Source organism: Humulus lupulus, chromosome 7, assembly GCF_963169125.1.
Source record: "Humulus lupulus chromosome 7, drHumLupu1.1, whole genome shotgun sequence".
Lineage (NCBI taxonomy): Eukaryota > Viridiplantae > Streptophyta > Magnoliopsida > Rosales > Cannabaceae > Humulus > Humulus lupulus.
Genome location: NC_084799.1, coordinates 4,220,143 through 4,292,231, shown reverse-complemented (window position 1 = coordinate 4,292,231; position 72,089 = coordinate 4,220,143). Strand labels below are relative to the sequence as shown.

The window sequence follows — 72,089 nt, the reverse complement described above, 5'->3', positions numbered from 1 at the left end:
GGAGCGCGGTCTTATTGCCATGGTGAGTTCGTCAGCTTCAAGTTTTATCATCATTATTTTTCATATCAGTCCATCAATAGACCTGATTTGTATTATACCCTAAATTGCATTAGTTTGTGATAAATTATGAAGAACTGGAGATGATAACGTACGTTTCTATCCTTCATTTCTTTTAGGTATTAGGTGTTGAGATGCTCTCTGGGGGTATTCTTAAGTTACAAGTTGCAGAAGCTGAGGTCAATAATATCTCCATACGTTTTCTTGATAGGAAAAGGTAAGAACAAGTAATCAATTTGATTTACATGTCTGAGAGGAGGTTTCTTCGACCTCTTTCTCATTTTTTTTTTCAAAAAAAATTTGATTTACATGTCTGTGGTTAGCATGGCTACATGAAAATTTTATAACGTTGTTGGTTTTTTTTTTAAATCTTCTTCAGCGGTGAGCCAACTACAGGGAAGACAAAGCCAGAAACTATACTATCCCAGCTTACAACCAAGAAAGGACAGGTACTTTCCTGACTTATATTTTCCTATGTCAACATCATTGTACTTTGCAATGCATTTCTTTTTAGAATTGGGTGTGCTTACTTTGAGGAACCAAAGCTTTACCTTTTGAAGTCATTTTCAGAAGTGTTTGTACTTCTCATTTTCTGTGAACTAATGAACCCTTATTTCTGTAAAGTAGTTGAAACTGAAATTGAATGATTTGTCCCTTGGTTTACTGGTTTTTTTTTTTTTTTTTTTTTGTGAATAATCCTTGTGAAAGTGGAGTGGTTTTAGCTAAAATCTCAAGAATTTTCTAATTTTTTATGCTCTTGCATCTGAGTTGATTATATCATTATCGTAGGTCTACAGTATGCTTCAAGGAAAAAGAGATGAGGAGACTGTATCGACCATGGGAATCGTTGAAGATGTTAGGATTATTCCCCAACCTTCAGGTGAAAAATTGATGATGGTCTTTAAAAAAATTCGGTTGTGTTTTTGCAATAAATTTTAAATCATGCTGCTTTTTAAAAACTTGTGTGGAATATTTGTTAATCTTTGTATTCAGTATATTGAAAAGTGTTTAGCTGGTTTAGTACTAATTAACATTTGAGACAGAATGCAAGTTCAGGAAAACAATCTATATTTTAATTTACAGCTGGGCAAATGTTAGAAATTAAATTTTAGATCTTTATTGTTTAAATGGGAATTTTCCTCTCTGTTCATTCACATTGCTTCAAGAAGTTATTTGAAATTTTTCTCAACCATGTTTCAGATACTGGTAAAGTTGATTTGGTGATGAATGTCGTTGAGCGTCCAAGTGGAGGTTTTTCAGCTGGTGGTGGTATATCAAGTGGGTAAGTAATGTTCATAATTGTAATTTACTTCTATATAATTAGTTTATAGGTATAATGTAATTGCCTTTTCATATGATGCTAATGCGGTTTATTTTATAATGTAGAACTACAAATGGACTTATACCAGGACTCATTGGAAGGTAAGCCCGCAAATTTTTTCTTTACTTGGTTAAACCATACCATAATCTGATGCAGGGCTTGGAATGAGGAATATGTAGTTTTATTTTCCTACATCAACTTTATGCATTTAGTTTTGTGTCACATAGCTTTTTTTTTCCGTATTGTAACTAAATTGTAAAAATAGCCTCCTTTTACTGAGTTTTGTCCTTGTGTAATAACTAGTGAATGGAATGAAGGGCGACAGTTAATTTTTCCAAAAAATTGGCTTGAGATTGTTGCCTTCTGCCCTGGTTTTAGCTTCTCTCTAGGTTTTGGCTCAATGAAAGCCTTAGCCATGGGTTCAGTCCCAAAACACTTTAGGGCTTGTATGTTAATCATTTATAAAGAGCTTTTATTTTGTTTGGGTTTAAAATCCAGTTACATTCTTATGATATTGCATTTTATGCTATTTTTGGCTCATTTATACATTGTTTCTATTGCAGTTTTGCATACTCTCACAGGAATCTATTTGGAAGAAACCAGAAATTCCATGTTTCATTAGAAAGAGGCCAAATTGACTCGATATTTCGGATAAACTACACAGATCCATGGATTGCAGGAGATGACAAGCGGACCTCTAGAACAATTATGGTTCAGGTAATTATATGTTTTTATTTTATATTATCCCGTCTTTTTCTCGTGATAAAAGAAATATTAAACTCTTGAGCGATATTATTTTGCTAGAATTCAAGAACCCCTGGCACACTTGTTCATGGTAAGGTGCATGATGAAGATTTTAGCCCAACCATTGCTCGTGTCACAGGCAGTATTGAATTTAGCCGACCATTAAGACCTAAGTGGAGTGGCACAGCTGGACTTATCTTTCAGGTACATAGTTAGCCGGATGCTGGTGATACCAAATTATGTGTTCAATGGTCATAATGCCATTTCTAATCTGTTGTGGAAAAGCTTTTTGCTCGTATGAATGAATGTGTTTGTTTGTTATTGTATCTTCTACCAGCAAACTGGAGCTCATAATGAAAAGGGAGAAAATATAATCAAGGATTGTTTTGGCAGCCCTCTTACTGCTAGGTATGCTTACTTGGAGGCAAATATTATTATGGGACTATTATATTATATGTTCAGATACCATTTTTAGTGGTTATAGTTTCTGTTTTTGGTTTCAGCGGCAAGAACTATGATCATACATTGCTTGCTAGGTTTGAGACTGTCTACACTGGTTCTGCTGATGGATCGCCAATGGTTAGTAATTGGAAGTTCCCTCTGCCTAACACTCAAACACACCATTTGTATGTATATTTCAATGTGCATCTTGCCTGATTTTCTGTTGACTTTGTAGATTGTTTTCAATGTGGAGCAAGGACTTCCTGTGTTTCCAGAGTGTTTGTTCTTTAACCGCGTGAATGCCCGTGCAAGGAAGGATGTTCAAATTGGTCCAGCTCGACTTCTTTTAAGGTATTGTACCTGTTACTGCGATGTATTTTTAGATCCTTGCTTGCCTGAGTTGTTTTGGTTCTTATTTTTGTTGTGGCAATCGATAATCATGCTTATTTTAATGGTTCAATATTGTCTCCATTTCTAGTTTATCCGGTGGTCATGTTGTGGGCAATTTTTCACCCCACGAAGCTTTTACCATCGGTGGAACAAATAGTGTTAGAGGATATGAAGAAGGCGCAGTTGGATCTGGTCGGTCTTATGCGATCGGCTCTGGAGAAATTTCTTTCCCCATAGTATGTATTGAAAATAATATTTAAATTGTAAACATTTCTTCGTGTGCAAGTCCAAGAAAATCTTTTAAAGGCCTGCGTTGGTGACTTGTAAGTTTCTCAAGTGTTTCTAAATTGTAAACATTCTAAGGGCTTGGTGGCTTCTTCATCTTGTTTTGTAGGTGGGACCTGTTGGAGGTGTTATTTTTGCTGACTATGGAACTGATCTTGGATCAGGCCCAACTGTGCCCGGTAGGTTTCCCTTTCTTTTTTAAAAGTTATTGAAAGACTCAGAATCAAAACAACTTGGGGCTGGTTTAGGATTCTTATTCTAAGCAAATTTCCTGCATAAATTATATAGATATATATATTTGAATTAAAGGTGTGTGTGTGTGTATGATTTGTCTAGGTGACCCAGCTGGGGCTAGGCTAAAGCCTGGAAGTGGATATGGATATGGGGTTGGCATCCGGTTGGAGTCTCCATTGGGTCCTCTCCGGCTGGAATATGCATTTAGTGATAGCCAAAATAAGAGGTTTCACTTCGGAGTTGGTCACCGGAACTAGCTTTTCTTTCTTCTTTTTTGGCTGCTACTACTCTTGTCTTCTTTGGTAGTAATTCTTTTATTATTATTTCTTCCTTTTTGGGTTGTGTTATAAACTATAGAGTTAGAGATCCGTTTTTCTTATCAAGCGATTTGCTTCTTTAATATAGATATAGGTATATACACAAATGGTCCATTTTCTTGGATTTGCTCTGGACCTTGGCAGATCAGCTGGAGTCATTTTGTCTTTATATCCATTAATGTTGTTTGCGGTTCTCTTTCTGTCAGAGTTAATGGTTGGCTATGAGTCCCTCTCATTGTAGAAAAAAGACAAAGTAGCTGGCTAGGGAAGATAATAATCCCTAATATTAAGGATTAACTGTCTTTCCAAGTATGAAAATGATTGATTGATTGTTCAATGCAAATGAGATGACAAAGAAAATTGTCTCTTTATCTAAAGACACACATGACTGATTGAAATGACATTTCTCACTATTTTTCACCCAAACTCGCTTTCAAACACAACTAATACCCTTTTGAAACTATTGTCATTTGAAATTATTTTATATGTACGTAGCAACTAAGAGCTTTACAAAATTTCCAAATTCACACTAACAAACCAACACACCTTTAATTTATTTGTTCTTTGTTATCAATTGTCAAAGACTCAAAAGTATATATACATATATTTATATGAATATGTCAAAGCAAAACTGGTGTTGACAAAAGGAATGGAGGATATTCAAGCTTTGATTTTGTGGACAGCATAAATTTGGTTTGAGCTTTCTTTCCACGAAAACTAGGCAGGTGCTTTCAATGAATTATGCAAGTACTACGACTACTCTACTACAGTTGACAGTTATTGTTGGCATTTCATGTTGTGCCAAAAGTGTTTGAATTAAGTCCCCAAAGAAAAATACACTTGTTAACTCAAACAGCAAGACAAAGAGGAAGGAGGGAATTGAAAGACCACCCACGTGAGGTGAGCCCCCCCTCTAACCCTCTCTCCCCTTCTCTTCTTCTATCCCTATAAGCAAAATCTTAATGATCATCTTGGCTTGGCCAAGGAGAAGAGAAAATCTTTGTTTGTGTGAATATACATAATATCTTCTTCTTCCTCCTCTTCTTCTTCTTCTTCAGTCCAAGTTGTAACAGTTTCAGTTTTTGATGATGAAGAAGCTGCAGAGAAGAAAACGACAAAGTGTACGTAAAAAGCTAAGCTAGTGGCTTAGCTATATAGGTATTATAGAAGTACTTGCTGTTATTATGGACAAAAGAAAAAGAAAACGATATACAGAAGAAAAGAGATGCTTTAAATGCCAAAAGTGACGTCATATCTTTATGCAAACAGTGTATATTGCTCAATCATTGCACTTGCCTTTGCCCTACTTTGCCATTGGCATTGCCTTTGCCTTTGCCTGTTACTATATGCTCTCTCATAGATTTACTCAGTCAGTCATATATGGCCTTTGCCCTTTGTCCCTCTGCCACCCACTGCATGCATCTCCATGCTTATCTTGCTTCTGCCACGTGTTCCTTATGCCACGTGTCACTTCTGCCATGCATGCATGCTCATGCATGCATCGACTGATCATGTACATGGATGTGTCGGGTGTGAATACATGATTATAATATATAGTTATAAACTACATACGTGTGAAAAATATAGATTTATCAGTATATGATCAGTAGGGTTTTCGTCTTTTGGAACATATATGTAGAAGAAATACAGTGAAGATTTATATATATATATATGTATATATTTATATCAATTTGTGAAAATTCTGAGATTATTAGCTGTTAGGTTATGATATATATATGTACAGAGTACGTATACGTACTAATACTATTACTTTCTGTTTGGTTTGGTATAATAATAGTTGGAAATGAATGCGAGTGAAAAAAATTCAAAATAGAGAATAATACTCTATTATAACTAATAAATATTGAAAATTAACTTAATTAACAAATAAAAGAATGATCGAGGCCCTTTTCTTATATTATTTTTGTGTTAATATAAAGTCCGAAATAGTTTGAGATCGATCAATCAAAAGTTGTGAGCTTGATTTTAATCATATTAATTAAAATAAGGATAAATAACATTTTTCCCTCTTTCTATGGCACTGGTAGGGTTTTGTCCTTCGAATTATTTTGCGTTGCAAAAATCCTTCTTAAACTATAAAAAACATTACAAATGTGCAATTCTGTTGCATTTCGATGATTTTTTAAACACAATTTGATGATGTAGTACTGATATGACGTAATGTGATGCAATTTGAGAGTCTAGGCGAAAATTACATGCATAAATAGTAATCTAATGATAAATTCTAAGAGTATGTATTTGTATTTTTTGAACTAATATTTGTATATTTAACACTAATAATAAACTCGAGTTTGACTAGTTTCAATCATCATATTGCAATTATGCATGTCACATATAATCACATCCACAAACCATTCAAAAATTGAATAGAATGGACATAGTTTCTATAGTTTGGGAGCATTTTTGCCACAAAAAAATTTGGGCGACAAAACTCTACGAGAATTATAATTCGGAAAAAAAAAATACTATTTATCCTTAAAATAATGATACATAATAAAGAAATGAAAGTTAAATAGTACCTAATGTTTAGTGTAAAATCAATTTAATAATATAGTTTTTGACATATCAACGCAAATATTTATTGTACGTGTTATTTACGGAATACAATATAGTAAAATGAAAGAAGTGAATATATATGTAGGTATTACAATCCCAAAGTTATATATATATATAAATAAATGTTAAATGAATAGGATTTTGGAATAGTGATAAAAAGAAAAAGAAGAGAACAAGAACATATGTAATGAAACTCGTGTGCTTTTGAAAACAGAGAGAGATGTTTGTAAAGACATAGACATATGAGAGAGAAAGAGAGAGAATGAAACATCTCATCTAACACGCTTTGCTTTGCTGCTCTCTGTCTCCTCGGTAACATCGAAGCTTGATTTCATCAATAACTATTTCTCTTTTGAAAAAAATATGTGTACATTTTAACTTCTTCCTAAACCCCAATAAAATAATGGCAATTGATTTTTTTGTCTCCCTTCTTGTAAAAAAGAAAATGAATCCATGGTAAGTTTTGTTTTATGTATTTAGATTAAGGTTTAATGTACTCTAGAGTACTTAATTGGATGTTTGTTAGATGTAATTAGGGTTTCAATAATTAATATCTGTATGATCAATTCAACTGTTGATTCGATGATTTAGAATAATATAAAATTGCATTTCCTAACAAAACAAAATCACTTCTTAAAGTAATAATAATAATAAAAAATAAATTATTGTTCTATTCTTTTTTTGATGAGGAGTAATCCTACATTATACTTTTGATCATTTGTCATGGTCGTTTACCTTGGATGAACGATTAAGATCACCATATCAGTATTCATATCCCACTATAAATTTTTCTCAACTTGATTAGATATAAAATCACTATAAGAAAACAAGTCTTTAGGGGTGATCTTCTATGAGTCGCCCCTAATAACCCTATTACTAGCGGCGATAAACTTGGGTCGCGACTAATATTCAAAATAATATTAGAGGCGACAAAAAGGCGCCGCTAATAATCTTAAATTTTGACCCAAATTAAATAAGAGAAATTTTTCTAGTTTCACTTAGCTGACACGATTCGTTTTAATATTAGCGGCGACACGTCGCTCCTAATAACTATATATACCCATCCCCTTCCTCTTCTCCATCATTTCCCTCTGAAGCTCGAAAAAAAAAAAAAACCTAAGAAATCCCTAACCCATTTCGCTATTTCTCCTCCTCAATCCCCAATTCTCTTCTCCCTTTCTCTCATTCTCTTCCTCACCTCCAAAAGCCCTCTCCCTCACCATCACTATCATTCACCCCTTTCTCTCTCTCCCTCATCGATATATCCACCACCACTACCACGGACCACCACCGCGACCACCATGCACCACCACCGCACGCCACCATCATCGTCCTTCTCTGTCTCTCTCACAGATTGAGCACCACAACCCCCTCTCTCTCTCACACACAATATCTATATATTTATTTTGTGTTGTGTATAAATGATTATATATATGTATGTGTGTATGTGTATATATATGTGAGTTAAATTTAATTTTGATTTTGTTTGTGTTTTGGTGTGATCATATGTATATATATGTGTCCGTATATGTATGTGTATATATATATCAATTTGTACATATTTTTATATATACATATATATTGATTGTTTTGAGTGTTCATTAATTTTAGTGAGAATGAAAACTTAAGTTTGTATCTACCTTCCATTAATTTCACTCGGGCTTAATGGATAAGTGATCCTTTCACTAGCTTAAACAGGATAGGTGCATGATGAATAGTCATCAACATAACCTTCCTCATGACCATAGAGTCATAACCCTGGAACATCGTTCCCTAGCCACTTGACAAACAGTCACCTAGGCTTTAAGCCCTGGCTCTCAGTAACTAGTCTTAGACTAGCCAAGCGCTTATAAGTTTCATCGACCTTAGGGTCGGTCCAGAATTAATGCCTTAGAGCCATACAATACTGATATCGATTAGAGCCATACACCAATAATTCACAACCTGTTACCTTTTTATTCCCGGTAACGCTCTAATCATTAAAATCACCCCGAGACTCATCCCGAGCCCCACTACAAGAAATAAGCTCTTTGCCGACGCAATTCGGAATTGCGCCGGCCAAAATGACTTTCATCGTCGCAATTGGTGAATTGTGCCGGCAAAAATCAACACCTTTGCCGGCGCAATTAGGGGTTGCGCCGGCAAAGGTATTGGTTTTAAAAAATGGCAGCACTTTTGCCGGCGCAACCTCGAATTGCGCCGGCAAAAGTGTCATCAGATTTTCAAAATAATACCCACAAACTTTTGCCGGCGCATTTCACCTAACGCGCCGGCAAAAGTCAACGTGTTTTTAAATTTTAACACGTTTCAAATAAGGTAGGTGGGTATACTTTTGCTGGCGCGTTTCGTTACGCCGGCAAAAGTCAAAAAATGCGCCGGCAAAAGTCGTAATAAGTAAAACGACGCCGTTTTGTAGTAGGGTTTACTAAATACTTTTGCCGGCGCATTTTTAGACTTTTGCCGGCGCAACGAAACGCGCCGGCAAAAGTCATAACGATAATACTCAGCCGCGAGCCTCCTTCTTCCCCATTTCAGTTCTATTTCTCAGAAAACATAAAGCTTCTCTCTCTCTCTCCTCTGTGATAATCTCTCCAACTACCCGTGAGCCATAATCCCACCGTGGCTCAACTCATTTAGTGAAGCTTCTCTCTCAAGGTTAGTAAATCAAAATGAGAAAATTTTTAACATTTTTGGATTTTTTTCTTTATATTTTGTTTTGTAATTGTATTTTTTTTGTTATTCTCTCCCAGGTGTGTTGTAGCTCCTCTCGGTGAAACAAGTCCAAAAAGGTTAGTTTATATATATATTTCAGTTTTTATATATATATTTCGATTTATATATATCTGATTATATATATTAATTTATATTTATCAGTTTATATATATATATGTATATATTTATATATATCAGTTTATATATATGTTATATATCCTAATATATATATATATGCATATTTAAATTTGTCTTTTTTATATATATATGTATATATGTTTGTTTATGGATATATGTTTATGTATATGTGTAAATGTGTGTGTATATGTGTTTATTTAATGTTAAATTTTTTTAGAAAATTGATTAATATAAATGTATGTGTGTGATATTTGGTATTATAATTATATTTTTCTGTTAAAAAAATAAATAAATATGTGTAGTTTTAGAAAAATGAGATTAATAATGAAAAAGAAAATATGATTTTAGTATTTATTAAAAAAAAATTGATTTGAGTATGTATATTTTTTAATTTTAATGCTTAATATGTATATTAAAAAATAGATTAGATTATGTATATTAAAAAATATATATTATATTTTTAATATTAAATATTATTTGTTTATAAATATTTACTAAATAAATTGTTTTGATGTTACTGATATAAAATGATATAAAAAGATTTGATATATGTTATTAATCTTGGTGTATGTTGTGCATGTTATGAGAATGTTCTGTATATTGCTCTGGAAATATTCTGGTTATATGTGTTTAATTTGTAGGTTTTTTAATTTTTGGGATAGTTTAAAATATAGTCGTTATGCTGCCCAAATTTTGTTGGAGTTAGTAAAATTATAGTTAAAAATTATTTTTTTGATGAATTTTACCAATCATAATAATTAATAATTAATTTTAACATTAATATTAGATGTTTTGTAATTGAAAAAGTTGAAAATATAAATGATTTAATAAAATAGTTATTGATTAAGTAAATAATCCAATACAAATGGAAGAATTTAATAAAAAATTACAAAATTAAATTAATGTATAATTAAATTAATTTTAAATTAAAAGTAATAAATAAGTAAATGCTAAAGTAGACTAGTCAACGGACACATGGCACTACATGATTGGTCTACATTGTTATTATTCTTAAAATAATTTTTAATTTAACAAAAAATAAAATTTACATTTTTTTAAAAAAAAATTCAAAAAAATTTTCAACTTAAGATTAAGTAAGAAAAATAAAAAAAAATTTAAAATTAATTTTATATTGTTAGTATCCTCAAATTTTTTAATTTATTATTATTATTATTAAAATCTTCCTATTTATCATTTTGTCTACTTTTTTTCAATTAAAGATTAAGTAATTTTGTTTAAAATCTAAGCAATAATTTAAGATTAAATATTTTTTTTACTTAATCCTAAATAATTGATTAAAAGCAACAAATTTGATTTTTTTTTTTGTAAAAAATGAAAAAAAAATTATTTTTTGTTACCTTTAAATTGGAAAACAATAAATTGGATTTTTAAAAAAAAATAAAAATTATAAAATGATTTTTTTTTATGAAAAATTATTTAAAATAATAATAATAATGTGTACCAATCATGTGGTGCCACGTGTCATTTAAGTGTTAGTAAGTTGTAAGTTTGAGTAATTTAGCTGCAAATATCTCTATAAATAATTATTTTTGCCAGGGATAGGATATTATTATCAGTTAGTGATAATTAGGGAGACAAACAGTCATGAAATACTTTGACTATCATTTCCCTCATTTTAAGACAATTATTAATATTTTCTTCATTATTTCGCTTAAAGATGGCGAGCGACAGGAGCTGGATGAGTGCAAGGAATCGTTGGTCTCTGGAGTATAGAAATGGTGTTAAGGAGTTCTTCTATATCGCTAAAAATCAGTTGAATGATCGGGGTTTGGTTCTCTGTCCGTGCAAGAAATGTGGGAATGTTAAGTTCCAGCCTATAAAAGCAATTTCGATGCATTTATTCAACAATGGCATCGTACAGTCCTACAAAGTGTGGCATTACCATGGAGAGACGTTGCCGTCGCCACCAGCTGTGGTATGAGATCATGATAGAGATGAGATAGCGGATATTCTGGAGGATGTTTACGCTGAAGATGATGTTCCCGCTAGAAACTATAATGATCCTCCCCAAGATGATCCTCAACATCGCGACAAGTATGACAATTTATTTAAGGAGATGTCAAGTGAACTGTACCCGGGTTGCCAAAAGTATTCCGCGTTGAACTTCTTGGTGAAGTTGATGCATCTCAAAGTTATTAACAAGTGCAGCAATCATTACTTTGATGGTTTGCTGGAATTGTTAGTCGACGCTATGCCTGACGGAACAATTTTACCTAAGTCTAACTATGAGGCGAAGGCAAAGTTGCGGAGTATTGGATTAGAATATGAGTCCATCGATGCTTGCAAGCATGACTGTGCACTGTTTTGGAAGGAGAATGCGAATTTGGAATTCTGTTCGGTTTGTGGTGAGTGTCGCTGGCAAGATAATCGTGGGAATGGGAAGAAAGTGGCCCATAAGGTCATGCGGTACTTTCCGTTGACGCCGAGATTGAAAAGGCTGTACAGTTCCAGATATACTGCAGAGGATATGAGATGGCACTATTCTAAAAGGCCAAGGGAAGATGGTGTGATGAGGCACCCCGCTGACAGTAAGGCGTGGAAGCACCTTGATGAGTTGTACCCATCTTTCGCAGCCGAACCTCGAAATGTTAGGCGTGGGTTGGCTACAGATGGTTTCAATCCTTTTGGGAACATGAGCAACTCTTACAGCATGTGGCCTGTGATACTTGTCCCATACAACTTGCCGTCGTGGAAGTGCATGAAACAACAGTCGTTAATGTTGTCTATTCTAATTCCAGGTCCTTCTTCACTTGGACAAGATATCGATGTCTATATGAGACCTTTGGTTGACGAGTTGAAGGAGTTATGGGTGAATGGTGTCGAGACATGAGATGCATAAAATAGTACCTTGTTCAATATGCGTGCAGCAATCTTGTGGACCATTAACGACTTCCCAGCTTATGCTATGATGTCTGAGTGGAGCACAAAAGGGTACAAGGCGTGTCCCACATGCAATGAAGAAACTCCTTCTGTAGGGATTAGAAGTAAAATTGCATACATTGGCCATAGGAGGTTTCTTGATATGGATCATGAATGGAGGAGCAAACGAGCACTATTCGACGGTAACAAGGAACTCAGGCCACCACCGAAAGATTACTCCGGTGATGATGTGTTGAAGCAATTAGAGAATTTGCTGATTAGACATCTTGGGAAACACAAAGAGTTTGGTGGTGTGAAACGCAAAAGGGCTCCGATTGAACTTAATTGGTCGAAGAAGAGCATATTTTTCGAGCTTGATTATTGGAAGGAGTTATTGTTGAGGCATAATTTGGACGTAATGCACATTGAGAAGAATGTTTGCGACAGTGTCTTGGGAACTTTGTTGAAATTAGAGGGAAAATCTAAAGACACTGACAAGGCAAGACTTGATCTAGCAGACATGAAAATTAGGGAAAAACTCCACCTCCGCAAAGAGGGAAACAAGTGGAAGAAACCGCACGCCAGTTACACGCTCAGTGTCTCGGAGCGTCGAGTTATCTGTGAATTTGTGAAGTCAGTTGAATTCCCAAACGGTTTTGCTGCAAACCTTTCGAAAAATGTCAATGTCAATGATGGCAAAATAACTGGGCTGAAATCACACGATTGCCACATGTTGTTTCAACAGTTGTTGCCCGCCGCAATTAGGTCGTTTTTGGTTCCTGAAGTTCGGAAGCTAATTATTGAGTTGTGCGGTTTTTTCAAAAAACTTTGTGCACAGACTTTAAATGTGAAAGACCTTGAGAAGATGGAGACAGACATTATCACCATTTTATGCAAGTTGGAAATGATATTTCCTCCAGCATTTTTCGACATTATGGTGCATTTGGTTTTGCATCTCCCGAAAGAGGCAATTCTTGGCGGTCCCGTGCATTTTAGGTGGATGTATCCCATTGAACGTTCGATGGCAGTTTATAAACAGTATGTAAGAAATCGTGCACGTCCGGAAGGTTCAATCGCAGAAGCTTATGTGGTGAACGAGGCTTTAACCTTTTGCTCAATGTACCTGCGGGGGGTTGAGACTCGATTCAATCGACCTGAGAGGAATGATGATCGCGTTGAATCCCAACCAAATCGGGAATATTCTATTTATAAGGCTGTTGGTCGTCCATTTGGTAAGAAATCAAGTATGCTCCTCAATCCGCAGTTAAAGCAAAAGGCTGAGTGGTATATCTTGAACAATTGTGCCAAAATTAAGGAGTACCTTAGGTGTGTTTTCTAGTATTTTTTCAATAATGATGTTTGGTTTATATACCGAGTAAATGCCAAAATCATAATATTGTTGTTCATTTGTAGTGAGCATATAGATGAATTAAAAAGACGGGGGGCTCGAATCTTGTAGTTCAACAAGAAACTGATTTTCCTCAGTGGTTCAAAGAAAGAGTATGTATATTAGTCAATTCTTTTCTGAAACCCCACTTAATCAATCCAAAACTAACTTTCAATGTTAATGTTGATAGGTGAACAGTTTGCATGAGTCAACACCTATTGAAGTGAATAATGAATTGTATGCTCGCAAACAAATCAAGCGGCACTGTGTATTCATATCCAGGGATGATTGTGAATGGTGTGAAATTTGTGACTCGTGGTCGTGATATGAAGCTTAAAACACAAAATTGCGGTGTAATGGTGCCAAGTGAGGAAGGAGTGAACTACTATGGAGTTTTGGAAGAAGTAATTGAATTGTCCTACTTGATGGGTTACAGTGTTGTCCTATTCAAGTGTAGATGGTTCAATACAAGTAGAATTAAAGTGGAATCCAATTTTACGAGCGTATATGTGAAAGAAGAATGTTATAAAGATGATCCTTTCGTTCTCGCATCTTAAGCGAAGTTGGTGTATTATCTTCGAGATGTGAAAAATGGGAATGATTGGAGGCTCGTTAATGAATACATTCCGAGGAATGTATGGGATTTCTCAAATTCCGATGTTGATGATACTAAGACCACAAATGATATACCAATATTGCAAGAAGTTAATTCTTCTTCATTTCAGTTGTGGGTAGAACTTCCAATTTTTGATAATCTTCAGTATGATCGGGTTGATGTCAATGCCACTGAAGTGTACAACGTCGATGATTTGGTTGGCGAAGGTTCAGATGAATTTGAAGAGGACACGTTGGCCGAGTATGAAGACGATGAGGATGACGATAATGTTCTAGTTGATAGTGATAGTGATAGTGATGTTCGTAATGATGTTGTAGTTAGTGATGATGAGGACAGTGATATGTAATTTAAACAAGTGTATGTAACTTTTTATTTAATTCAATGAAAACTTTATTTATTATCATTAATTAATGATAGTATCAGATATAGATACACACGCACCTATTGGATACCTTGGGGATAGTCAATGTATTCATGTACTGGTACTCATTTTTTCAAGATGTTTGAGAAACATCTTGAAAAAATGGGTACTCGCACATGTCTGCTTACTATCTCCAAGGGATCCACTAGGTCGGAATATGGTAGGTTGGGAAAGACAATAAGTAATAAAATGTTAATTTTATAACAAAAAGAATAGTGATGCACCTAGTGGATGCCTTGGGGATAATTAATGTATTCATGTAGTGGTTCTCATTTTTTCAAGATGTTTGAGAAACATCTTGAAGAAATGAGAATTACTACATGACTGCTTACTATCTCCAAGAGATCCACTAATTCGGAATAGGGTAAGTTGGGAAATACAATAAGTAATAAAATATTAATTTTATAACAAAAAATAATAGTGATGCACCTAGTGGATGCCTTGGGGATAGCCAATGTATTCATGTACTGCTCCTCATTTTGTTAAAATGTTTGAGAAACATTTTAAAAAAATGAGGAGAAGTACATGACTCCTTACGATCTCCAAGGGATCCACTAGGTCGGAATATGGTAGGTTTGGAAATACCATAATGAATAAATGTTAATTTTATAACAAAAAACCACAGACATACATAATTTGAATTAGTTAATTAATGAATATTTTAATGTAGAATAGCCGAAACAAGTAATGACACAGGTGGTGGCTCCAAGAGAGGCAGGGGAGCTTATTACGGTGCCAATATCGAGGAGCTGACCATAAAAAAAGTTAGTCATTTGAAAGTAAAGTTTGATGAACAAACTGGAAAATCTATTCAAAAGTACGGCAAGTGGTTCAACAATTCCATGGCTCGTTATTTGCGTAGCACCGTACCCCCAACTACACTAGCTTGGGAACAAGTAAAACTAGCTGATATCGAAGTTATTCGAAAGAGAATATCTGTAAGCATTTTTTAAACCTTTAATAACTCATTATTAAATATTTTGTCTATCTTCATAATATTTTAACAAATTCCAATTTTAATTGTGATTTTAGGAAAAATTCATTTATCCAGAAGACAATCCAGTAATCAACGATGCCATGGTAAGACAAATGCAAAAACATCTGACTGATTGGTGCCACACGATGAATAAACACTGGGTAGATGTTGGAGGAGAGGTGGACAATGAGAGAGCGAAGTCAAAACCTTTTGTGTCGATTACTTCTTCCGATTGGGCAATTCTGTGTGATTTTTGGGCTTCTGATTCTCACCAGGTATGTCGTAGATTTTACATTAATTTTTAATTATAAAATTACAATTTAGATTAATGAGTACTGTTTTCTTTTTGAAGCGTATATCGAAGAAAAATAAAGAAGCTCGAGCTAAAATGACCATACCAGGAGGACACGGTTCCAAATCTATCGTTGCCCATGTTTATGATCACGTAAATTATAATAACCTATATCCTTACATTTACGAAAATATTATAAATGTCACAATGTTTAAATAATTTCTTTTTTAGATGGACCCATCTACTGGCCAGCTCCCGAGCATGATCGACACATTCGAGCACCTCCACAAGAATAAGGATAAGTGGATTAGTGATGCAGCGGCGACAAAACATGTAAGTTGCATAACCTTAACTAATTTATAATCATTTAACTTTAAAAAAGTTTAGTAAATAATTAATAAATATTAATTGGTTGTTGTCAATTAGTAATTATTTATTAATTATTAATTAAATGTTTAACAATGAAATCTTTATAATCTATGTGTCAATATTTTTATGATTAATGATTGTGGACTAAGATAAAAAAAGAATGTAATTAATGTTGTCCCCGTATCAGGGAGCTTGTGGACTAAAGTAAATTTGGTCATGAAAATCCATATCTGAATCAAAAACATGCAAATATAGTTGATGTATATGTTTGGAGACGTAAATTCCCCATTAATGGAATTAACTGCACTTACCGTATATATCAACAACATCTTCATGATTTTGAATCAGATATGGATTTTCATGACCAAATTTACTTTAGCCCACTTGCTACCTGATACGGGAACAAAATTAATTACATTCTTTTTCAATCACTGGTCTGCAGTCATTAATGATAGGATGTTGGCAGATAGATAATAAACTTATATTTTATATGTTGTTGTATTAAAAATTTATAAGTTAGGTTTTCAAATAATGTTATATTGGAATTCGAAATACGTGCTATTTATTGTGCAGAATGAGATGACCGAGCGTCGAGCATCGCAGAGTACCGCCCCTGTATCATCTGCTGCTTCTTGTGTCGGCGATAATGTCGACGGTCATTTCCCGCCTGATATGGATATTGTCACGGATGTCCTTGGACCCCGCTCGCGTTATAAGAAAGGGTTTGGGGGGTTGCCTAGGTTGAAGGCAATTGGCGCAAAGAGGGCAGCATCTTCGTCAACTTCTCAAATGTCCGGACAATTGCCACCTGAAATGGACAGCCTTTTCAAGCGAACTGAGGACATTATGCTAGAAAATCATAACCTAAAAAAGCATAATACTAAACTTGAGAGTCGTCAACGGCGTCAAGATCTCCTGCTCAGTGCTTTGTTGAAGCAGGTTGGTGAATTGGCTCCTGGTTTTACTGTTGACTTACCAGACCAGGATTCGGACGAGGACGATGATGCTGACGGGGGCGGGAATGATGAGGTGGGCAGTACTCATTTGTAGAACTTTTTTTTCTCTTTATTTAAAGTTTAATTTATGAGATATTTATTTTACTAAATTATTTTTATATTTTCATGTTTGGTGGAGACAATAAATATTAATAGTTGTAATTTTTTTTTATTTATAAAATTTTAATTTTATTTCTAATTAAATAATATTACTAAAAAAATTCAATAATTATTAATATATTAAAATTGAAAATTATTAATTAATATTAATATATTGAAAATAAAATTAGTAATTTAATCAAAATTATTATTTTAAAAATACTATTACCGGCGCAAAATTACGTCGGCAAAAAGTTTCAATATTAACTTCACATATACACCTTTCCTGGCGCAAAAATGCGCCACTAAAAAAGTCAACTTTTGCCGGTTCATTATTGCGCCGCTAAAAGTGTTTTCCGCACATCGTGAATGTTTTTTTTTACCGGTGCATCCTTATTTTTACCGGCGTATTTTTTCATCGCCAAAAAAGATCATTGCCGGCGCATTACATTTGCGTCGGAAAAAGTGAAATTAGCCCCGGAGATACGACGCGATTCTTTGCTGGCGCAAAATTGCGTCGGCAAAAACTTCCTGGGTTTTGCCGGCGCAAATTTGCGCCGGCAAAAGTCCCCTTTTTTGTAGTCCCGAACTTAAACCTGTTATGGCTAAATCGCTAGTTTATACTCAAGATCGTCTCATGCCGAATAACTCGAACTAATCCACCTTATAATGTGGCTATATTAATTAATCACAAACATGCACCCAAAATACACACATATGCCCTCAACGAGCCAAATTACCAAAACATCATAATATTCAAATGTGGACCCACATGCACGCATATAACATCATATCATAATATAATCATATTATCGATTAATGGAATAATTAAGCAAGTATGGCCCTCCTGGCCTACTAATCCCGCCATTAAACCTCATCGGAGATTTCGGGGCATTACAGTTCTCAATGGTCGTTTAATTGTTATTTCTCACTCGAACCAAAGGTAAGAAAACTGCACCCAGTATGTGATGCATGAGAAACATGTGGTTAGGGCATGCCATGAATGTTGAATATGAGATTGATCAGAGCTTGAGTCTCTGTGTATGTGCATGATCCTAATTATGCTAGCAATTGTTAGGTAAGCATGTTGAATGCCCTACATTCAAATATTTGACATATGATATATGCCTGGTAACATTGCTTACTTGTGCGTGGCACTGACTTACTAGTCAGAATCAACAATGGTGTCAGAACTGGCTGTGAAGCTGTGACTTACTAGTCAAGTTCGACAGCGGTACTGAGCATTGGTCGTGTGTTATTGACCTATGAGTCAAGAGCGGCATAAGCGTCATGAACGCAAAGCCGAAAAGATTAGATCTAATCGACATCTGCATTGAATGACTTATCATGAGCATTAATGCCGGACCGACCCCAAGTTCAATGAAAAACTAAAAGCGCTTGTCTAATCTATGACTAGTTACTCAGAGCCAGGGCCAGAAGGCTCAGGTGATCGTATCGTCACATGGCTAAGGGTGCAGATCCCATGTTAGTGACTTGCTTATTAGTCACTCATCTAAGGGTGCAGATCCCATGTTAGTGACTTACTCTTCTGTCACTCATTTGATTAGGGCTATAAGCCCTAGTATGGTTATCGGAACCTCGATGTAAATCACTCATCTGTTTTGGTTTGACTTGATAGTCATCCATACAGGAGGGCAGGGCCCACAACCATCATTCTTTAAACTTATTTGCATGTGTGATTAAGGCTATTATTGCTAGGCATGCACTTTACGATTTGATGACATGTTACTACTTCATGAGCATATTGAGTTTTCGTGCTGGGCTTCAACTCACGAGTGCTATGTAGTGTAGGTAAAGGCAAAAGAAAGCTGGACTATCCTTGAGTTGGAGAGCTTAGGTAATGATGTGTACATATACGGCTGCTCGACCGCCACGACCGAGGGTTGAAAGAGGAACTAGGGTTAAACCCTATTTTGCCGCTTAGATCGGCTAGTTGTAAATATTTTCTTGTAATTAACCTTTAAATTATATTTTTGGAATCACAATGTATACAGTAAACGTTTTAGTGAAACGTTATATCTTAACCAAAATTTTTAATCCTAAACCGCTAATCATACTTAGTTACACGATTATGGCCAAATGACTTGATTAACGAGTTTAGCACCGTTCAAATTGCACACCGTAACGGTCCCTGGAGTTTAGGGCGTTACACGTACCCTCTGGCTTATCCTCCTCATATATGAGTGGACCTTTGTTGCAACCTCCCCCTCCTCATATGAGTGGACCGTCGTCTCAACCTCCGCCCTATCCCTATCCATACATGAATGGAGAATGAGGATCATTGTTACATCGACAGTATCTGTGGTCGATGCCTCCGCAAACACCACAACCTCCACAAAGACTTGGCAGACACCGCACGCACCGAAAGGAGACAATATGGACGACACTGCAGATTTGAGAGATTAGGAAGTTTATATTAAATAATTACTTTTAATTAATATATTATTATATGCATGGATATTAATTAATATTAGTTTTGTTATTTCAGTGAATTAATTTGAATATTTAATTAAGGTGTAATTGTTATTGTTTTTATGAATTGAAAAATATTATTTAAAAAAATTATATTTTTTTAATTTTTTATTTTAAAAAATATATTAAAATAATAAAAAAGTTGTCCCTAATAATAAAATATTAGAGATGACTACTTGTTATTAGGGTGAAAAATGATTATGGTACAACCTATTTTTAGGGTGTCTGTCAAAGTAGTAGGAGCAAAGCATGTTGTCGCCCTTGATATTATTAGAGGCGATTTTGGGGGTTATTAAGGGTGACATTCGTAGTCTCTAAAAGTACTTTTTTGTTGTAATGAATAGAAATATATATATATATTAATAATTTATATTACCACAGTAGTACCACTACTTCGAGACCAATAGCACCACCTTAAGGGACAAACCTGCATATATATACATATTTACAAATTTTTTGGTCAGAGTCCAAATTGAAACCCAACCTCTTGCAACAAAACAAGAGGCCACCGCAAGACTAAACCCACGGCGGTGTATCTCAAGTTGATTAGATATAATATAGAAAGGTATATATTAATTATGGGGTATATGAAGGGGCAAAATACAAACATTAAAAAAAATCAAAAGAGTTTATTTGTAAGAATAATAATAATAATCTTATGTGTATATATATATATATCTATAATTATATTATATATAAAATTATAAGTGTATATGGATATAAAAGAGCATTGTTATGCGGTACTATATGATGTCAAACACACTATTTAATCGCAGTTTTAGATAATTTGTGCAATTTGGTGGGATTTGATATTAAATTGTAAATATATAAAATTACTTAAATATATAAAGCCAATGATATTTTTTTTTTAAAAACTACATCCAAAGCCAAATTAATATTATGTGGTTGTAAACTCACATACACACAGATATTACGAATACTAGAGGGACCATTATTCGCTATATTTTACAGAGAGTTTTTTTTTTCCTCTTTTGTCTATCAGTATTTTATTTCTTTTTTTACCTTTTAATACCCACTCAGAGAGTTTATAAGTGCGACCTGTATTCACTTTAAATTCGATACTACTTTTCTTTACTATTTCATCTCACGAATCTCAAAAGGACAAAGTAGTATAGGTTCTTAACTACAAAGGGGTCAATTCATCACTGAGGTTGAGTTCCAATTAAGATGCACATATATATATATATATATATATGGGATGAATTCATTCATGCATACACATATATTATATATATATATAGAATAATATCTTGCATACCTTTTGTGTTTTCTCTGGTTGTGAATATTTTTTAATACGACTTTTGTTATGATGGTGTATATTGTAGTTATTTATAGCATCATGTAAGTGTTTAGAAAATTCTGAATGATTTACATTGTCGAAAAATAGATTCAAACAAGATATTTTCCACGCGCATAAAAGAAAATTAGTCACTCATGCAATAACCTGTTTGAACCTAGTTTTTGGCTCTATAAATTATTCGAAATTTTTTGAAAATTTGTAGTATGCTCTAAATAACTACAATAAACACGGTAAAAAAAATCACGTTAAAAATTGTTCACGGACTGGAAACACAAAAGGTATATAAAAGGTATGCACCATGAAAGTATCCTATATATATATATAACATCTTGGTACTTATAATTAACAATAGTGTAAATGTAAGAATGATTTAGGTCCATTAATTTTTTTTTTGCATTGTTTAAAGGGGATGATCTTTTGATCTTTGGTAATATCACAATACAAAAATTGATGCACTACTCCAACCACAAGAAAATATGCATTGTTATATGGGATAATCTTATTTTCCTAACTATAAATAAATCAATTAATTTAATTGATGGTACTTTCCAACTACCTCTTTTCATGTTTAACCTCCCATATTCACAACAGTTTATGCTTACAAGTAAAAAAAAATATAAAAAAAGTTTAAAAAAGGTATTAGCTAGGGGAATGTGTTTGTTGCCAATTAATAAAAACCATAATTTTCACAAATGCTGTTAATATAAAACTGTTCACTGTTAAAATGAAAATAAAGACTTTTCTATATATGTATATAACTTATGTTTTAATATTAGCTATTATAACATCACAATATATTTGAGAGAAAGAAAAAGTATATATTTTAAAAAAATTGCACTAAGTATTTTTTTTAATCTTTCAAATATATATTAAAGTTTAACGATCTTTTCTAAATTTGGCAATTAATAAATTATTATGTTTAAAAATAATTTAACAAAAATGAAGACACAATAGACTATATATATAAATATTTTTTTATATAAAATTTATTTTAGAGTGATTGAAAATGAAGAAATATATGAATAATAATGCAATCGTACATAATAAATTGAAATTGAAAGTCGTATACACAATAAGGAATTAAATGTTGACCATATATAAGCTTAGTTTAATTAGTTAATTATAACTACAAAACTTGTTTGTACTAAAAAGTGAAACTCAATTATTGACCAATTCACAATCATATATAAATATGTATGTATATATATATGTTCATATATATATATATACATATATATATATAATTCTTTTACTGTTTGCTGGAAAAAGCAAAACGAATATATAAAATTGGAGTTATAGCAGGTGCAGTCAGTAGTGTTGTGTTTTATTATTATTATTGATGTTTTTTCTTTGTTGATGGAACCCAAGAAAATGAATGGTCCACCAATCTTGATCGATTGGTGGTCTTATTATTCATTTTGTTCTTATTATTCATTTTGTTCTTACCATTCATAATATAGACAAATTGGAATAAAGATCATTGCTAGTACAACTACTTCTTTCTTACAAACAAATTTTATTTATATATATATATAAGTATATAAAAGAGAAAAAAAAATACTTGGGATGGTCGGGGAAAAATGAACTTTGTAAATGAGAATTGTCAATAAAATTGTGTGATTTTTTTCTTTTGGAATAAAGTTCATTGCTAGTACAAGTACTTGTTACAAAGTAATTTAATTATTATGTATTTATATATATACAAGAGAGAGAGAGAAACTTTGTAAAATGAGGATTGTCAATAAATTTTTGTTGATTTTTATTTATATAATTTTTTGCTTTCAAAGTGTTCATCAAACCGTCCATACCGCATCATACTGCACCACAATTTGGAATCATTCGCAGTGTCGTTGCGGTTTTGAATTTTATATATGCGACACTGCACTGTATTGTTATATATATTAATTTTTTTATATATTTTTTTAATGTTACTACATTTAAACTTAATGAATATATACTTATATAGTATAATGTACACAGTATCTAAAAAAATTATTATTATATTTCATAAGATGCTAACATATATTCTATTTCAACTTAAAAATATTCTTCCTTAATCAAACATTTACTTCTTTATCACATGCTTTTCTTTATTATTAGTTTGTTGTGTTTTTATTGTTTTGTTCAAAATTTATTGGTTTATTGTATATTTATTATTTTGTTAAACACTCTTTAGTGATAAGCTTTATTATGAATATTTTTTAGTTATAATGTTTATTTGTTAAATTATTTAGCGATAGGCATAAACCGCTTATACTGTAGCACATTTTTACGATACAGTTTATGCGGTTTGATGTCTATGCGGTGTGAGTTGCGGTTTGGAAAATTTCTCAAATCACATATACAGTGCGGTCTAATAAATTGACAAAAAATTACACTGCCCGCACCACAAGCACCCGAAACTTCCATGTCTTATTATGATGTTTTAAAAAAATTGAAAGTACTTGTGACTATTGCCAAGGTATAAATGCATTATAAATAGAGCTCTACCGTAGGGCTTTTTTGTGTTTCTCAATCTTTGAACAGTTTTCGGCACGATTTTTTTTTATGACCATGTATATTGTAGTTATTTAGAGCATCCTGCAAATTTTCAGAAAATTCCAAATAATTTACAGTGCTGAACACAGATCATTGCACGCATGACTAATTTTTGTATGCACGTGGAAAATAGCATGTTTGAACTTAGTTTTCGGCACTGTAAATTATTCAGAATTTTCTGAAAATTTGCAGGATGCTCTAAATAACTACAATATACATGGTCATAAAAAAAAATCGCGCTGAAAACTGTTCAAAGATTGAGAAACACAAAAGAGCCCTACGGTAGGACTCTTTTTGAGAACCCTACCAAAAAATTACCAATTATATATATATATATATGTGTTGCATTAACTATACTCACCACATGACTGGCGGAACCATTTAACACATGCAAAATGATGATGAATATTCTTCAGTCATAAACAAATATTTATACATAAGAGTGAGAACAATTGTATATATAAATATAAAATTGCTTTTTTTTTTGTGTTATATATTATAATCAGATAATGATTTAGAAAAGTTTTGGCAAACTCAAATTTTGCCAAGTTATATAAACATATGTTGAATTTTTGTCAATTTCTTGCTCTGATTTTTTCCTATATATTTCTCTATTCACTCTTCTTCGGTACACACCAAATAAAGGTAAGAGTTTGAAAATATACTTTTTTAATCAGCATAATTTTATTAGAAAGTTCTACTACTAACTAGTATGGTTCATATATTTTGATAATAAAATATAAATGATCAAATTTTAAAAAGTACATATTTAAGTGGCAGTTATATAGATTAAAAATATTTGATTACTTATAATGTTTCTGTGTAAAATTTGCATGTGATTTGGTACACAAAGAATTTAATTTCCAGCTAGAGCTAGCTATAGGAGAAGTACAACAACAATTAATAATGATTATTAATCCTTATAATATATATAGAATAGATAAATGCATTTATCTATATATATAAAATAAAATTAACATTTATTTTGATAGATTTTTTTATAAAATGTCTTCCAAACACATTCGATATTTTTTTCGAACCAGGTAAAATTGGGATTCTATTTTTACAAAATAAATTATCAAAAAATATATATACATTTTATAAAGTGACATTTTATAATAATTTATTTTCATGGATTACTCTTGTATTAATTATATATAGTACAAATATTCTTCTGGTGGTTACCTATCTGCTCAAGGAACTCCAATACTTCCAAAATAGTCCCCTCTTGCTATAGTGTAGTGTCCTAACAATATTTAACAAAAGTCCAAATTGGTAGAGCCTAATGTCCCATGAAAATTAATAATTGTGACCTTGTATATATATGATCTAATGTTAATTTTGAAGGGTCCCACTATTTTTTGGAAGTTCTGAATTTTATGGAAAAAATATGATTTTGCATAATAAGGTGGTAGACTCTATTGTCAAAGGAGAGTACTTTTTTTTTCTCTCTTTTACACTCGTTTTCATCCATGCATGTATGATATGTGGATATTATTTAACTTTTTATATTTTAATAATTTTTTCAAATCATTAGTGAAATTCATGTATCATTTATTGATTTAAGTTAGTAAAAAAAAAATGTATGATAGAGTGTATATAGTATTTCTCTGGTTAGAATTATAATTATTATTGGTGAGCATATATCCTTTTTTATTTACAAAATTACCTCTAAATAGGGTGTTGCAATTTTTTTGACGAGATGTCGAGTGTGCGAGACAGTATTAAGTGTGTTTAGAAGTCCATTTTCAAAAGAATTACATAAAAATTTATTGAGCAAAGTGATTTATAAAAAATATTACTATACAAAGTTAAAAAAAAAAATGGTACTTCGTAGAACATTCCAAATTTATTATTATTATTATTTAGAATAGCGCATCAAATGGATCTTTTTGTATTGTCACTTTTGCAAAATAACCTTCTTTATTTGATAATTTTTTGAAAAATGATTTTTTAGGGTGTAAATAATCTAGACTACGAATGTTTGCGTTGCAGTGTTTTTACCATCTTATTGGACCACACTGCAAGGTTTGAGCTATTTGTAAAACCGCACCAACACAACAATATATGGTGTGGTTGGTGCGGCAATTTACAACTAACATCAAATAATTCAACAACATTCAAGTTGAATATTCACGACAATAATTAAACATAAATAATATAACATTAAACCTTAAAATTCATGAATATTAAGAATTTTTTAAAAATATGTGAAGTTTATCTTAGAGTGTCGAGAAATATTTTAAAATTCATTTTGCAAAAAATTACCTAAGACTTATGCATGACTTTCCATTATTATTATTATTATTATTATTATTATTCATCTCACTTGTGTGTATATATATATATATATCATATATGTAGTACAACTCTTTCCAAAGAATTTATAAATTAAAAAAAGAAAAAATTGTATGTAATACCTCCATAGAATCTTATAGGTTAGAGTATTGTTATTTGGCATTTTAAGGTGTCCAACATCACATGATGTGGCACTATATAGTTGGTTAGTCATCCTTCGTAATACTTATTAAATTTAAATGTGTGGGATCCGATATTAGATTGCACCAATAGTCGTATGACACCTCCTTATGATGTTATGCACTAGTGGTGCCCCTTAGCATCTATTGGGTGTTTGGTATGGGGAAGGGGATTTGATTTGGTTGGGATGAGAATATCAAATTTAATTTATTTCTTATAAATTTATTTTTAATAGTGTAAGAATTTGTGTTTTCAAATAAATATCATTTTTAACTTGATTTAAAAATAATCTTAACTCTGAATTGAGAGTTTGTGATTCACACTCTTTTAATAGAAACCCCCTCCCTTAATAAGGGAATATTGCTTTACAATTAATAATAGTTAATTAAAATTCTAAACTGTAGTTAGCTATAGATATAGATTCTCGTTAGATTTCTTTTTAAATTTTTATTCGGTTATAGATATATATATATATAGCTTTTATATAATAACCTGAATCTAATTAATTATATATGACAGCATGACATTTACTAAAGGTGTTACATGCATTTTACACGAGACACACATATATATATCGTAGAATAATAATAATAATTATAAATTAATTAATTAATCAATAACTTTTTATATATGGTTATAATTCTCTCTAGCTTGGTCGATCATAATTAAAAAGTAGAGAAAGCATTAATTAAAGTAAATATTGAGACAGATTCATGACAGTGTGGCCTAGATGACTATATCCATTGGATCTCAAACCTCAAGAGATCAGAGACTACTCTCATATCATATATATATATGTATGTATTTATACACACCTATATTGGAGTTGATGATAATCAGTTGGAGCAGTAAAAATAATAATAATGAAATTGAAAGTAAAGTACATATATATATATATACATATGCACAGTAAATAAAAACGAGGGGTTTTAATTAAAAGGGAGAAGAAATAGAAACAGTGATGTTGTTGTGGTTATTGTAAAACAACAGTGTGAGTAGAGTTGAGTTTGAGTTGAGTTGAGCTGAGCTGAGCTGAGCTGTGAGAGTAGAGAAGGGACAGTTCTTACGGTCTCTTAGTGAACCAAGCAACCCGACCAGGGCGCGCCCACCAAAGCAAATGCTGGGTTTTTCTGCACAACACTACACAACACAACACTACACTACTATTCACTATACTCCATATCTCTTCTTGTGTATAATAAAAAAAAGGGTATAAAAGAAATTTTTAGTTTTAATCGTATATTTTGTTAATATATATTTTTAAAATTAATTAAAAATAGATATTTATTAATTATTTTAATATAAATTTAAATATTATAAAATATTATTATTATGTTAATATTTAATAAGGAATATACTCATTTGGTACCTTATGTTTTTTTGCAAAGTATCATTTTGGTACCATCTGTTTTCAATAATGCTCATATGGTACCCTGTATTTTAAAATCGTACATATTTGGTACCCTAAACTCAGATTTGATAGATAAAATTTTGTCAATTTAATCAAACTGCTATCAATTATGTAAGTTACAAATTTAAATTTAATTACATAATTACATATAACTGATGACAGTTTGATCATATTGACAAAATTTTATCTATCAAATCTGCGTTTAGGGTACCAAATAGGTACGATTTTAAAATACAGGGTACCATATGAGCATTATTGAAAACAGAGGGTACCAAAATGATATTTTGCAAAAAGATAGGGTACCAAATGAGTATATTCCCTATTTAATATAAAACTACATATATAATACGTTGTTGGCATTTTAAGTTGTCCAACATTACATGAGGTGACACCCTATGATAGGTTAGCAATATCTCATAATATATATTAAATTTAAATATGTGAGAGTCAATATTAAATTACACTAAGAGGGTATTTGTTTTGAGTAGTTGAGTTATCTTGGAAAGTGTAGAGGGACTTAAGATGAAAGTAATATTAAACTCTTGTGTACAAAAGAGTTCATTTTACCTTTAAAATACATATGAGACTCACACAAATTATTAATTTTACCCTATTTAAATTTAAACCATTAACAATAAATATATATATACTACTGCATATATTTATATTGTTATTAATAGGGTAGATATATACTTAACAAAGTATAATTTTGATACTTGTTTTTTTTTATAATAATCATCAAGCACCATATAATTTGAAAATTGGTTTAAAATAGTATGTTATTATTCATGAGAATATACCCATTAGGTTATACCCATTGATTTAATGATCCTACTGATTTACCAAAAACAAATATACCCGTTAGGTTACATGTCATTTGAAGCAAAATTTGTGCTCAAGGTATGATTTTATTTCCATTTAGCAAATTCATGATACCATACCACATAGTTACACTTCGGTAAATACCAAATAAGTAATTTTTTTTATTATTATTATTATTTGTTTCCCGAGGCTACAGAGAGAAAGTAAATAAATAAAATCATGTATATATTTATTATAATAAATATTTCAAGGCAGGCTAGCTATTTATATCATCATATCTAACTCATCGGTTTACAATATCTTCTCTTTTTCATATATATTGCGTGAATTGGAATGATAATAATGTAATAATTGTGGTTATGGAGAAAAAACCCTAGCTATTATTAATAAATAATCACTCATTTTTGTTTTTATTAATTATATATATAGATCTTTAATTATTAATATTATTATTATTAGGTAGCTAACTATTTGTGTGTGTACATATACACAAGACTTCATCATTGCATTTGCATAAAAATATTTTTAATTTTAGTTACAAATAATAATGTCATATTTATTTATAATAAATAGCTCTAGTTAGCTCTAATTCCCAAGATAATTACAATCTGATCTGATCACTACTGATATCTCCCTCCTGTGCCCAACCACATGGTTCTCTTTAATTTCTCTCTCTCTCTCTCTCTCTCACTTGAGCATATTTTCTCTACTGTTTAGTCACACACAAGTGATTTCTTGTCTCTCCTATCCTTTCCACTAAATAGGGTTTTTTTTTTTAATTTTTTATATATATATATATATAAATATAAACTTACTTTTTCCACTTTGATTTTGTAACAGTACATATTTATTATAACCTCATCTCCTCTCTTTCCCTTCATCCTTACACTTCTTTCAATTTGGTGATTTTGTTCAATATCCACCCCCATTAACTTTTTCCTAGCTCTCTCTCTCTCTCTCTCATGAAAACCTAAAATATTATCAACCCATCTATATATATATATATCTACCTCAAAACCATCTCTCTCACCCAGCTTATTACCTTTGATCACCATCATCATGAGTAGAGATCCCTACTCAAATTACTTGAATGGTTGGTTGAATCTCAACCAAATTCATCATCACCACAATCCTCATCATCATCATCTTCATCTTCTTCATCATAATAATCCATATAACTTCCCTTCTCCTTATCATGATTACTTGACTAATACAAGTAATTATAGTAATAATAATACTACTACTACTAATTCCACCACTAACATCTGCTTCAATATCCAAAATAATATTACTTCTTTATCATCATCATCATCATCACCTCCTTCACCTCCTCTCAAAGAGGTTCTTCCTCTCTTAAGCCTAAGCCCCACAAGATCACCACCACATCATCATCATCATCATCATCTTGATCTTGATCTTGATCATGATCAGCACAAGGAGGAGGAGAAGAAGAAGAAGAAGAAATTAGAGGAAAACAGCTTCTTATTATCAACAAGTAATAATGAAACTGTAACTGTGGCTTTGCATTTAGGGCTTCCAAACCCTATTGCTTCTACTACTACTACTACTTGTTCAGTTGATTTGATCTCAAGGCTGTCTTCCACAGAGATCTCTGATAACAAAGATAGAGATGAAGAACAAGATCAAGATCATGTATCATCATCATCTGGGTACCATTCAAACAGATCATCAGTGCTCAATAAGGGCCAGTATTGGATCCCTACTCCTGCTCAGATTTTGATTGGTCCAACCCAGTTCTCTTGCCCTCTTTGCTTCAAGACCTTCAACAGATATAATAACATGCAGGTAGGTATATATATATACATATGTACAGAGTAAAATCTCTATATATTTGCCAAATTAAACATGTTACACATATAGATAGAGGGAGAGAAAAGATATTATTCTCATTCCCATTTTCATGACTTTTTGTAAATTTCCTTTTGATTTTGCTGAAAAAGAGAAAACTTAATTGTTCCTATTTTTGCTTCTTTTTTCTTTCTTTTTTTCTTTGGATCAAAAATAATATATGTCTTTAACTTTTATTATTATGGTCTGGACTAATGGGTCCTTGTAGAGTTTTTCTCTTTTCCTTTGTTGTGCCACTTTAATCATACTTTCTTTCTTTAATTTCTTAAACAATATTTATATATGCATATTTGGTTTGACACTTTAGATTATTTTCTTTCTTTTCTCTGCAAAGATTTTCTCTTCCATCCCACCCCACTTTTCTTTTTTATTATCTTTTTTGCATGATTTGTGGGCTTTGGGATTTAAAAAATTTAAGACTAGCTAATATAATTAATTAAATCTCTATTATTGTTATATTATATTATATATATATATATATTCCTGATCCAAACTCAAGAGAATAAGATCAGAAAATCAGAACCCCTTCTTTAATTGATTGAACTACACAAGCCATTATGCTTCTTTTTTTTTCTTTTCTTTTTTTAATTAATGCACCTTGAAGTTTGTGTAATAATATTATTAATATTACTACACATTTGCAGGTGTGTAAAACCGAAGATATCTTAGTTTCCTTCAAATGATCTTTCAAATTTCAGAGCCCAAGAAATTTTAAAAATTTTAAAAAAAAAATAGAAAGTCTATTTTTTTTTTTAAATTTGAACACTCAACTCTGAAAACACACACCAAGTTCACATTCCACGAATAAAAATGTTCTCTTTCTCTAGTTCCACAATCGTAATCAATATTATAATTTTTTTTTGCTGGGGTCAATATTACATATAATTAGTATTATAACTTTTTCAACTCTCTTTTATATCTACTTCATATGTTTTTAGATCATATACGCTCGTATATATATATAACATATAAAAATATACCAATTGAAAAGAAGCTATCAAGCTCAAAATTAGTATATTTATAAATGTAATTTTTTCCATGGAATTAATATTAATTAATTTTCCTCTAAAAATAATACTGACATATATATATATACACACACATGCAGAAACACCACAAATTATTTTCATGTAAAACATAAAATTAATAAACGATTATAATTAACTTAGTAATTAATAATGATTATCTATTTGTTCATATATATTATATATTGACTGGCTTTGTAGAGTAGTCTTTCTTTAGCAATAAGCTTGAGTATTCAGGAATAATGGAGCTATAACCTTATGACTTTCTTCCTCACTTTCTCTTTTTTCGCTTAAAGTAACTAAAAATAACCTTTTTCTTATTATTTATTTATTCGTACATATCTTCTCATTTCTCAAACTATTTATAGTCTTATTATACCCTTTTTACATTAGTACCTCCTGATCATAGTGTATATATATATATAGTTTTATATAATTTAGCTTCAAGCAGAGGCCGGACGAACCTTTCTTCTTTCTTTTTCTCTTTTCAGAGAATTTTAGTGTAATTCTCCTTTACCCCACTACTCTCTATATGAAAAAAAAGATTAGACTCTTGGAGTATGTACATATATCTATGCAAAAAATAAATCATTTCAAAATGACATTTTTTTTTTAAATTTGTCAAAATAGCTTTCGCACGTAGTGTCAACTCATTTTACAAAAAATTATCAAAACGAGATTGTTATGCAAAATTATTAAAAAAAATAATGTTACGCTCGTCTCTCATGAAGAGCGGCGTGTCAGTAATTGAATTGATCGAACGGTTATTAATGATTGACTAAAACCCTAAGACCGGGGTTTGTAAGAGAAGATCAAATCGAAAACCTAGGTGTAGTATATGAATGTGGTTTGATGTTTGTTAATATGTATATATGCAGATGCACATGTGGGGGCATGGATCACAGTACCGAAAGGGACCAGAATCACTAAGAGGAACACAACCAACGGCAATGCTAAGGCTACCATGCTTCTGTTGCGCACCAGGCTGTAGAAACAACATAGACCATCCAAGGTCAAGGCCACTCAAAGACTTTCGAACCCTCCAAACTCATTACAAGCGAAAGCATGGCATCAAACCCTTCATGTGCCGTAAATGTGGCAAGGCCTTTGCCGTGAGAGGCGACTGGAGAACACACGAGAAGAACTGTGGCAAGCTCTGGTATTGCACTTGTGGCTCAGATTTCAAGCACAAGAGATCTCTTAAAGACCATATTAAGGCCTTTGGGAATGGCCATGCAGCTTATGGAGTTGACTGTTTCGACCAAGATGACGATGGTGATGGTGATGAAGGTGAAGGAGCCTCTGAAGTTAGCACTGAGCAAGATAATACTTAACCAATTTCATCCATCGATAGCTCCACAATTTGGAGATTTTATATATATGAAAACAGCTTTAAATGTTAGTTATAATAATAGTAGACTTAGAAGAAATCTGATCATCATGTTTTTTCTTCTTTTATTATTTCTTATTAATTAATTTTCTTATATCTTCTTTTCACTATCATGACATTATTATTAATTTTTTTGTTTTGTTTACGTATTGTTATGGTTTGACACTTTTTTTTTTTTTTTTCGTTATATGTATGATTTAGTTTCATTAATGGTCAACATATGAAATGAAAAAAGGTCAGCGTTCGATCGATCTCATCAAGAATAATATAAACATAAATAAATGTACTTGTTTTCTCATTTTTTTGATAACTGAAAAACTGCTAAAGTGACTTGTACGGCTAGGAGATACCAATTAAAACAAATGAGGCCACGACAAGACTTATAAAGATATATATATATATTATCAATTAATATTATTTATGTTGATGATCAAGGAATATGATTATTATGAACCTATGTGCAGTCCTTGTTGTGGGGACACTTAGTTAATATTTCATGGCCAGTTTATTTCTATACCAATTGTATATGGTTAAAAAGAGAACTGAATCTCAAACTAGAAATGCTCTTATACATATCAGCAGTAAATAAATAATCAGCTTTATTTAAACACTTGGGTTAAAAATGTAGGGCAGGTTGTCAAGTTGTCAACACATTCATTGACAAGTCATCATCATATACTATAACAACAAAATTTACTTTTTAATGATAACATGAAGTGAAAAATTTGTGACCAAAAATATTATATTATAATAACTTTCTCATCAACACTAAAAAATCCATAAACTAAACTAAAATTTCTACACTATGGGCTTTAAAAATGGCCCAATCAGTAGGGTTCTTTTGTGTTCTTAATCCGTTAATAGTTTGCTGTGCGATTTTCTTTTATAAACGTGTATATTGTAGTTATTTATAGCATCCTACAAATTTTAAGAAAATTCCAAATAATTTATAGTGCCAAAAACTAGTTTAAAAACAGATTGTTGCACGCGTGATTAAATTTTTTATGTGGGTAGAAACCAATATATGAACTTAGTTTTTTACACTGTAAATCATTCATAATTTTCTAAAAATTTACAGATGTTCTAAATAACTATAATATACACAATAATAAAAAAATAGTTCGTTAGAAATACAAAAGAGGCTCATTGAAGCCCCTACCATAGAAAATCCTCCTAAACTATAAGTATATTTCTAGTCTCAATAAATTTTATCATTATAAATAATATATGACAGATAATTTTTTGTTATGATAAAAATAATTATGTTGTGAGCTCTAAAAGATATTTTTGTTTTCTTTTAGTGACAAGTGTGTTCATTATATAAATTTAAATCAAATGATTAGGTTGATATCATATATAGATATAGCTGTGATCCAGCTAGGGCAATATAAAGAGCTATATATATATAGATATAGATATTATACATGAGTGTATTTTGTACATAACAATGTACTGGCATGACACAACACTACTTCTACTACTACAAAGGTTGTAAGGGAAGTGATATAATGGATCTTATTGGCAGCTTTGTAAGATGAGAAAAAGAGAAAGAAAAGAAAAGAGAGGGTATAGCAGTCAAAAAAGTCATATATCCCTTCTCATATGTCATTTCAAACTACAATACATATATATATATATATTATTTCATCAGAATACTGTACTGTTTGGTGGGAGCAGTTGTGTGTGTGTGCCCCCATTGAGAGCTTCACATTTCTTATTATTAGGTCCCCCTCTTCTCAGTCTTACAACAACTCACTTCTTTCTTCATCATCATCACTACCTGATCCTCATGTATCTCTTTTTTTCTCTTTTTCACTATCACTTTATTATGAATTATATATATATATATATCAAAGTGTGTGTATATATATCTCAGTCATCTGTGTATGTTTGGACAGTTATTCAGGGCTTTCAATGTACGTACCTTTAGATACAACACAACAGTTACTATAAGTCATCAATATAAACAGCTAATATATATATAAATATATAACAATTCAATCAATATTATTATGCCATTCTTTTCTAATTCTTCTCCTCTCATCAGTGTTATGTCACAGGCCTAATCACAGTTTTTCTCTGCCCTTTTCTTTTTTCTAACATAGACAAGACTAGTTAAGTAATGCTTTGTTACCGGCATCTGTAATTTCTTTATTTTAATTAATAATAATGAATAAAAGTAAAACTGTAATAATACCAAAGGTATCTTATATATAAAAGTGGACCATTTACTAAAATAAACTTATACAACGTACTCATTTTATTACCATAAAGAGGTTGTAACTTAATAGTAAATAGTTAAAAAAATATTTTGATTTCAACAAAAAGGTAACTATGTTGATGAGTTATTATGCCTACTTAGAGCATTTTTAATGGAGATACAAATCTATGATATATTATTAAAATACAGCACATTTCAAAGAATTTTTTTATTGATGAGTTAAAAATTGTGTCAACATATACTAAAAATTGTTCCAAATTTGAATCAAAATATATCATAATCTAAATTTAAATTACCAATAAATATTCACTTTTTTATTTACTCTCTTGTCATTACTTATTATTTTATTATATATTTTTATATCTTATTTATTATTGGCATTAAATGTTAATTTTTTGATCTACTTTTTTGACATTACTCATTATTTTATTATTATTTTTGATATCTTATTTATTATTAGCATTAAATGTAAATTTTTTTACATCACTTTTATATTTGTGTATTGGAGCATAATCATAAAAATTGTGTTATATATGTTATTTATTAACTTTTTGTGCTAAATTTAACACAATTTTTATATCTCCCATTAGAGATGGTCTCACATTTTCAAAGATTTAATGACAACTTCAAATACTAAATTATTATCTCTAGAACAATTTTTGTTAAAATAACATAATATGTATTTGTTTTAACATTCATATAATTATTACTATGTAGAGACTATTTTCTTAACACACAAACTCAAAAAAAAAAACTTATTATAATGTGAAGTTTATTCTCATTTACAATCGGCCCAAATAAAAAAAAAAAAAATTATGGCAGTACAATAGTTATTCCAATATAAAAGTTTTACTCTATTAATATTCACTTTTCTCCAAAACAAAGGAAAGAGTTGAGATTGGAGTCCTCTTAATCACATAAAACATTGTCTCTCTTTTTCAAAAAGAGATTTCCTTTCTATGTCTCATAAACTCTTATTACCCTAATGTATATAAGATCTATCCTCGAAAGAATTACTTATTAGACCCATAATTTAGATCAATAGGTAAAAAAAACAAAAACAAAAAAAAAGCAAGTAGTTTGGCTTTAGATATGTGATGGTCAATTTTTGTTGTTTTTTGATGCATGTGAGGGATTATCCATGGAGGAGTTATGGTGATTGTGATTTGATACATATATCTATCCAACTCTACATCTATTATTAATAAGTGATGAAAGTACCTATTCCAATTCCGATCCACCATTAATTATAGTTCCTATTCCCTAGCTATTATATATTATTATTATTGTTCTTGTTGTTGGTTCTTCATGCTTGTACTTTTGTTGACCAGAAAAAGAAAAATCGAAATAATAATATACACAAATAAAGCCAATTTGTTAGGGTTAAAGTTTCTCTTCCAACTATATTGGCAATGAATTAATAAGTAAGATTAAGGGCACACAACTTGCACTTAATTAAGACTTGGTAAAGAAAAATACATTCATGTATGAGTAATTTTAGGAATACATATCTTAAAAGCAAAATTGTATTTTTTGCATGTGTGTAAAAATTTATCCCTAGATTGTTTATATATATATATATATATAAAAAGTAAGATTCAAATATTTATTCTCTCAACCTAAACACTCCTTAAATTATTATAATCAAATAAGGTATATAGTCTCATTTAGCTATAAAGCCTCATATATATGTTGTTGAAACATATATTAAGGTCTGATTGGTTCGCGATTAGAAAACTGTATTTTTTAAAAGTGAGATTCTGAAATAAAAATTTGAATTTAGTGACTAAAAATATGTTTCTGAAAATATGATTGGTTTAATGTCTGTAAACTGTTTTTAGGTTTTAAAAAACTGAACCAGTGAAAATGAAGAAAACGTAGTTTTATTGTTTTCTACTTTTCTCCATAAAATTTTAATTCTTATTTAGATTTAATTTTCAAATACAGTCTACCAATCATGTATTTTAACGAGTCTTACAGATTTTAAAAATCTAAAATCATAAAGTTGTATCCAAACTGGATACTAATCGCAGCATTAGATTTTATTGGTTGTAAATTTTATGTGAAAATTTTGAATATGTGACTTACATTGTTATTACTTCATTAATTTCTTTCAAGGAATATGATAGTCAGTTGTTATTTTCAATTGATGAAATATAGCTCTATATATATAGAGAGATTATTAATAGATTATGATATAATATAAGAAAATGACAAGTCAAGCAAAAATCTCAATCATTATTCTATTTTTTTTAAAAACAAAAGCATGCTTTCGCCACTTGGCAATAGTACATTTGTAATGTCACTTTAAAATAATCTATCTACAACTACAACTACAACTACAACTATCCTTTCACAATGGAATAATAAATAAACAAACAAACAAAAAGCTGACTTTTTCCCACAAAGATGGTATAGAAAGTAATTATAGGACTAGAGTAGAGTTAGTATACTATGTCTTGGATTGGAAAAAGAGTTTTTTCACAAGTGAATTGAGTTGAGTTGGATTGGAATAATATGAACACTAGTAGTAGTCCAGGGGAACCACAATGATTTCGTTCATGAAAATCAGAACCAAATTCAATTGACCGTTGAAAAAAAGGGCTCTAAATGTTTGAATTGAACGAGTCTGTAAGAAAGAAAGTTCCTAATTAAATAAAATTCTTATCTCAAAAACTTTGGGTTAAAAGGGTTGCTTTGATATACTTTTATGGGCCATGTCTTGTTTGTTGGATATGCATTGATATAAATATATACACGAATTTTGTTTGCGCTTCATTTTAAATTCTACCGGTAGAGCTTTTAGTGTTCTCGACCTGTGAATAGTTTTTACGCAGTTTTTTTATAACCGTGTATATTGGAGCTATTTAGAGAATCCTGTAAATTTTCAGAAAATTCTGAATAGTTTACAATACTAAAAACTAAGTTTAAAAATGTTGTTGCATGCGAGACTAATTTTTTTATGTGCGTGGAAAGCAACATGTTTGAACTTAGTTTTCGTTACTGTAAATTATTCGGAATTTTTTGAAAATTTGCAGGATGCTCTAAATAGCTACAATATACACAGTCAAAAAAATCGCGCCAAAAATTGTTCACGGGTCAATAAATACTGAGAGCCCCACCGATAAGACTTAAAGTGAAGTCCTATAAAAAAAATTGTCCTATATATATAGTAAAAAAAATATAGATCAACATATTTTATTAAGTTATAACTTAATAGAATTATCTTTGTAAAATATTTTAAATATACATATTTAAATTTAAATTAAATAATAATTAATAAAATATATCAAATTCAATGTATATAATCATTGATAAACGAAAATAACATAAAGATATACCTACAATGTACATGTCTATGAATGTTGAAAATATATAAAGTTATTTTAGAAATCTAAATATATATAAGATAGCATTTATATATAAATATATTTAATATTAAGACAGCTATAATTTATTCATATTTATAATTGGTTCCAAGATTATGGGGCAAAACTTTTTATAACTATATAAGAATTATTCCAATATAGAGTGAAAATTATATATATATATATATAATTATATAATAATAGTGATTCTCCACTACTTAATATTCTCTTTTTTCTTTCTAATAATCTCTTCTCTCAATTAGCATAGTCTGCTTTTCTACACGTACCTCCCAAAATTATAATGGATTATAAAGCATGTTGGACTTGAATTTTCTGGGAAAGTAATGGGGGAAAATTACTTAACTATATATATTTATATATATATGATGATGACTGTATGTGTAAGGGTTCATGTGGTTTTTGTGAGAAATACACAGTACACACTATATATAAGCTTTAGATTTTGTTCTGAAGACAAATTTTAATTTGTATATATTTCAAGTCTTATTTTATGCACAAATATTTTCATTTGAATGTATTATAAGCTTCATTTGATGGACTTACGTTTTTAATAATTAATAATCGTCTGATCAATTTAATTATTATTGATCCAATAGTTACGTGCTGAATGAGTCCAAATCCAATCCCAATTCAATATGTGACTTTAGACAACTTTGGACTTTTGAAGACATTGTTTACTATTCTATAGTCAGCACTAATTAGATAGGGAGACAAACTAAAAACAAAAGACCAACCTATATGGTTAATATTTAAGTATATAAATATAGGAAAAATCTTGTATAGGTAGTTCATTTTAAGTCTTATTGGTATGGCTATCAGTGTTTTTCGACCCGTAAGTAGTTTTCGGCGTAATTTTTTTTATGATCGTGTATATTGTAGCTATTTAGAGCATCCTGCAAATTTTCAGAAAATTTCGAATAGTTTACAGTACCGAAAACTAGATTCCAACATGTTACTTTCCACGCGCATAAAAAAAATTAGTCACGCGTGCAACAACATGTTTGAACCAAGTTTTCGGTACTGTAAACTATTCGGAATTTTCTGAAAATCGCGCTGATGCTCTAAATAACTATAATATACACGGTCATAAAAAAAATCACGCTGAAAACTATTCAAAAGTTGAGAGTACTGAGAGCCCTACCGGTAGGATTTAAAGTGAAGCTACTACAATAAAATTGTCAGTGAAATATATATATATATATATATATATATAGTGAAAGTAGATGGTTTTACTTTCTCATAATGAGGAGTATATGGAGCTAGAGCTAGAGCGTTATTTGAATAACATTTTTGTTTCAACACAATGACAACTTTTTTTTTTTAATTATACAAAAAGGATTGATCATTTTTATTATGATAGGTAATAATTTGTCTGAGTCATCATACAATCAGCAAAAGATAATTTACAACTTAGTGGTGTTTGTAATCAACCTCAACAACTCAAAATATTTGATAATCATGGGGTTATAGAATATAGAATATATGATATGCCATAAATTGCATACATAGTAAGTTCTTGGATCAAATAAGCTATCAAGTGCAACTAATTCTTATATATATGTTTAGTGGTTTTTCAATAGCAGATTCTTATATCGTTGACTCTTTAAGAGTATGGATGGTGATTGATATTCTTTTTCATATAACATGTTTGAGGCACAAAAATAACATTTAATGCTCAAGACTACATGTTTTGAAATATGACATTTAATGCTCATGACTTACTGTAGAGACAAATTTGGAAGATTTATAACATATTAGAGAACCCAAACGAAATATGATATTTTTCAAAGTTGGGGACCCTTGACAATATTTGGAGAGTTTGAGGCACTAGCTTTTATTGGATATGGAAAATCCACACATCGGGCTAAGGTTGTTCAAAAGTACTATAATTCATTTCACGACATTATTATATATGCTTTACAAAATTATGATAAGATTATGTTTACAAATAAAAAGAACATGCATACCCATCCAAAAATTGGTACCTGATAAGATAATGATAATGAGTGTTGTTGGGGAACATGTTTATGGGATATTAGGTCAAGCTCCATGATTATATAAATGGAGGTCATAGCTTTGTAAAGGGGGAGAGTTTCTTTTCACATGCAAAGTTTGTAACAACGCTACCACCGATTAGTAAAATGATTCTCGTAGACGTAGGTAAGCTTTTTTAGGCCGAACCATGTAAATTTCTTATATTCTAGATTACTCAAATTCCTAAACCAAAAATCGAAATTGTTTTCATATAACATTTTCGTCGAGATTTCTACACATCAACAATTGTAATCTTAGGTCGATCGTAAAACATTCTTCATTCACTTGCACATCTCAATTTTCACTAATTTTCTCTTAAACTCCTATATTTAAGGAAAGATTTTAATGCAAGAAGAGTACAAGAAAAAAAAACAAGTACTAGTGTCCTTATTGAAACTCCATCATAACAAATATCTATCCATGTCAACTGAATCACCATGCACCAAATTCAATTTACATGACAAGGCCCACAGTTTCGGCCATTTTGGCCCGAAGCTCGTAGGTTTTGTTTGGATCTTGGATTTTTAAGGAAAAAACATTGAGGAAATGTGACTTGCATAATAGTTCTAAATTTTATAAAATTACACTATATTTCTGTTTTTTTTTCTAAAACAAAAAATTTAAATTTTTTTGTTTGAATACAACTAGTAGAAAATAAAATTCTTTCGAATTCATTTTCTTTCCCTACTAAAATCCATGATCCAAACATTGGGTGAAGTAATTGAGGGATCTAATTCTCAATGAAATCAAAATAATTAGATGTAATTTGTAAAAAATATTTTCGTTCTATTTCATGCCTGTCTTCCGATTCAAGGTTGACACTTGGTCTGATTCTGATGGTTCGGAAGGAACTTTACTAAGCAGCCATACCAGCATGACACCAACAAGAGCACCAGACAGATGAGCAATGTGATTGATGCTACTCATGGAAGAGCCTCCGCGAAAGGCACCGGATAATGCAGTAGAAGCTTGAGCTGCTTCCATAACCTATCAAGTTCAACAAGCTCAATTAAAAACTTTGGTCCAAGTAGAATACTTTTACAAAGTTGCTATCTTCATTAATGCCTCCAATATATTCAATGTATATGTACTTAGAATATATAGGCATGAGTTATGTTGCTCATGAAATAAACGATGGAAGACATATAGACTAGACATGAAGATACATATAGTGGAAAGTATCCAATTTAAGAGTCATCTCAAATGTGGTAGTGACTAGTGAGCCTTTCAAGACTTTCGACTCCAAAAAAATAGCAAGTCAGTGTAGGCTAAATAGTTGTATAGACTGTAATGAATGGCAAAAGTCATGAAGATTGATAGTTATCTGTAGCTGTTTGTTGTAAGAGTACCAGTCTCACCACAACTAAAGGATTAAAACCACCATGTGAGTCATGAACAGTTTTCTCATGGGTCAATATAACAAAGTAATATTGTTTAGCCCAACCCAAGTTTCCATTAAAATGTCTATAAATAACTGCCATATCTCTTTCTTATATAAGTCCATCTCATTTACTCTAGTAGTTGTAAGAGAAAAAGGAAGTTCTCACCTTCTCTACAACAAATTGGCCCAATATAAGCACTTCAAGGATCTTCCTCCAGTCCCAAGACATCTACATTAACCAAACTAGATTAATAACTTTCTTGTGCGAAGAGGTTTACATAATCTACACATGGAATACCTTTACAAGGACACTGATAGTGAATAAGCCAAAAACAGCCCCTGAGGCTCCTATTGAAACTGCATTCCGCGGAAGAATAAGCCATGAAACAAGGTTTGCTCCAACGCCAGTAAGAATATAAGAAAGCCACAATGCAAAGCTTCCTTCCTCTTCTTCAACAAGCTTCCCTGTGGTGGAAGAAGTTTAACATTAATACCAATTCTTGTTGAAAAACATTCAGTAAATAGAAAGAAGAATGAGATCCTCACCAAAAATATATAAGAAGAAAAGGTTGCTAGAAAGATGGTTCCTGAAAATGATTACAGAAACAAAGTCTAAGCCCAAAGTTGGGAAAATGATTACCGACACTCTTCCTCAAGGTAACTAAAATCGACCTTTATTCAACCTGAAAAAACATAGATGTCTTACCAACTACCATGACAAAAGGTTGCTGTAAGAAACTGGTACCACTCAGGAGAACTATGGTAAAGATACAGACTTTTTATTCCAGGAACCTAACAGAAAAGGCAGAAATTATTGAGTCAGCATAACAGCCCTGCTATAAAATACAGTACAATACAAGAAGATAAGTGACAATACATGTATCATGCACAAATATCTTTTACAGATCTTGTTTCCATTTAGCCCAAAGAAATCATCCTCTAATTCTACCACTATCCCCCCTTTGAACCGCGCTTATGATTTCGAGGGCTTTTCTCTTTTTGTTTTGGCTCGGGAGAGAGACAAGCGAGCGGAAGGCAGGCAGGTCATGAAGGATTGGATGCCCTCATGCCCCCCTTCCCTCATTATCTAAACTTTCATGTGTTGTCCAATGAACATGATAAACAGTTCAAACTATCATCACAAAAGCAGACAGTATTAATCACTACCTGAAACACATGATCAGCAGCATATATTCCCAAATTGAGAAGTAAAATCCAAAATATTCCATTCACTCGTTTATGTGGTTTCCGTCTCTCTTCAGGCTTCCCAAGCTCCAATTGTGACATAATATCTAACAACATATCACAGATTTGCAATTATAGTCATTCTCTGTGGAATAAGAATTGTGAAAAGAAAGATTAAACTGTCAACAGGACTTGATCATTCAAATGGGAAAAAACAAAGAGAACCAAAATTTTCTCCCCACTTATAAGTTCTACTTATCCTTTCTCACAACCTCACCACATTGAAATGAGTACATGAATAGTCTTCTTCAACAAGTACAGTGAGGTAATAAAGACTTGACTGCATACTCACCACAGTATCCTTTCTATACATCGTTTATCTACAGAACAAGCTTATTATAGTGGTCAGTGACGATTTTAAGCCTTTTGATTACTTCAAGTCAATACCCTATACACCCAAACACCTCCTTGTCATGTTTCCAGGCTCTGTTTTTTCGATTAAACTGGCTTTAGCTATCGCACACTAAGTGTTTGTGGAAAGACCTAATAGCCATTGAAGCTGGGCTTCGTCCGAAAATAGCTTGGATTGAGACATACCTGACTCGCTCATCTTGCAAACTGTTCGAGGTCGACAAAGAGAGCGAAAAGGAAGGTGGATAAGATTGAGACTGAGCTTGGTGGGTTTTCGAGAAATGAAGCCATGTGTGAGCGAGAGGGTTTTGGCATTGGAGAAACCAATCTTGAAGCTGCAATGGGGAAAGCGAGAGATGGAGGCCGTGAGCAGAGGTTTCCATGAATATTGACGAGTTTTAATAGCTTGAAGTTGCTGAAACTGAAACTCTCCCATGTTACTTCCTCCTATATGAAAATGCCCAGAATAAATCATCCATACTCAATTATAATTTTATATTTTTTAATTTAAATAAATAATATTAAAATTTTAAATTATAATTTGTATTTAAATATATATTTTTTAAAAAATCAAATAAATAATTAAATAAATTCAAGAAATAAAAAGCACTTAAAAATATACAATATTTGTTTTAAAATATAAAAATAGGAAATAAAAAACCAAAATTAAAAAAAAGTTAGGAAAATTCTTATAAGTTGAAAACGCCCTTAGCCTACTAGCGTTTTCAAAAAATGAGTTGGCTTTGATGGTTAGCTTACACGTTGCGATTTTAGTTTTTTATTTGGTTTTATGTGATATTATGCGGGTGTTTATTGTGTGTTGAGGATTAGGTGTGGTTATTAAGGACATAGCTTGAAATTGGAGGAAAAGCGCTTAATTCTTGAAGAAATTGTGTTAAACGGGCTAAGGAATGGAAACTGGGCGAAACCGGGGGTCAAATTGATGATTTGGTGAAAAGTTGGAATTAAAGCCGCAGCTCTATGATGTAGAGCCGCAGCCCTAAGAGTTACGGAGAAGAAAAAAAGAATCAGGCAAAATTAGAGCTGCGACTCTACCAGACAGAGCTGAGGCTCTATTAAAATGAGAATTAGAGCTGCGGCTCTATCAAACAGAGTTGCAGCACTACATACTCTAGAGACAAAATCTGGAACGCGAAGCGCATTAGAGCTACGGCTCTACACATCAGCACTGCGGCGCCAGTCCGTACGGAAGCCAAATTTAGGGCATTTTTCAAGGGCAATTTTGTCCTTTCGCACATAATTAATTAGGGACTGTAAAAGATTTCTTAATGATGTTTTTAAAAGAATATTAACCCTAGGAGACGGCTGGAGGCACATTGTGGAGAATTGCAAGTGGAATCAAAGAATTCATCACAAATTTCTTCTAAACTACTTTGAATTTCTGTATTTTTTGATGCTTTTTTAATTCTTCTATAGTTATTATGAATTTTGTTATGAACTAAACTCTTTTTCTAGGGTGTTAATGGATTATCTTTAAGCTTTATTTTGAATTAATGCAAGTTTTGTGATCTATATTCTATCGTGTGATCTATTCGAATTTATGTTTAATGTTTGTGATTGACTAGCCATCTATTACATGATTTTTATTCGAAATCTGAGAAGTGAGAATTGATCATGCTGTAATTGAATAAACATAGATTTCATTATAGGACGAGAGTACCTATTTGGTATGTGTAGCTTTAGGGTTGCCTTCCTTAATGCCTGTCTTATGTTCATTTATCACAAAGATGTAGAAAAATTACATAAGGTTGAGGCTTGTATATCCTAGTAAGAATATAAGTTACTTTTGTTGACCTGCTATCACGAGAGATAATTGAATAGTATAATTAGTATAACTGAAATATAAAGTAGATGGTAGATGAAGTTAATTTCCCTAGTTCATTTAATTATTGAATTCTATTTTCTTTGTTATCTTTTATTCCTTTAATTACGTTCTTATTTCAATAGTTTTACTTAATTCTTATAATCAAATTATTGTTAACCAAATATAATATTAGGATTAATGATTGGTATTTGGTAACTGATGTACAAAAAACAGATATGTTCTAAAAATTTATACTCGCAAGCGCACGAATCGTATATGGAATATAGTGTTCATGTAAGCACGAGATCGAACCAAAATGAGTTGTCTAAAATAAAAAAGAAAACTATTTTAAATCAAAATTAATAAATTATAACCTAGCTCTAAAGATTAACGAGGTTTAATGTCATGAATATAAAATAAAGCTATTTAAGAGAATGAAAATAACTCAATAAAGATTTTTAAATAAGTGGTAAAATGAAAGAATATTAAGATACTAGAATCCACAAAATGTAAGTTTAATAATATTTATTAGTATATTGATTCCCAAGATTTAATGATAATTAAAATAAATCAAACTATCATTTTTCAAATAGATGTATAATTTTAAGCACAAATTACTTCTAAAAAAATATAGGATTTTTCTTCACTTTTCAAAAATTATAATTTCAAAGTATTTAATGTGAATCAACTTAATGAAACAATAAAAAATCAAATAACATTATTTATAAAGCAAAACATAATATTTTTGTTCTAAGCATGGATGTGTACAATTTAATGACACATATTACACAAAGAATATTATGTTTTTGCAAAATGAAGAACAAAGTGCATATTATCTAACAATCCAAAATATGAGATATTAAAGATGAAAGACACATATGAAGAAGAAAAATCTATAAACTTTGTTGCATTACAAGAGAAATCAACATACAACATAAAATATTATCTAGTTACAAGTTGTTTCATCATGATCTTAATAATCTTATGAAAAAGATTAGAAGCACATAACTATAATAGAAATTACATTATAAACAAAATACATACTTGAAAATGCTATTGAAAAATCCAAAATGGTAGAAAGAAGATGGCAACTCCCTAAAAATTAAGCACACTAAAATTGTCTTGAAAACCCTTATTTATAGCAAAAATAAGATTATTAAATTAGTACTAATATGGAAAGTAGGGGTAATTTGTAGGAGTGATGATGATTTTGGGTAAAATTTGTGGAAAAGTGTAGGTAAAAAGTTGGCATTTTTATACCAAAGTACAGAGGGAAAATAGGACAATTTTTGGGCTCAAGAGAGTGGGAAGGTGGCTGTTTCAGCTGGGCCTAGAGCGGATTGGGCCGTGGCTGGTGTTGCTGGACGCGGGCCCAGGAGAGGAGAAGGAAGGCACGGGCCTGTGGTGTGCTGGAGGATGCTTGGGAAATGGCCAGCCGGAGCTGCTGGGAGCTGTGTGGCTTGGGTCACAGCTGGGCAGTTGGCAGGCCTGGGTGAAGCAGGGAAGTGGCCAGGCGGGCCTGGGCTGGGACAAGGCAGGGGAGTTTTTCATAAATGCCATATTTCTTTTGTTATTTTCTTTTTTACAAAACTACACCTTTCTCTCTTCAAGCATACAAAAAATGCAAAGTTCTTCCTACAAAATAAGTAAACATTAAATTATAATCAAATATTTTCAATTAAAAAATAAGCCATATTAAATCCATGAAAATATTAATTAAAATTTAATTTACTTTGGCAATTAAGTTCAATAAAATTACATTTTTTAACTTTTAGTCTAAAAATACTAATTTCAAATAATTAAACTACAACATATTATAATAAAATAACTATAAAAATACACAAAAGTATATAAAATCATGACAAGACTAATAAATTCAAAATTACTTAAAAACTTAATAAATTAATTAAGAACTCAAGAACTAAGCAACAATTAGCAAATAAAATATGGTAAAATAACTCTATTTTGTAGAGTTATCAGTAATAGTCCTTGTGGGTTCGACCTTTCTTACATTATATTACTTGTTAAACGAACACGTGTACTTGCGTGTAGAAAATCCGTAACAGTTGGCACCCTGACACGTGGAGAATCAGTTTGAAAATGTTTGGTGTGTTTTTTGCCACATTTTTAATAGAATTTTTTGGTTAAAACACATGTTATAAAGGAAAAAATAGGTGAAAGAGTGGATGAAAATAGAGAAATTGAACAAGTATATTGAGTGAGCCTCCTATGCGATCGAGTACATGAAGAAGAAGTGCAATTTTTTTTTTTGTTACCTACAAGGAGAGCACAAGCCCTTGCAGCTATAGTGGATGATTTTTTGTTGAGTCTGAGATTGTATTTTCCCATAAAAGATTTGAAAAAAAAATCAGAGGTATGGATTGGAGGGTTTTGGATTTATTTATGGGATTGTATATATTTTTGATGCCACCAAGTTGGCATGTTGCATAAATGGATGTCTAGGTGGAGAGGGGTTGTTGAGTTTGACAAATATCGTGGTCGACTATCGTTGGATTGGAGGTTTCTAAGACAGAGTTGAGGTTTGTGTCACTTGTTTTGATTTATTTATTACTTTGGTTGTTCTCGTGTGAGTTTCATTTTAAATTTTTTTAGGGTTCATTATCCAATTCGAACTTTTGTTCAGAGTTGTTGAAGATAATAGACTGTAAAAATAAAGTTTGGTTTGGGGGTGTTTGTGGTCAAATTTATATCGGATTTAAGTACCTTATTTTACAGGTATGCTTGATTGGAATTCTTCAATTCAGTTGTGATGTATTATTAGTTATGTACAAAGCAAAGATGAAGGAAAAATAATTTGATTTATTAATGTAATTTGTACAGAGATTAGAGAAAATGTCCTTATATAGGAAGTCAGTTACACATTTGAGAGAATTAGCTTAACAAACTAACTAACAAATAACAATTCAATGGACTAACTAAAAGATATTTAATAAGTTTTATATGTTGTTTATTCTGCCCAGTGATGTCATATCCTATCTAGTTTAACATGTATCAATGTTAATATGTGAAGCTCCATCACACTATGAAATACCTATTTTCTTAATTAAATTTATGTTTTTTGTATTTTTTTGTGTGATATTGATTGGAAATAAACGTTTGTGTTGTTATTGTAATGATTGTGTTGTTTGATTAAAATGCCATTTTTATGTGGTGTAGCTTAATTTTGTTTTGATGGAGACGTCAACATTTAAAGAGTTAGTGGAATGAGTTGTTGAAGTTGGTAATAATTTTGAAGAAGTGAAATGACATTTATGTAGGGTTGGTTGAATTCTATAATAGAAAAAAGATGGAGATGTTTAGCTTCTTCTAAATCGCAAGATGTAATTTTGAACTCACTAGCCTTTTCTTTCGGTAAGGAAATGAATAATAAATTCGGAAGTAGATTGTTGTCTTGGAGATATTAGCCAGGGGGGTCTGAATGAATTGTTGTTTAGTGATGATGGATTGAGAAAAATTGACTTAAGTGAAAGTTGTTTGAATGATTCTGAATGTTTGCAGACAAATAATAAGATTGGGTTAAAGGATTATGGTTCCATTAATAACAATGTTAGCATTTCAGGTGATACTGGTGATTCTAATGTGGATGATTTTTGATCAATTTACTGCAAATTTTGAATTGTTGTTGTCTAAAATAAGCAAAATGTCAACTAATCACTGTAGAGTGTTAAGTCATTATGGTCTAGTGGATCCACACATATTACTTGAGAACGAATTATTTATGGCTCGTGATGGATTTGCACCAAATAATGTGTTGAATGATATTAAGAATGGTGAGATGGTATCTGTTAGAGGGGATAGCAGTATTTCCATTGTGAGTGAAATGATTTGTTATTTTCAGGTTTCATCACTTGTATTTTTTAGGTTTGATAAGAGCCTTGTTTCTATTTTTTATTTATTTTTGGTTTAATTGCATATATAAATTCTTGGATCAAATAAGCTATCAAGTGCAACTAATTCTTATATATATATTTAGTGGTTTTTCAATAGCAGATTATTATAGTGTTGACTCTTTAAGAGTATGGATGGTGATTGATACTCATTTTCAACTCTAAATTTGGTCTTTACAAAAGTAACGCTCAAGACTACATGTTTTGAAATATGACATATAATGCTCAAGACTTATTGTAGAGACAAATTTGGAAGATTTATAGCATAAACGAAATATGATATTTTTCAAAGTTGGGGACCCTTGGCAATATTTGGAGAATTTAAGGCACTAGCTTTTATTGGATATGGAAAATCCACACATTGGGTTAAGGTTGTTCAAAAGTGCTATAATTCATTTCACGACATTATTATGCTTTACAAAATTATGATAAGATTATGTTTACAATGATGTTGATAGGAATAAAAGAGAAGAACATGCATACCCACTCAAAAATTGGTAGCTGATAAGATAATGATAGTGAGTGTTGGGTAACAAATGTTCAAAGTGGATTTTGATAATAATAACAACAATGGTGCAAAACGGATTGAGATGTAATCCAATTTGTATTTTGTTTATTTACATGGTGAGTTTCTTCTACAATTTTATGTTTAATCAAAATACTATAAGTTTAATATTATATATTGAGTTTCTTACTTTACATGCATGTTTTGCCCATTCATATGTATTTTCTTAGTATTTAGTAATGATGAAACCCAATAGACAATATAGAAAATTAATAATAGTAGATAAATAAAAAAGAAAGCATTTTATACTTGAGATTAAAAATACAATATGTAAGTGTCTTACTTTGTGTATTTTGTATTGTGACAATTTCATGATTCATCTGTTAGTTTTTCAGTTCCATCTGTATTTTGTATTTTGACAGTATTTCGGTTCATCTGCTATTTTGCTAGTTGCATCTGGCAGTTGGATATTGTTTTAATTGTCTGTTTGCTTACGTGGCTTTGTTTAATATGACTGTATTGTTAGGTTTCGAGTTTTCAGTGGGTGCTGAGTTAATTGGTTTTCCTAACGATTTTCTGTTTTGAGTGTGGTTGGGTATTTGAGTTGGTTAGAACTCAGATCTCAAATTGGTTAAGTTGTTTTTCTTAGCTCAGTGAGTTTTTGGGTTGTTTTTCGTATGGGTTGTTTTGTTGTCTTTCTTTTACGGGTTGAAGAACTTAATTTTCAGAGAGTGTTCATCCATGGCGAGCTGTGATTGTTCTTCAGACTGAGGATTGAAAGAAAGTTAAATCTGCAAGAGTTCAAGTGTAAAGATTCAAATTGATCAAGCTAAGGAATTTTGCAAGAGAGACAAGTATAGATGATTTATTGTTTTGGTTGTAAAATCAAAAATACTTTGTAGAACTTGCATTTTATATCTTAGTGGAATTATTTTTCTGGACTAAGTTCCAAAGATTAACCATTACTTTGTGTAGTGGTGAACCTTGTAAAAATTGCTTGGTGTGATTCTTTTACTTGCTTCTTGTTATTTCTTTAAATCTTGTTTTACTTCTTCAATAATCTAGATTCTTAGGTAGTAAATCACCTTCACAATATATAAAACCAAACAAGTTTGTATCATACTAGTTGGAGTGTTAAACTTGTTTGGTAACATGTAAAACATGCACAACAGGGTCCATATTCTTCAATTGTTTTTCATTTATTTACAAGATTGGGATAGGAAATTAGGAATGAAAAGGCAAAGTTTTAAAAAAAATAAAAAGAAAATCATTAATTTGGTCTTGAATTATAGCTTACTAAAATCATTATAAGAAGGCTGGATATCATATCAATGCAAGTTTATTTAATGCCGGTGAGCAAAATGCAGACACCAGCTGAGAATAATATACATGTACAATGTAGAATCCTGATACAAATTGATCAAACTCTATAAGCTCATCTCCTTGGGCAAGCTGATTTCAAGAAAATATAAGCTGCAAAACCGAAAAAAGAAGAATAATAAGCCATGAGAAACGTCGAACTTTAGAGCTCTCTACCGTCCTAGCCATTCGTTCTTTTTGGCAAGGCACCTATATTGAAATCTCTTTCAAAGGGAAAATAATTATGTTTTCGTTAAGTTTTCTTACCTTGCTGACATGAAAGCCATTCCCAAGAACACCGCCTTTATAGATTGCTTTTGCCCCGCATAGTCAAACGCCAATGGAAGCATCTCATGCAGAGTTAGAAAAGCCATCACTCCACCAACTGTCAGAAAAATTTGTAAGAATCAAATTATCTCATGCCTATGTTTAGTAACGAAAGTAAGTTTCATCCATCTATAAACATTTTTAGGAATCAATATCACTAACCTGCTCCAAGAAGGCCTTCAAGAATTTCAGGATTCAAGCTGCTTGGGAATAGATACGCTGCAAGTAAAAGAAAAAATTACGGAGAAAATCAGTTTTAGGATAGCAACTGCATTTCAGCAAAAACATAAGATTTCCCCAAGTGTAAAATCAAGTTTTTAATCCCCTCAAAGGGTGCCTGAGTGGTTAAGTACAAGTCCTTCCTTCCAGGACCAGCCTTGCTTCGATTCAAGCCAGTGTGTCCTCTAACATGTAGCAAAACAGATTTAACAGAAATCTCTGCTTTCAAACAGAAAACACCTAGCATTCACATCAGACAGAAATTCACGTACCCACAATTATAACACCCAACGGTTCAGCAAAACCAGAAAGGGTTGCCAATTTGAATGCCTGCCACTTGCTGTGAAAGATCACCAAATCAGTAAATCTTAGTTTATTCAGACAGAGTATATCACCAATACAACCATCCTTAAGAAACCACCAGTACAGAAACAAACATTTTGAAACTCAGATTTTGTAGACATTAGAACAATACTCCAAATTTTCAAACTAAAAATGCAACTCAGATAACTGCCATAATCGATGGTCCTTGGATTTGAGATACGAAACAACTAACTCAATGAGTAAGGAAAAGAGTTCAGGGGATGGGCAACCCTCAAAAGAAAACTCACCTTTGTGTTGCAAAGTAAACAGGAAGTGCAACGGCCACACCCTAAAAAAAATGAGAGGTTAGGAAAAAGAAACACAGTTTGATGCATCATAAAACAATGAGCAATTTGCTTTCTATACCTCTGGGATGTTGTGCAAAGCAATAGCCAGCGCCAAGTTGACCCCAACACGAAGACCCTACACAGAATTGTGGGGAAAGAAATAATCAAATGACCATAAGTAATTCCTTTAGTGCAAAAGGTAATATTCTTAGTGCATGCACATACATTAATCAAAAAATAAGATTTGCACATACAGCCAATATCTAAGTGAAATGAAACATTGCTAAATGGTTATGAATAGGAATTTCGATTAAGATCCTCCCCAACACACTCACCAAAAAAAAAGGAACGAATAGAAGAAATTAGTTTTAGCTAATAAACCCCACAAAACACAGAACAGACTCTTGAATTAACTCAATACTATAATATAATCATAATATTATGCTTCTCACCTTCATAGATCCAAGGAACACTGCCATTCCTTCTGGAAAATTGTGCAAGCTTATGCCTACAACTCAAAATGGTAAACAATTCATTAGGTAGGATTAATATCAGACTTTTATTGGATGACTATATGAGAACTGGAACTATTAAGTGCTCAAATAAACTAATTAAGCAACAATAGTTACAGTAAATGGCAGACTCAACTTCACTTCCACAGCTTTTCTGCGATTAATAACTTCAAAAACAATCTAGAAGGTGCAATAAATAATTAAACCAGAAGACCATACCTATTGCTGTCACAATCCCACTGTATAAGACTTGACGACGATGCTTTTTCATGATATCCTTGCCCCCTTCGTCCCCATTTTTCTGTTCTCAAAAACATTATCTTCTGGTCAACATGTCTTCTACATTCCAGACTACTGTTTCCACAAGAGTAATCTATATTCAATAACCAAAAAAAAAAAACAAACCTTTTTATCTTTCCTACTTGGAACAGGAGCGAGTGATGGCTCTGGAATAAAATTAGCAATCAGAGCAAAGAAAATAACACCTGAAAAAAACTGGGATACAAACAAAGTAGAGTTTAATTATGCAGCAAACATGATTAGTTTCAAACGATAAAAGGGTAAAGCAAGCAAATTATGAACATTGAAAGGTATAGATTACCCATAGGTTTCCTTTCAGAAAGCCAATTGAGTTTATTGCATTGTGAGCCAAATCTAGGAATGATATGCTCAACATTAGACCTGCAGCAAAACCCTGCACAGATAACATTCAGAGACAAACGCCACTGACTTCAAAATTCCATTGCTAAAAATGCATTCTATATAGTTCTGTATTGATTCACTCCTAATACACAGATAAACAAGTACCTAATTCAAAACTATGGCAGAGACATAAGCAAACGAAGGTGATATGCAAACAAGCTTGTATGTGATGTTATATTCATTTTAATAAAAATAAAAAATAAGTTCACCTGAAGAAGTCCAAGCATCTTCAAATTGGGAGTCGGATTAAGAATCACAAAAAGTGCACCTGTTCCACAATGGATTCAATCAAAATTAGATCACAGAACACAACTTATGAGAAATCATTAAGGTAGTGAGGCTCCATATGTAAAATTATTCTAAGAATTCATGAGACTACAAAATAACCTGAACAAAACTCAATGTTACAGCAATTTTACGAAGTGGGTCTTTTCAGTATGCTCGGAATACAGACTTTATAGCAAGAAAACGCGAATGAACACTCAAACTAGTAGTTGCCCATGTACTAAATTGTATAACCAAACAAGTCCAGATAAAAATCATTCAATTATAACTACAAAAATGATTAACTCAACCATTAAACACCTACAGAAATATATGCAGAGAACTCACCTAAGGAAGTACTGAGTCCCCCAACGAGTGAGAGCGCCAGAGCAACCCAGACCTGAGAATCCATGTTGCTCTACCCACCCAGAAACTCGAAATCAAAGGACCAAAAGAATCGAGAGATATCAGAAGATCTTTAGGGACGAACGAGTTAGAATCAACGCTAGACGTGAACTCACACTGAGTCAATGCAAAGATGGTGTTTATATAAAACCAAACTAAGCAAAACTACATAGAAAGTTTGGACAGAGAATTTGTGTGGTGAAAGAAAGAGATGGTTTGGAATGGTGGTGTTACTCTAAATAAGGAAATGTTGTAAATTGTTCCCATCTCTTCTTTAATCTTCAATTCCTTCCTTCTCTTTCTTCCTCCATCGACATTAGACTTGAAGCTCGTATTAATATATCCCTAACTTTCAGTCACCTGCTACGCCATGCCTCATTCCCCATGCCATCTCAATGGGATAATTATTCCAAGTTTTTCATTTTTCTTCCAATATACCAAAAAACACCCTCGTATTATTTATTTAGTCATAATGATCAATTGTTTCGATTTTTACCAATATTTTCTTCCTTTGCCCAACAATACCCAAAGCTCAGCCCACATGGGAAACCCAAGCCCAAGCCTTATATGGCTAGTTCTTTGGTGAAGAGGAGTGATGGTATATCTCTCGTGATGATTAGCAAATGAATAGTTATAATTTTTTTAAAAAAAAATAGACATACATGTAATATAATATTTAAATTTTACTTTTAGTATCGTAAATTATTTAAAATTCTTCAAAAATTAACAGGGTGTCCACTATAATTAAAATGTACACCATCATAAAAAAAATTAAAATGATAATTGTCTAGGTGCCAAAAACTCGAGGAAGAATACCAAATCTCCTAATACTTACAAATAAAATGCATTATTTTATTTTTCTTTTCTTCTTTTCTCATTTTGAGATGAAAACTATGATTATTTGTTTTGAAAAATATTATAAATTTATTTTCAAAAACACATCCCATTTTTCGTAAATTAAAAAAAAACTTATATTTTTCTTTTCTCTTTATTTTATCCAAAAAAAAATTATGTTAAATTTCGTTATGAAATAAAATTTATTTTTATTAGGTCAATATCTTAAATAAAAAGCTAATGTATGGCTCTTCCAGCAAAAGCTAGAATTTTTGTGTGTTTCAAAAGTTGGGACAGACTGGACTGCCACGTCATCCAACTATTATTTCATGATTACTTGGCAACTTTAATGATTATTATTCTTCTATTTTAAAAAAAAAATATCTAAATCATATTAACAATTTTGGCTACTTATTATTATCTTACATTTTCTTTTATAAACGTCAACAAATATTTGAATAAGAGTCTATAATACAATATTTACATAAGAAACTAATGTTTACGTGTAAATTTCCTTAAATTAAATTCAGATTTTCACAAATGTAGTATTTATTATATTTAAATGCCGTTTCAATCAAACTTACAAGAGAGACTACGGTTTTTAAAATTAAAATTAATAATGAAGGGGACTGGGACATGTGTTATTGTGACACGTGGACTGTGTTAAATGCCAAGCTGGCCACCGAATCATAAACCCACATGGCTAACGCTGTTGCACTTATTAGTAATTAGTGTAAAAATTGGCCCTGTATTGTGTCTAAATTAAATGGTTTAATTAAAAGTTGTCCTTATTAATGAATTAATTCTGAAGTTGCTTAAATTAAATGGTTTAATAGCTAAGCAATTTGAGATTGAGTTATAAGGCAAGCAATGAAACAATTGAAGGACGTGGCTTAAAGATATGTGAAAGTTTCTTCCCCACTCAGCCAAGAAATATGGTCTAATAATTGTCAAAATAATCCTTTTTTATGGCATATTTGCAAAAATACATGAGAAAAGCCACCTTAGTTTCTTATATTGGGTATCTGGTAAAATTGACCTTTTTTATGGCATATTTGGGAAAAGAAAACCTTTTTTATGGTATATTTGCAAAAAATAAATAAATAATCTTCTTTTAAATCGTTTGCAAAAAGCAAAATATAACATATTAATTCTCAGTTATTATTTTTTTATATATATAAATGAAGCTCGTGTTATGTGTTAATTATGGCACCAACGAAATTAAAATTCTTGACAAGTATCCAAATAATATAATTTCAAGTGAATCTTGTTGGTCAAAGTATAGTCAAAAAGAACAGAGAAAGATTAAACAAACCATAATATATATAAGGCATAGTTCTTATTACATAATGAGGCTTATATGTAAATATATAATTACGTCCTTAACCAATGATTAGGGACTAAAGAATGGCTAATACCAGTAAAGTCGCCACCGTCGTAACTCTGGCGCAATTTATCAAACTCACCACCGCCAAAACCATAAAAAAAAAATTACATAAATATATTAAAATATTATCTCATCTTCTCGGCTTCGAAATCTTCTTAGTGCATCAGAAACGCAGCGAGAGATAAGAGCAGAGAAGAGGAAAGGAAGACGCCGGAAAATGACGCCGGGAGTCCAGCTCCGCTTTGGATCGAAGGAGCAGGTGCTGGTGCCATCGAGATCTCGCTATCTTGAGCCGTAGCTGAAAGAATCACAGTGGCCAGCACCACGAAGAAGAACAACGCAACTCTGCTAACGTAAGCCATTTCTAAAGAGAGAGACAGAGAGAACAGAGCAATATTAGCTATGAGAGAGAGAGAGAATATTGCTCTGTATTTTGTAAGCTTGAGTGAGTTGAAGAAGGTGAGAGAGTCGAGTATATATAGCCTTCAATTATGGAATTTATTTTTTATTAATTTAATTTTGGAAAAATAAAATTAATGATTTTTTATAATTACTGGTAATTAAGTTATTTCTTGACTTGGTTAATTTTACAATTAAATCACTAATTTAAATGAATTGGGACACGAACGTTTTACCTGCTTTGTCTACCTACTCTGTGGGACCCACTCTTTTGTTCTCTGTTGTAACGGCTCTATTGGGTTATTTTTAGGTGTTACGCATTGAGGACGTACTTCTCGCAGATCGACCGTTAATATGAAAGAGTCGAATAATCTAACGGTGAATGCTTAAAGGAGCAGATAACTCTCATGGTCTGCGAATTAGACGATAATTAACTTCTCTGGTAGCTTTTCATGCGTGTTCGAACTAGCCGTTACTCCCTAACGTTCGTTTCCCAGGAGTTTCTTTCATTTTGAAATTCAATTTTCATTTGTTTTTTTCCTATTGATTCTCAACATTTTGAAGGGAGTTATATTATAGTTTGTGTTTGATTATAATTTTGTTTTTCTTTTTCTTTTTTACATTGTATATTTTGAATTTGAGAACCGAAATAAACATTTTAAAAAATTATCAGTCAACGGTAGTTTAATTTAATTTTATAGTATTGAGAACAAATTGGAATCATTATAGAAAAATAATTTCAATCTCATAAAGTTAACCAAAAATTGATATGAGAAAATAAAGACTTTTGGTACATGATATGGTTTGTTGTGTATCATAACGATTGTATGTGTTTTTAAGTGTGGGAAGTCTCATTTATCAAGAATGAATAACAAATTATACCTGGTGTTGCTGACATAATAACAAAAAATGACCTACTAAGATTTTCCTTCGTCTCTTTCAGGGATCAAATCTCACTAACCACAGTGAGATTGAAATTATTATCTCTTCTGTATGTCTGTCCTTTCTAAGTTAAAGTGACCATTGGTGCTTGATGGACTCCTTGGATAGTCATTGGGAAAGCATGGAACATGTCCATTTACATTTCACCAATAATTCCAGTAATCCAATACATGATGCTCTAATTTGAATTTTTCCTAATTTCATGTTTACATTGGATTGTGTGCAAATTGAGTCAAGTATAAGTCGGTCTATGTAAATCATTTTTTGAAAGAGTAATGATTAAGATACACTCAAATCATACACTATGACGTGTCATTAATTGCAACCACATAACTTAAAAAGAAGGGTTCCATAGGAAAATATTTAAATAACAAAGATTAATGACGCCTTATAATGTGTAATTTGGGTGTGTGTCTAACATTAATCAAGACTCATAAACAAAAACAAAAGATTCAATACAAGTTAGGCCACCAAACTTTAAGATCACCTAATGACAAAGCAAATTTGGCTAAGGAAATGGGACACTCCATTAGTCATTCTAGGAGAATGCTTAAAATAGTGCTTCAACAACAAAGGGCTTCAAACAAGTTATGGGAGAGAAAGCAGACCAACTAATAAGAACTAAACCAACATGCCACAACTCCCAAACAAATCTTATAATTATGAGTCTCTATAGTCGTATCTACATTGGTTTTTATGAAGAGTAATTTGTGACAATGACCTATTTTTTAAAGTCATTTTGTATTCTGACTTAATTTTGATATTTTTTTACAAAATGATCTGTCTAAAATTTCGACTAGCTATTTGAAGTGTCGGAGATCAATTTGCAAAAAGTTATCAAAACTAGACCAGTGTACAAAATGACTTCAGAAAACAAATCATTTTGCCAAAAAAACATTGTATGAATCTTTGATTTTTGTTATGGAGAATTCGGTTTGTTCTTGGAAAACTAAATTCTCATTAACAAAATGCTAATTTTCTCCAACCCAAATTTAGTTAGCACATTAAACATATCAAGACAACCTCATAAAAAAAATCCATAAATTGAAAATCTACATGCTTTAATGCTTTTATAAGTGGAAACTTTTTTTTACAAGTGAAAATGTTCAAATTTTAATAGCTCTACTCTTAATTTAAAGCATTTCAAATTATATTCAATACGGTCAAATATATATTTATATATATATATATTAAAGGTTTTAATTAAAGATTTTGATAATATATACTAATTCTTTGCCATAGTAGCTAAGGGGTTTACCGTCTTCAATTGACTTGGGCTTATAGATTGTCCAATCGGGTCAGTCATACCCGACCCATCATGATGGTTAGACCAAATGGACTTTGAAATAACTAGTCTTTATTTTATTTTATTTTTGTTGAGAAAAAAAAAAAGAGAACATGTAGTGTTGTTTCTGTTTTTATTATCTTTGACTAGTAGTACCACCAAGAGTAGATGGGGCTCGTTGAGTTAATGTTTCACTCAAAGTAGATAATTTCGTATTTAGCTAGCACAAATTAAAATGAGCATTGTTGGAGGACACAATTATATGCCATCTTATTATGTGTTACTAAATTTAAATTTTTTTAATATTTTCAATAATAATAAGTAATATTTGATTTTAAAATCAACAACATATAAAAATAAAAGTAGGAGTGGACATCGATACAGACCAATCCAATTTTTTTTTTTTCTAATACAATCCAATTAGTAATTTGATTTTAAAAATTATTATCCAATCCAATTAAGCTTCAAATTCCAATCCAATCCAATCCAATTAATAACTTGATCAATTTAGAACCTAATTTTTATCCTTAACTTCAAATCATAAAAAATCACATAAAAACTAAGGTTCAATTAGGTTATATGTTTCTTTTATGATTTAATTATCGGGTGCAGGAAAACAAGTAGACACTCAATAATAGTACAATATAAATTAAATATAAGTATTTTTTTTTAAATATATATTTTATGTAATTGAATTTGATATGTTTTTAATTGGATTTTTATAACAACATCTAATAACCGATTAAATCCAATTCAAATTCAAATTTTCAAATTCAATCCAATCCAGCTGTAGTTGAATATTCAATATTTTGTAATTAGATTAGATCAGTTCAATGTAATTGGATTAGATTAAATTATGTGTACCCTGTATAAAACATATAAGATGTCACATAATTATATCCATTAATACTTAATTAATATGAAATAAATATTCAAGGTACACAAATCATTACTCTTATTTTAGAGACCATATTATGGTATGCACGTGTGCTTGTGGTGTGAGTTCAATAATTTTTTAAAATGGTCAAACGACATTACACATGGTTGATGCTACACTAAAAACGACATGTACTTTTGTATATTTGAATTTGGCCTTCTTTCGTTTTTCTATTTAAAAAAAAAAAAAAAAAGAACACGAACGTGTCTTCTCAAATGTAATGTTTCATTTCATACGTGATATGTCTAGAAGAGGGAGGCCTTAAATGAAATTTTATCATTTTTGTGTGAGTAAATGACGGCTAAAATACTTAATATTTTTAAAATGTTGTATTTTTATACTTAATTTTTTTTTGTGGTAAATATAATTAATATTTTCAAAATGTTGTATTTTCATACTTTTTTTTTGCGGTGCTTAATGTTTTTAAAATCTAGCATTTTTATATATATTTTTTTATTATTTTGATAAATAATAAGAAAGTGAAGGAAAATATAAGATTTTAATAATTTTTTAATTTTAAATTATTTTCTTATTCTTATTATTTTTCAAAATAACTATTTTAAATTAAACATTAATAAATATTTTATTAAAAATAATTTAAAATAATTAAAAACTTATATATTTTCGTCAATTTAAAATATGAGTTTTTAAAAAAAAAATAAAGAAAAAATATAAGTTTTAATTATTTTGATTAATTTTACTAATCTTAATTTTTTTATTATTTTGAAAGTGTAAATAATTTAAAATTTTAAAAATAACGAAAATCCTATATTTTTCCTTTACTTTCTTATTATTTCTCAAAATAATTTAAAAAAATAAGTATAAAAGTGCGATATTTTAAAAACATTAAGTATATTTACCGAAGAAATTTTTTTGTATATGTGTAATATTTTGAAGATATTTAATATATTTACCGCTAAAAAATATTGATTATAAAAGTGCAATATTTTAAAAATATTAAGTATTCTAGCCATCATTTACTCTTATTGTGATTTAATCTACCAAACGACTTTACCTTTTAGCTTGTAAGTTATAAGGGTTTTTTAAGCTTTAACTGTGAATAAGTGTATTGACTATTCAAAATTATATTCTATTTTAATATTCATTTAACTTTAAACCTTAGTCTTTCAATTTTGTAAAGTATATAATAATATGTTAAAGTGTTTTTAAGTTATAGAGGTTGTCTTAATGCTAATATTTTGTAATGTCAATAAGTAAGCATATGGTATTGGTTTTTTAATGGGTTAAGCACATAAATCAATGTATTAGAATTGGTTTGTCTTTCTTCATTTCTTTGGTTTTTTTTTTTAAATTGATAATTATCTATCTCGTTTTATGTTCTAGGTAACTTAGCAGTTTTTCTTGTAGAAATTCTTGTTTTTCTAGTGGTGTTGAATTGGGTTAGATCTCTAGGATTCCTAGTCAATTAATTGTCTTTAGAGTTTTTTTTTTTTTTTTGGTTTTGACTGTGACCAACAACTATGTTTATCATAGTAAACTGGGTGTAGTTTTTACTAACATTAAAGCTCTATTTACACTATGTTTGGTAGGGAGGAGAGATGGGTGGATGAAGAAGATTGGAGGGAGAGTAGTGGAATAAGAGGTTGAATCCTTTTGTTTGGCAAGAAGGAGAGAGGAAGGGAGAGGATAGATGGAGGGAGACATTCTCCCTCCAAAGCTTCAAAATTCATTCCCTCCAAAAATGGAGGGATCCAAGAAAAAGACAAAAAAATATTATGTAAATGACATATATGTCCTTTTAAAAAACAATAAATATTTATATTAAAAATATATATATATATTGATTCTAACCAAGACGTGTGAAGTTTCTCTCTTCTCTCCACGATGTAGAAGAAGAAAGTAACTCGAAAGCCTGCATCTAGAGCTCGGACTGAGGAGACTATTACAGCATCGATTCTAATTGAACCCTCCGTTCAGATTCAGACTAATCTACAGAATGAAGCAGATGGTTCTTCGGCTGTGCTGGAAGGGAAACAGGGATTACATTCGCAGGGGCCGAGTACTGAGGGTATACACGTTCACCTGGTGGAAGATGATCTGGGTAAGGATATGGATTCAAATGTTGGGAGGGAGGACTTTCAAGCCTCTGCCCAGTCTCATTGGGCGAATCTCGGAGAAAAACTTCAGATTAATGAATCGTCTAAGCTGCATTATGAGGAACCCCTTATGAAAAATGGGAAGAAAGTTGCCCAAATTGATTTGGAGGAGGTTTCTGAACAGGCTCAAAATTGGAATTCAGCTGTGATTTGTATGGTTTTGGGTGCAAATCCACCATTTGCTGTATTTGAAGGGTTTGTTAAAAGGATTTGGGGACATTTGGGTATTGAACGGGTAGTGAGAATGCACATGGGTCTCACCATTGTCAAGTTCAATGATGAGGCTACAAGAGATTTTGTTTTGGAGAATGGAATTGTGCAGTTTGATAGGAAGCCGGTTATTGTGAGGCCTTGGACTCAAGAACTTGATTCGATCAGATTAGTGCGATCTGTTCCATTATGGATTCGTTTGCCAAATTTAGGGCTGCAATATTGGGGGAAAAACTGTCTAAGTGCCTTGGTTAGTACAATTGGGAAGCCTATTATGGTGGACAAGTTTACTAAGGATAGATCTATGATAAGGTTTGCTAGAGTTTTGGCTGAGATGGAGATTACAGATGACCCTCTTTTCATAATCCATTTTGTAAATGAACGTGGACAACTTCAGGAGCAATTTGTGGAATATGAATGGCTTCCCATTAAGTGTTCGACATGCAAAGGCTATGGGCATAATGCTGCAGAATGCAAGAAAACTGAAACAAAAGCTTGGGTCACTAAGAGCAAACCATATCAAAATTCGACCAATCTTGCTCCTATTTCAGTGGCTGCTAAGGCAACAACAGGAGAGACATCTGAGACTCAAGAGGAGCTTACAGTGATATGGACAAAGATTAATACAGTGGTAACTGGTAATGATGAAGCTGTGATTCAGGACAGGGCTCAGATTAAAAATCTGGTTCGGTCTCCAGCAAACAAAGAGAACTGGGAAGTTCCAAGGAAAATTGGGACCTCAAAGAGCAAAGGTAAGACAGTGAGTTCTCATTTGGACAAGGATAAAAATGTGTTTAAAGTGCTTCAAGAACAGGTGACAGGGGAAATGAGTGGGGTTCCATTTGATTCATTTCCTGATGGATTGCACAAACATACTTAGCTGGAATGTCAGAGGTTTGAATAAGAGAGACAAAAAACATGCTATTTTCCGTCTCTTAAAGTTGAATAAAGTTGGTATTTGTGCTCTGTTAGAGAATAAATTAAAGGGCAATAAGGTTCAAGACATGATTTCTAAGGTGATGGTTGGTTGGGATTACTATAATAGTCCGGCTACAGAAGGAAGGATTCTGGTTCTATGGAGGAGATCCCTTGTCAATGTTCAGGTGTTACTGGTTCACCAGCAATTTGTACATTGTTTGGTGAAGATTTCTGGTTTACAGCAGGATTTGGTGATTACTTTTGTATATGGGTTCAGTTTGTTGGCTGAGAGGTTAGGAATGTGGAGGGGTTTATCTTCTCTGTCAATTCTGAACTTGCCATGGCTGGTTGTGGGAGATTTTAACTCAGTGTTTGAATTTGATGATAGAGTGGGGGGTAGGGAGATTGGTGCTAATGAGTTAGTTGATTCTACTGCATGGCTAGCTCATTCTCATCTTGCTAAACTTAAATGTGTTGGTTCAAACTTTACTTGGTCAAATAAACAGGAGGGGGGAGATCGGGTCTATTCAAAAATAGATCATGCATTTATTAATGAAGGGTGGATAGACTTTCAGCTGAACTCCATTGTTGAGCTACATTGGGAGGTATTTTCAGATCATTGTTTCTTCCTTATTAAGACTCATTCGGCTGGGAATTTAGGAGTACAACCATTCAGGTTCTTTAATTGCTGGATCACTCACAGCAAATTTAAAGAAACTGTTACGGCAAATTGGCTTAGGCCTATGACAGCTAGAGGCTTATGGGGAGCGACTAAGAAGCTGATGCGCCTAAAACATATTCTGAGGAAGTTTAATAGAACAGAAATTGGAGATATTGAGCAAAGGTTTCTTCAAGCAAAGGGCGATTTTCAGGAGGCTTTAACTAAAGTTCAAGAGTTCCCCTTTGATGTCTCTGCTCAGGTGGCAGAAAAGAAAGCAGCTATCAGTTATAAAATTCACTATGCAAGATATAGGAGCTTCTTGATTCAGCGAAGTAAGGTGACATGGCTGCAAAAAGGAGATGAGAATACTGCTTATTTTCATGCTTGCATCAAAAAAGGGAGAGAGGAGAATCGAATAGTCTCTTTTCTACATGATCATGGGGACATCGTTGATGACTATAATTCAGTTGTTCATCATTTTTTAGATCACTTCAAAAGGTTTTATGGGCAGCTCTGGTCTTGCTACTGGGTGTGTTAAAACAGAATGTATGGAATTTGGGCCTTGTTTAGAGATTGATAAGCAGTTGGGTTTAATTAGAGACTTTACTAAGGCTGATGTGAAGAAAGCTCTTTTCAACATTCCGGGTACCAAGAGCCCAGGTCTAGATGGGTATAACACAGATTTTTACAAAGTTTTATGGAAGCAAATTGGTGATGAAATCTCAGTGGCTGTGTTGGATTTTTTCAAATCTGGAAGGATGCCTACTGAGATCAATAAAACAGTGTTAACCTTGGTCCCTAAAAATGATGCTCCTAGCAGAGCAGTTGATTATAGACCCATAGCTTGTTGCAACACTCTGTATAAATGCATTTCCAAAATGCTCTGCAGTAGACTTTCAGAAGTTCTTCCATTTATAATTAGTTCTAATCAGGGAGCGTTTATTCGAGGGAGATCATTAGCTCACAGTATACTCATCTTTCAGGATTTGATTAAGAATTATAATAGGAAGAACACCTCCCCGAGATGTGTTTTGAAGATCGACCTTGGCAAGGCTTGTGATACAGTTGATTGGGCGTTTTTGGAAAGATTGTTGATCTACTTTAGATTCCCCACCCGATTTATAAACTGGGTAATGGTTTGTCTCAGGGGTAAGGGGCTTCGTCAAGAGGACCCTATATCACCATTACTGTTCGTTTTAGTAATGGAATACCTGTCTAGGCTGCTTCAATTTGGAGCGATGCAACCTGCCTTTCGGTTCCACCCAATGTGTAAAAGTCTCAAAATCATCAATTTATGTTTTGCTGATGATTTAGTGATTTTTTGCAAAGCTAACTATGGTTCTGTTCAGATTATAAAACAGATGTTTGATGATTTTTGCAATAGTTCGGGTATGAAGGCTAATCTCAGCAAGTCTCAAGTGTTCTTTGGTGGCATATATGCTCAAGATGAGACTCAGTTATAGGAAGTTCTTCATCTTGAGGAAGGCTCTTTCCCGCTCAAATATCTAGGGATTCCTATGCGTCCTACTAAATGGAAAGAGGCTGATTGTGGTGAAATTTTGAAAAAAATTAAGCTCCGTCTTCACACTTGGTCTAGTAGACATTTATCTTATGCAGGAAAGGTTCAGCTTATTACCTCTGTTCTTCTTGGGCTGCGTAACTATTGGATGAATATTTTTTTATTGCCTCAAAGTGTTATTAAAGAAGTTGACAAGTTATGCATGTGGTTTCTTTGGAGCAACAATGGGACTAGGAGTAATTTTCATCTCACTGCCTGGTCTAAAGTTTGTTTGCCGAAAACTCTTGGAGGATTGGGCTTTGGTGAAGGATCTAAATGGAACAAGGCCATGCTTGGGAAGTATATTTGGCCAATAAACCATCAACATGAGACTTTATGGGTTAAATGGATTCATACGATATACTTAAAAGGTACTAATTTCTGGCACTACCAGCTCAAATCAGACACAAGCTGGTATTGGAAAAAACTTTGTCAATTACGTAACTTGTTTGCTCAGGAGGATATTGATAATGTGAGTAGTCATGGGAAGTTTAAAATTGGGTTATTGTATGCTAGGCTTATTCACCAAGTTCCGGCCAAATATCATCAATTTGTTTGGAACCGAATGAGTATTCCCAAGCATAAATTCATCACATGGCAAGTTGTTAACTCTAAGCTATTAACCAGAGATCATCTTCTTAGAGTTTTTATGGTTCTTGACTCTGTTTTATGCTCGATTTGTGAGCTGGTTGATGAGAGCCACAACCACTTGTTTTTTGATTGCCTATTTTCTCAGCAGGTGGTTCAGCTGATTCAAGGTTGGGTCAGATGCACTTGGCCTATTGGTTTCACTGCTTGGACTGTTTGGATTGAAGACATGAAGGAGGGTATTCATGCCTCATTAGTGGCTGCTGTTTTCTCAGCCACTGTGTATTATCTTTGGCATAACAGGAACATTTGTTATATTCATCACTATTCTCTTAGTGTTAAAGTTGTCGTAGATTTGATCAAAAAAGACATCATGTTTAGGCTTAGTTGTTTTAACCATAAGAATGTTAGAGGCATTAAGCTTAGCTACTGAAGGTAGCTTCCTTTTGTTTGGTTGTATTTGCTTTAGTCCTTTGGACTTTGTCTTGTAGTAATCGGTTTGTGATTAATGAAATTCATCTTTCTTGATAAAAAAAAAATATAAGATGGTAATTTTAATAATTAATTTCATTTCCATCTTTCCAACTTCACCCTTAATACCAAACAACATAAAGGAGAGTAACTATCATTTCCATCCATCATAATCCTCATCATTTCTAAACTCTCCATTCATCATACTCTCCCTCCTTCCTACCAAACATAGCTTAGGGTATCTCTCATGTTGGTCACAATTTTAATATTGTGACTTTTGGATTGGCTAGACAATGAGTTTCCCTGATTGGAAATGGTCCCTCCTCCAATTTCTCATTTTTTTCAATCGTGAATAGTGATACAATCTATTTTTACAACAAAAAAAAAATCTATTTATTTTTAAAATATATAAAATTAACATCTAATGATTTTTTTACATATATAATATATTTCCAAGCTTAATGTGGCGTCCCAAATTTGCTAATAAGGTTTAGGGCCTTGATTAGTGTGTCGAGATGGTAATAATTGATTCAATTATGCTAATATGTGAATTAAATTATTAGATGATTAGAAATGCATGTTTAGGTGAGTTAAATATGCATGTGGGCCCCATTTGGATATTAGGGGTATATTTGTAATTTTAGCCCGTTGATGGCATAAATGTGATATATGTGCGTATTGTGATTGAGACCACGAGGGTGTGGTGATATATTTGTGAAGCACAATCCAAGACGGTCTAGGGAGCAGTTTAGCTAAATAGTCACAACAGTGTTGAATACCCTGCTCGGGAGGAGCCTAAGGGTATTTTGGGAATACAGTATATGTTTGGGAATTACCGGGTTACAGGTAGTAATTTAGCAATTTTTTGGGCATGTTGGGATTAAAATGGGGATTTGTAGGAACACTCGAGGATTTAGCGGGATGTGGCAATTGACGTAATTGCCCTTGGTGGCATTATAAGATTGAGGATAGACATAGGGGCATCTTGGTCATTTAGGCAGCTGAGTGGCTTTGAGAAAACACTGGAATGAAGGGAAAGACAAGGGGAAGGAAACAAAAAAAAATCTCAGCACTTACTCTCTCTCTATCTATTAGTTCTCTCTCCCTCTTTTGGTGCTTGAAGGCTTGAAGGATTTTTGAGGATTTAGACTAAGGAACTAAAGGATTGAGGCTTGAGGTGTCTGAGAATATGCTTAGGCCGAAACTATCACAGAGGTAAGAATTCTGTATTGAGTTTTCTAGATGATTTTTGGTAGGAGGGCCTAGGTGCAGGTTTGGTTGAATTTAAGTGTTGAGCTTAGGTTATGATGAAGTTTTTGTTGAATTTTTTTATGATTATATTAGTTCTGTTGTTTGGGTATGACTCGTAGGCTGAATTCTAGGATTAAGGCTCAAAATTGGTGAGTTTTAAGGAGGTTGGCTCGTGAAATGCATGGGGAATTTTGGGTTTAGAGGCTCAAGTCATGGCCTTGTTCATCAGGTGCCGCAGCCCATAAGAACGTAGAGGCTTGAGGGCCTCAGAAATCTGCCCAGGCGCCACAGCACAGGGTATAGTGCGCTGCGGCCTGTGTCCGCCACAGAGAGGGCTTTGCCCACTGACTTGTAGCGGGTTGCGGCCCTAAGGCGCGAGCCGCTACTCAAAAGGATAAAAATGGGGAAATAGAGGTTTTAAGCTCAGGAACTCAAATGTTAAGGCTTGGGAAGAATTCTACTACCCGGTTAAGTATAATCCAAGGTCTCGAAGGCTAGATTAATATTCTGAAGTTATTTATTGGTTTAAGACTTAATGGATCGTTATTATGAATGCGTTGTGGCTAGGTTTTCAACAAGGATCAGATTAGGGGACTGTGCTCGGGATCGCATTGACTTATCAGCTCGGGACACAGGCAAGAAAACTGTTGTACCCATAGAGTAGGGCACGACCCTATTGTCTGTTTTCAGGGCGCGACCCTATTGTTTATGCTTAATATATGTGTGGATATATGTGATTATTTGTAATGCCCCGAAATTCCTAATGTGGTTTAATGGCTGGATTAGTAGGTTGGGAGGGCCATAATTGTTTAATTATGCCATTAAATGATATATATTTATGTGAATTATATTATAATATGATGTTAAATGCATGCATGTGGGTCCACATTTGATTATTAGGACATTTTGGTAGTTTGGCCCGTTGAGGGCATATTTGTGTATTTCGGTGCATATTGTGATTTATGGATGAGATCCAATTATTATGGGGATATATTCAAGCTATTCGGCATGAGACGGTCTTATATTGCAAATTAGCAGTTGTGTCATAACGAGGTCAATTATTGGGATATTGGATAATGAGAGTGATTATTTGATGATAAATTGGGAGTTATTGAGATCAGGAGGGAATTCTAGGAGTTTTGACTATTTTTTCCCCGGGGATGTTTTTGGGACCCCGAGCATTAGGTTTTATTTGAGGTTACTTAAGCCTGAAGTAGTTCATCAGAAAGAAACCGTACGTTAAAAACACTTTCTCTCTCTCCCGTTAACCTTTGTGACGTTCGTGGCAATTTCGAAGAAATCTTGAGTTCTAGGAGTTGGAATCAAGCGAGGATCGAGGCATAGCGATTCTAGGAAATATTAAAAGCTTCTTGACTGAAGGATTTAACGAGAAACAACACAATCAAAGGTAATCTAAGCTTTAAGTTTTGAGTTTTTAGAGTTTCTAAGCTTTGAATTGGATTTTGTGAATCAATGAGCTTTTGATTCGTTTAAGCCTAGGGATTTGATGATTTTGGATCATTGGGATGTTTGAGAACTTTGATTTTTGGATTTGGAGATGTTTAGGTGTAATGCCCCGAATTCTCCAATGTAGTTTAATGGCGGGATTAGTAGGCCAGGAGGGTCATAATTGTTTAATTATGCCATTAACTGATAATCACAACAAGGAAAATGAGCTTTTACTTCGGTTTTTAAGCTTGATTTACTTCAGTTTTCGCTTAAATTTGGAACTGCAGTAGTTCGGAGCGAAGTAAAAACTAGTTAAAAAACGAAGTAGAATCCCTACTTTCTACTTCGGTTTTTACATAATAACCGAAGTAGAAAGTGAATATACGCGACCATCCTTGACACTTTCTACTTCGGTTCTTAAGTAAAACCGAAGTAAAATGACTACTTTCAACTTCGGTTTTTACTAAGAACCGAAGTAGAATGTCTACTAAGAACCGAAGTAGAATGGGGACATTCTACAATTATATATATTTTTATAATTGAAATTGGTTAAGAATTTTTTTTGAATGAAAAAATGATAACTTTTATTAATTAAAAATGTTATAGATAAGCATATAAAACACAAGTACTTAAGTAAGATAACTAGCCTTACTGATACATTTACAAAATACTATACTTACAACTAAACGAACTTATAAACAAAATAGGCTTACTAATAAATGTATGTCATCAATTGACCTAACAATTCGTGTTGGATTGGCAAGAGGTCTGCAATCTCACAATATTGCATCTTCCCACCAAACTGTAAAATTAATAAATATAAATTAATTTTACAGATTATCAATACCAAAATAAGTTATAAAAAATGAACTTACTTTTTCTTTTAGGGTTTCTATTGCATTTGATGCCCGTACAAGATCTCTAATGTACTTTAATACATAAAAACCACATTCATGACTTTGTGGTTGTCTTGGACATGCAACATTGAATATCTTTGTAGGAGTGCCGAGTAATTCATTGGAAGAAGCCTTATAATATGCACTATTTAAAAAAGAAAATTAACAAAAGTTATTAAAATGTAGTAACATGTAATAGTTGTTGCATATTAAGAAATATTTTTAAAAATTTAAAACTTACCTCACTATCATTGAATCAATTTCTTTAGGACGTTTGTGTGATTTGAGTGGATCCAAGAACACGATTTTTCCTTTTGGCATAGCAATCACCAACATCCAATGTTCCCTAAAATAAGAAGCGTGTTAAGTAAAATAATTAAATTTTTAATATATGAATAATCAAATAAGAAAAGTTTACACTATTTCTTACCGTATGTTCCAAGGTGTTGACGCCGTTTTTCGTCAACAGTGAAATAAGAGCACGAAAACAATAATCAGTTATGGCCAATAAAAATATGATAACACAAACGAGATTTTTTACGTGGTTCAGCAGTTAAATCTGCCTAGTCCACGAGTCTTTTTATTAAGGCTTAAGATTATCTCTGAAAATCATTCAAGGACGAATTCTCCAGAGTTTTCTCTCAAGATCACAAAAGTTTTTTTTTTTTTACAATGGTGCATGATGATGGACCCAAAACGGGTATGTTTTACATATTTATACTCGCAAGCGCACGAATCGTATTTATAGAATAGTTTTCGTGTAAGCACGAGGTCGAACCCAAAGGAGTTGTCTAAAATCGAAAATAAAACTATTTTAAATCAAAATTAATAAATTCTAACGTAGTTCCAAAGATTGATGAGATTTTTGTATAATAAAAATAAAATAAAAGATAATAATAAAGAAATTAAAGACAATATATATAACATAAATTAAAAGTAGAAATCAAGATAGTAAAATGAGATTATTAAGAATTAGAATCCACAAAATATAAGTTCAATAATATTTATAAGTACATTGATTCCCAAGTTTTAGTGATAGTTAAAATAAATCAAACTATCATTTTCCAAATAGATGTATAATTTTAAGCACAAATTATTTCTAAAAAGATAGGATTTTTCTTCACTTTTCAAAATTATAATTTCAAAGCATTTAGTGTAAATCAATCTAATGAAATAACAAATAAATCAATGAACATTATTTATAAGGCAAAACATAATATTTTTGTTCTAAGCATTGATGTGTACAATTTAATGACACATCTTACACAAAGAATATTATGTTTTAGCACTAATGAAGAACAAAGTATAAATATGTGCTAACAATCCAAAATACATGATATTTAAGATGAAAGAAGATATTTGAAGAAGAAAATTCCATAAACTTTGTTGTACAAAATGAGAAATCAACATACAAAATAAACACTATCTAGTTACATATTGTTTCATCATCACCTTAATAATCTAAAAAAGATTAGAAACACATAACTAGAATAACAAATACAAACTAAAGATTACAAACATAAATAGGAAAATTTGGAGGAGAAACCCCCAAATTTTTCCTCTAAAAATACATAGAAAATAACCAAAAAGAAGAAGAAGATGAAGAGAATAGAGAGGTTTTGAATTGTGTAGAAATTATGGTATAGTAACCTCCCCTCTAAAAATGGACACCCCAAATCCCTTATTTATAGCCAAAAATGAGGTATTAAAGTAATCAATTTAAATTAATTAAATTGATTAAATTAATTTAATTAATTATAATATGGCAAATAGGAGTAAATTATAGGGTATAATAATTATGTTTTGGGGTAAAAAGTGTAGAAAGTGGGGTAAAAAGTAGTATTTTTGAACAAAATGGACAATGGGACATTGTTGGGCTCAAGACACAAAATGGCATGCATGGGGGCTGCTTTGTGGCTCGGTGCTGTTTTGGCAGGCGAGAGCTGGCGGATTGGGCCAGGCACAAGGCATTGATGCTTGGAGGTATGGGCTTCAGGAGGAGTTGGGCCCAAAATCTGGGCTGCACTTGGGTGGCATGGTCACTTGCTGGAGAAAAGCTGCTGGAGGGTGGCAAGTTGCTGATTGATGCTAAAGGAAAAGAAAGCCAGGTTGTAACGCCCTGGCTACCCCAGAACAGTTACGGTGAACGGTGGACCGGAAATTTGACTCATTGCCTGAGTCCTTTGGTCAAAAACGTGCTCTAAGTGTGATTAACAGGTTAAGGTACAAAACCAATAAAAAGGAAATGGAGATTTTATTACAAACTGCTCTGCAGAGCTAAGCAAAACATT

The 72,089-nt window shown here is 31.9% G+C and overlaps 6 protein-coding genes across 6 annotated transcripts in view; 4 read left to right on the top strand and 2 right to left on the bottom strand.

Moving 5' to 3' along the window:
- LOC133790400 (outer envelope protein 80, chloroplastic) overlaps positions 1 to 3,989 on the top strand; it is a 5,370-nt gene extending 1,381 nt beyond the window's left edge. Inside the window, exons 3-16 of the mRNA XM_062228025.1 lie at positions 1 to 22; positions 177 to 274; positions 437 to 506; positions 847 to 937; positions 1,258 to 1,339; positions 1,444 to 1,479; positions 1,942 to 2,095; positions 2,183 to 2,326; positions 2,460 to 2,530; positions 2,626 to 2,701; positions 2,799 to 2,914; positions 3,042 to 3,189; positions 3,348 to 3,417; positions 3,575 to 3,989. The exon at positions 1 to 22 is cut by the window's left edge and continues 61 nt beyond it. Of these exons, the coding sequence (XP_062084009.1) occupies positions 1 to 22; positions 177 to 274; positions 437 to 506; positions 847 to 937; positions 1,258 to 1,339; positions 1,444 to 1,479; positions 1,942 to 2,095; positions 2,183 to 2,326; positions 2,460 to 2,530; positions 2,626 to 2,701; positions 2,799 to 2,914; positions 3,042 to 3,189; positions 3,348 to 3,417; positions 3,575 to 3,729 (1,333 nt within the window). The 3' untranslated portion in view covers positions 3,730 to 3,989. The remainder of the gene's footprint in view (positions 23 to 176; positions 275 to 436; positions 507 to 846; positions 938 to 1,257; positions 1,340 to 1,443; positions 1,480 to 1,941; positions 2,096 to 2,182; positions 2,327 to 2,459; positions 2,531 to 2,625; positions 2,702 to 2,798; positions 2,915 to 3,041; positions 3,190 to 3,347; positions 3,418 to 3,574) is intronic.
- Positions 3,990 to 29,167: 25,178 nt separating this feature from the next.
- Positions 29,168 to 32,759, top strand: LOC133790398 (zinc finger protein WIP2-like). The gene is made up of 2 exons (XM_062228024.1): positions 29,168 to 30,120; positions 32,087 to 32,759. Exons 1-2 carry the CDS (start codon positions 29,374 to 29,376, stop codon positions 32,540 to 32,542), a joined length of 1,203 nt encoding a protein of 400 aa, XP_062084008.1. The 5' UTR covers positions 29,168 to 29,373; the 3' UTR covers positions 32,543 to 32,759.
- Positions 32,760 to 40,646: 7,887 nt separating this feature from the next.
- On the bottom strand, positions 40,647 to 43,686 carry LOC133790397 (rhomboid-like protein 11, chloroplastic). Its single transcript, XM_062228023.1, has 7 exons — positions 43,406 to 43,686; positions 42,791 to 42,915; positions 42,330 to 42,415; positions 42,170 to 42,210; positions 41,922 to 42,088; positions 41,790 to 41,852; positions 40,647 to 41,229 (listed from the first exon to the last, which is right to left on the bottom strand). The coding sequence occupies exons 1-7, from the start codon at positions 43,653 to 43,655 to the stop codon at positions 41,029 to 41,031; spliced, it is 933 nt and encodes a 310-aa protein (XP_062084007.1). The 5' UTR covers positions 43,656 to 43,686; the 3' UTR covers positions 40,647 to 41,028.
- Positions 43,687 to 50,778: 7,092 nt separating this feature from the next.
- On the bottom strand, positions 50,779 to 54,296 carry LOC133790396 (zinc transporter ZTP29). Its single transcript, XM_062228022.1, has 12 exons — positions 53,839 to 54,296; positions 53,436 to 53,494; positions 53,126 to 53,218; positions 52,930 to 53,019; positions 52,744 to 52,825; positions 52,465 to 52,520; positions 52,092 to 52,148; positions 51,974 to 52,014; positions 51,635 to 51,702; positions 51,306 to 51,362; positions 51,084 to 51,201; positions 50,779 to 50,930 (listed from the first exon to the last, which is right to left on the bottom strand). Exons 1-12 carry the CDS (start codon positions 53,900 to 53,902, stop codon positions 50,885 to 50,887), a joined length of 831 nt encoding a protein of 276 aa, XP_062084006.1. The 5' UTR covers positions 53,903 to 54,296; the 3' UTR covers positions 50,779 to 50,884.
- A 7,034-nt stretch (positions 54,297 to 61,330) lies between these two features.
- LOC133789729 (uncharacterized) lies at positions 61,331 to 62,886 on the top strand. Its single transcript, XM_062227491.1, has 2 exons — positions 61,331 to 61,417; positions 61,531 to 62,886. The coding sequence occupies exons 1-2, from the start codon at positions 61,331 to 61,333 to the stop codon at positions 62,884 to 62,886; spliced, it is 1,443 nt and encodes a 480-aa protein (XP_062083475.1).
- A 2,216-nt stretch (positions 62,887 to 65,102) lies between these two features.
- LOC133789725 (uncharacterized) lies at positions 65,103 to 66,164 on the top strand. Its single transcript, XM_062227490.1, has one exon. It carries the CDS (start codon positions 65,103 to 65,105, stop codon positions 66,162 to 66,164), a length of 1,062 nt encoding a protein of 353 aa, XP_062083474.1.
- The last annotated feature ends 5,925 nt before the right edge of the window (positions 66,165 to 72,089 follow it).

Coding starts and splice junctions, on each gene's coding strand:
- LOC133790398 (XM_062228024.1), top strand. CDS start 29,374: ATGAGTAGAGATCCCTACTCAAATTACTTGAATGGTTGGTTGAATCTC. Junction 30,121..32,086: donor ACAGATATAATAACATGCAG/GTAGGTATATAT, acceptor GTATATATGCAG/ATGCACATGTGGGGGCATGG.
- LOC133790397 (XM_062228023.1), bottom strand. CDS start 43,655: ATGGGAGAGTTTCAGTTTCAGCAACTTCAAGCTATTAAAACTCGTCAA. Junction 42,211..42,329: donor ACCTTTTGTCATGGTAGTTG/GTAAGACATCTA, acceptor AATCATTTTCAG/GAACCATCTTTCTAGCAACC. Junction 41,230..41,789: donor GCCAATTTGTTGTAGAGAAG/GTGAGAACTTCC, acceptor TGAACTTGATAG/GTTATGGAAGCAGCTCAAGC.
- LOC133790396 (XM_062228022.1), bottom strand. CDS start 53,902: ATGGATTCTCAGGTCTGGGTTGCTCTGGCGCTCTCACTCGTTGGGGGA. Junction 52,015..52,091: donor CTTTGCACAACATCCCAGAG/GTATAGAAAGCA, acceptor CATTTTTTTTAG/GGTGTGGCCGTTGCACTTCC. Junction 51,703..51,973: donor GTTTACTTTGCAACACAAAG/GTGAGTTTTCTT, acceptor GATCTTTCACAG/CAAGTGGCAGGCATTCAAAT.
- LOC133789729 (XM_062227491.1), top strand. CDS start 61,331: ATGGAGGGAGACATTCTCCCTCCAAAGCTTCAAAATTCATTCCCTCCA. Junction 61,418..61,530: donor AAAAGACAAAAAAATATTAT/GTAAATGACATA, acceptor TCCACGATGTAG/AAGAAGAAAGTAACTCGAAA.
- LOC133789725 (XM_062227490.1), top strand. CDS start 65,103: ATGCGTCCTACTAAATGGAAAGAGGCTGATTGTGGTGAAATTTTGAAA.